The 64593-nt window shown below is 34.4% G+C and overlaps 7 protein-coding genes, 2 long non-coding RNA genes and 1 pseudogene across 16 annotated transcripts in view; 2 read left to right on the top strand and 8 right to left on the bottom strand.

Annotated features, from left to right (window-relative positions):
* The window catches only part of LOC18590816, a 2050-nt gene extending 25 nt beyond the window's left edge, over nucleotides 1–2025 (bottom strand). Inside the window, exons 1-3 of the mRNA XM_007016562.2 lie at nucleotides 972–2025; nucleotides 248–790; nucleotides 1–144 (exon numbers count right to left, since the gene is read on the bottom strand). The exon at nucleotides 1–144 is cut by the window's left edge and continues 25 nt beyond it. Of these exons, the coding sequence (XP_007016624.2) occupies nucleotides 22–144; nucleotides 248–790; nucleotides 972–1841 (1536 nt within the window). The 5' untranslated portion in view covers nucleotides 1842–2025 and the 3' untranslated portion in view covers nucleotides 1–21. The remainder of the gene's footprint in view (nucleotides 145–247; nucleotides 791–971) is intronic.
* On the top strand, nucleotides 6386–17753 carry LOC18590813 (phototropin-1). 5 transcript variants are annotated; one of them, XM_018127626.1, is made up of 24 exons: nucleotides 6386–6857; nucleotides 7279–7343; nucleotides 8315–9057; nucleotides 9198–9380; nucleotides 10487–10578; nucleotides 11712–11982; nucleotides 12065–12281; nucleotides 12397–12467; nucleotides 13005–13111; nucleotides 13369–13418; nucleotides 13559–13663; nucleotides 13790–13849; nucleotides 13932–14021; nucleotides 14292–14368; nucleotides 14475–14559; nucleotides 14814–14894; nucleotides 15232–15335; nucleotides 15603–15652; nucleotides 15730–15836; nucleotides 15950–16072; nucleotides 16221–16272; nucleotides 16514–16626; nucleotides 16845–16985; nucleotides 17367–17753. In XM_018127626.1, the coding sequence occupies exons 3-24, from the start codon at nucleotides 8333–8335 to the stop codon at nucleotides 17466–17468; spliced, it is 3006 nt and encodes a 1001-aa protein (XP_017983115.1). In that variant the 5' UTR covers nucleotides 6386–6857; nucleotides 7279–7343; nucleotides 8315–8332; the 3' UTR covers nucleotides 17469–17753. The 5 variants fall into 5 exon arrangements, with proteins under 5 accessions (XP_017983115.1, XP_007016619.2, XP_007016617.2 ...); XM_018127627.1 differs by having other exon boundaries at nucleotides 6387–6857; nucleotides 8331–9057; XM_007016557.2 differs by lacking the exon at nucleotides 7279–7343 and having other exon boundaries at nucleotides 8331–9057.
* Nucleotides 19115–22261, top strand: LOC18590812 (BTB/POZ domain-containing protein At5g60050). The gene is made up of 2 exons (XM_018127958.1): nucleotides 19115–20144; nucleotides 21100–22261. Exons 1-2 carry the CDS (start codon nucleotides 19560–19562, stop codon nucleotides 22051–22053), a joined length of 1539 nt encoding a protein of 512 aa, XP_017983447.1. The 5' UTR covers nucleotides 19115–19559; the 3' UTR covers nucleotides 22054–22261.
* LOC18590811 lies at nucleotides 22269–28686 on the bottom strand. Of its 3 annotated transcripts, XR_001929560.1 has the most exons (7): nucleotides 27396–28686; nucleotides 27252–27305; nucleotides 26659–26879; nucleotides 26264–26455; nucleotides 24339–24679; nucleotides 23955–24157; nucleotides 22269–22919 (listed from the first exon to the last, which is right to left on the bottom strand). It is a non-coding gene; the product is annotated as an uncharacterized LOC18590811 (long non-coding RNA). The 3 variants fall into 3 exon arrangements; XR_001929558.1 differs by having other exon boundaries at nucleotides 27252–28685; XR_001929559.1 differs by having other exon boundaries at nucleotides 26701–26879; nucleotides 27252–28684.
* LOC108663365 (chitinase 2-like) lies at nucleotides 29148–30668 on the bottom strand. Its single transcript, XM_018127106.1, has one exon. The coding sequence runs from the start codon at nucleotides 30666–30668 to the stop codon at nucleotides 29754–29756; it is 915 nt and encodes a 304-aa protein (XP_017982595.1). The 3' UTR covers nucleotides 29148–29753.
* Nucleotides 32823–38457, bottom strand: LOC18590810 (transcription factor GTE12). The gene is made up of 2 exons (XM_007016550.2): nucleotides 38450–38457; nucleotides 32823–34069 (listed from the first exon to the last, which is right to left on the bottom strand). Exon 2 carries the CDS (start codon nucleotides 34058–34060, stop codon nucleotides 32870–32872), a length of 1191 nt encoding a protein of 396 aa, XP_007016612.2. The 5' UTR covers nucleotides 34061–34069; nucleotides 38450–38457; the 3' UTR covers nucleotides 32823–32869.
* On the bottom strand, nucleotides 38622–39674 carry LOC18590809. Of its 2 annotated transcripts, XR_001929195.1 has the most exons (4): nucleotides 39595–39674; nucleotides 39452–39505; nucleotides 38845–39065; nucleotides 38622–38641 (listed from the first exon to the last, which is right to left on the bottom strand). It is a non-coding gene; the product is annotated as an uncharacterized LOC18590809 (long non-coding RNA). The 2 variants fall into 2 exon arrangements; XR_001929194.1 differs by lacking the exon at nucleotides 38622–38641 and having other exon boundaries at nucleotides 38783–39065.
* On the bottom strand, nucleotides 41933–42847 carry LOC18590807 (chitinase 2). The gene has a single exon (XM_007016547.2). It carries the CDS (start codon nucleotides 42845–42847, stop codon nucleotides 41933–41935), a length of 915 nt encoding a protein of 304 aa, XP_007016609.2.
* LOC18590806 (transcription factor GTE12) lies at nucleotides 45066–46256 on the bottom strand. The gene has a single exon (XM_018126946.1). It carries the CDS (start codon nucleotides 46254–46256, stop codon nucleotides 45066–45068), a length of 1191 nt encoding a protein of 396 aa, XP_017982435.1.
* Nucleotides 49475–50593, bottom strand: LOC108663305 (annotated as a pseudogene).

The following is a 64593-nucleotide window of genomic DNA, read 5'->3' as shown; positions in this document are numbered from 1 at the left end:
GATAAAAAAAAAAAAAAAGACCTATGAAGATCCCCTTTTCGTCTGTAATTCATTAACCTCACCCTCTCTGCAATTTCCTACTGATAAAACCATTGTATTATTTTTCCTTGATGGAAGAACTCTGCAACAATCCCTCCTTGGCGACTACAAAACGAAATTGGGATTCAGTTAGTAACAGCATCTGTAATTTCTTTGGACAGTGTTCTACTCAATAACATTCTGAATAGAAAAAGCGTAGAAAGTGCACCTTCTGCCATCGAAGATCATCTCGTTTCTTTAGGACTACAACAGAATAAATTCTCTCAGGAGAGGCCATTCTCCAACGGCAATAACGGCTGCGTGTTTTATGGCGATAATACACCCCTATTGTCTGCTTCCTAGCACGATCATACTTGATCTTGCTCATATAGAAAACGAAAGGCTTTTGGCAAGGGTGCCTTTCGACGGGCCTAGTGTTAAATGCATAAGCAGTGTAATCAGCCCTCCGATACCAATTAAGAAAAGTTCTAGTGGGCATCTCAAGCTCTCTGGGAGACATTACTCCCCTCGAGATTTGAACCACATAGCCCCAAGAGACTGAGATTGACCAGAATCGTTTCGAGTCATAGCAGATGGATTGCTGCACCAGACTTGCCGAGTCCTCTTTGGCAGCTTCAAGCAGGTGTGCAAGGGCTCTGGCTCGTTTCATGCCAGGGAATATAGGTTCCACTACATCTAGGTGGTGGAGTGATACCAATGGAGTCACTGGGTGGGCTCCCAGCAGGCCTAATAGTTCTCCATAAACATCATACTGTACAAGCATAAGAAAAAAACAAGTTACCCCCGCTTTCCAAATTCTTGAATGAAGATAAAGAAGGGCTTCCTTTTCCTATCCTACTTTATAAATTTATAACTAGTTTATAATTTCATATATTTTCATTCTTTCCCATTGTGAATAGGGCAAGAGCGAAATCGAAGAGGCCGAAGATTACCTGATGGAAGCCAAGTTCCCTGGTGAGAGGCACTCCTAGCTCAGCCATGCAAGCCTGAATCCTGTCATCACTGCCATATAATGCTGGATATCGCTGGATGCACCTATCCTGCATCTTTGCCAATTCTTTTGCCAATGGATAGCTTATTGCAAATCCACCCCCTCCAAAGGCCATAGCATATGAAAAAAATATATTCTGAATATGACTCTCTGATGCACTCCCAACATAATAAAACTGTGTATGATCATACTTGGAAAGCACCCTTACCACATTGTCCACAATAAAAACTGTATCATCATCCCCCATTACGAACCAACTGATATCCTTCATTCCAAGCTTAAGTGTCTCCGAAACAACCCTTGAAATCCTCAGTGCCGATCTCGAGCCCTGCTTGTTTGTGTACTTAAACTTGGAAGTGTCCTGAGAAACCCGAATCTCAGGCAGCCCTTCATTTCTCCTGGTCCTTACTTGCTTATCCATCCAAACTACCCCTCTAGTCTCATTCGGCCTCCACCATACTTTTATGTACTCTTTTCTGATATCCCACAAATTTGAGGAAGCTGCGATCCCGAAAGCAATGTGTTTCAGCTCTAAGTCATATCGATGGTAACCTGGGGCTGGTTCAAGTACAGGCTCTACTTTCTTTTCCTCTACAATTTTTTCAACTTGTGAAGAGGTGGTGGGGGAATAGTTGAAGGGTACTGCTGCTTCAATTTTTGTGGAGAGATTGGTTACATCAGGACAATCTTTGCGGTCATTGCTCAGCAGGAGATTCGAGTACAGAATGTAAAGCAAAGCCATGGCTATGAAGAAATAAATGACGATCCCTCTAAAGCTACTCTGTTGCATGCGCTGCTGCGTAGAGGTCATTTGTTGTTAAAGGGTGAAAGTTTCTTGCAATTTCTTTGCAGTTTTTCTTCTTTGTTTTTTGCTTTTTTGTTGTTTTTGATGATCTTGTTGTTCTTGTTCTTGTCTTGCTATTGATGCTTCCCATGTTTTCGGTTCAAAGCATGGAGAAGGAGAAGGATAGCTATAGAAATCAGCTTGGACTGAGAATTATTCGGATCTAAAGAGAAGAATTTTCGTTTTCTTACATGTACATTTTTTCTTTCTTTTGATACCTTCCTCTTTGCATGGGTTTGAAAATTTTTTTTTTGATGGTTTGAGTAAATTTATTTATGATACAAACCATGAAAAATTGAATACGGGTATTTTTCAAAGTGAAATCTTGCACCGACTTTGTATAGTTTGTATATCTCTCTAAATTTATATACGTTTATATTTGATACATTATTCGTATATAATATTTATACATTATCACTTAATCATAAAGTGTCAATAGATTTTATAAATACGTAAAAATAAACTGTTAAAAGATTTTCAAAATAAATATTTTTAAAATTATAAATATTTACTTTTAAAGTTTTTAAATTTTAAATTTTTTTGTAAATGAGATATTAATATTTAATTAAATAATAATATGTAAAATTTATACACCACCACCCATACTCGTCACGACTGTGGGTGTCCAAATTATGGGCTTGGGAGCCCATGAAGGAACAAAATGGGGTGAGGGAAAAAAAAAGGTAGACCAGTTTCCTCAGCCGAATCAATTCCCAATGCTTATAAGCCCAAACCGAAGGATGAAAAGGGGTAAGTTTGGAGTTTAATATACATACAAGTTCTGGGTGTTATTCACAAAGAAATAAAAATTCACCATTTTAACCTAATAATAATCAGTCTTAAAATTGATTTATTTATTATTTTTTTTTTGTAAAATTCAAAGTTCATCAATAATTGTTGGCCAACCAAGCTTGTGGTTGGGAGCAAATGGGATTTTTAGTGGACAGCCCAAAGTTGAAGATGATGTCTTTGGGAATTAGAACATGGGCACGTGAATAATAAATATGTTCAATTTACTCCATTTCATGCCACACATTGATAGCTAAATTTGCATATATTCTAAGAAAAAAAAAGGGTTCAAGAATCTTCTTTCATGGCTAGGATTTCTAGTCGTTTTACAAATTTAGTTATTATTTAAATCTGCCCTTCAATTTGAAAGCAACTAGTGAACTAAAACCAATTCAGATCATGGTTCTTGTTTTCTTAGGGAAAACAAAAATCTTTGTATTTCGAGTGATGGTGAGAATTTTTGGACCATACGATTGTTATCAAATGGTGAGAGGGTAATATTGTAATTATTTTTAATAAATGAAGATATCTCTGAAATAAAAATAAAAATTCTCTCATATTTTTAACAGAAGAGAAGAAAAAGCTCATTCTTAGAATTTTTTTTAAGCTCTTTTTTTTTAAAAATTTTGTTTTAAAAAAAAAATTATTTTTTAAAGAGCTTCTTAAAAAATTATGTTTGGTCTGACTTTTACTTTTAAGAGATAGATAAACTGAAAAAAAAATTAAGTCAAATATGTACTAAGATATAATATATTAATTACGTGGATATGGTGTTTACTACTTGTACGATTAGGACAATAACTTGTATATATATCAAACTACACTTTATATGTAAAATATTAAAAACTCAAAATCAAAACAATAAAGTGTTAACTTCTTTGGATGCTTTACATAGTAGAAAATATAAAATTTTGATTCAAAGTTTTCTTGTTCTTTAACTTCTTGTTTTGTTCTGTGGCAAAAGAGGAGGGAGTGATGGTGAGGACAAGCCATGAAAGACCCTTTGTTTGTATGAAGAACAACACACGAGACCATGATTCCCATGCCTTTTTCTTTCGTTTTTTCCTTCATTTTTCCCAAGAAGAGAGGCAAGGGAAGTAGGACCAAGAGCAGCAAAAGTCCGATCCATCTTGAATCTTGACAGAGATGATCGGACGTACCAAGAAAAGGGCACAACTTTGTGCAACAGGCAGCGTGTGACTGTGACCTCCCACGCCCACAATCAGCATTTCAGCCGTGAGCAGATAAGGTAAGGTTATCCCAAAAGTTTTCTTCACATGTCTCTTGGTTCCTACCGCATGTGGGGCTACTATTCTATAGATCTCATATATACAATTATACATATACACAACATCTACTTATTTCCCAATCAATTAACCCTAATCTTAGTTTATATTAGACCATGTCCATGTTACCTTATATAAAAGTGGTTAGCATTAGCCTAACCATTTTTGTCTCCAACATGACGTGTTACTTTCGTATAAGGATGGCAATGAGTATTTAATTTTTAGATACCTAGAGCTATTTGATCAATTATATAGTATTCGTGTATTCTATATTTGGATTCGAAATATGTTTGTGTAGGAAGTTTGTTATTTGTCTTGGATTCGGATAAAGTACTTGATATTTATATCGGATTATGTTTTTATTTGGATAGTATCAGATATTCATACCTTAAGCTCGTTTATATAATCAATTTAAAATTGCAAATAAGTATAATTTATATTTTCTTGCATGAAGAATCGAACTTGGGCAATATTAAACTTTATAATCATAAATTAAAGAGTTTTGAAAAATTGAGTATTTAACGCGTAATGCTATCTAATACGGATATAGTTAGATAATAATTTTTAAATATTAATCAAGTATTTATAGAATTTAAGTATCTAAGTAAATAATAGGGTTTGAACATAGATATCTCAAAAATATATAGTGAGTACCCATTATTATATGAAAACTTCTTGTTATATAATTTTTTTTTTGAAAAGTTGTTGTTGTATAAATTAATAGGAATCACAGAAAAATTTATGAAGTGAATAATTATTTCAGTAAAAAATAAAAGAAGAAATCTTCATGTGCTTCTACAACTTTTCCTGGAAAAAGGTGTGGTCATTTTCCTAGGTTCGAATCTATGAATAAATGGTGCAAAAAGAATAATAGTTTGTAAATTTTACAGCTGGTTTACAGTAGCCAGAGCAGCTGCACTATATACCTATTTTATGTTTCATAAATATAGTATTAAAGAACCATTAGCTAGGAAAATTCCATCAATTAATTTCTTTGGGAGTAGCCAATGAGGCTCATTTCTCAATTGTTAGAACAAGGTCAAATTCTAACAATTGGGTTAGTAATTAATTGCATGTATTTTTTTTTTAGCTTGTTGATTTGTTGAAGAAATTAAAATAATGAGTGAAAATCGTTATTCTTATTTGATTTTTTTTAATTGATCGAGGAAAAAATTGAATTCGACTTTTTGAACAAAGAAATTTGGATACATCAAGGGATAAATCAAATATATAAAGAAATATTTTTATTTTATACGGTTAAACTTATCTATTTCATTCGATTTTTCCGTACAATATGTCATTGGCAAAGAACAAAAAAAATATTATGTTTGGTCTCCAAGTTTCTTTTAAATCAAATGGACCTACATTAAAGATACTCTTGATTGTGTTTTCAAAATGAATAGGATACATCCTATATGCAAAGGCATGAAATCAATGTCAAGCTTGTTTCGCACTTAATATATTTTGTTCTAGTCTATTTGCCTTGGACAAAGAAGAAATTGAAAATGTTATGTCTGGTTTCCAAATTGATTATAAATCAAATGGACCTACACAATAGATACCCATGGGTCTTGATTCTGTTTTCATAGTCTCAATGCTAAGTTCGTTTTCCACCTATTATATCTTTAATATTGTACATTTCTGTAGGGTCGATCCAACGTGCAATGTAGTGCAGTGAGAATCTCCATCTACCGCAGTGCACCCTTAATTGATCGGTCCAAAGGGAATGCAGTGCGGTGAGAGTTTCAGTCCACTGCAATGCACCCTTGATCGGCCTGCCCAGTGGTGGTGCAATGCGGTGAGATCAATCTCCCATCCACCACAATGTACTCTAAACTGGCTCGTCCAATGGCGGTGCAGTGCAATGAGAGTCTCCATCGACCGCCATAATGCGCCTTTAACTGGCCCATTTGACGATGCAGTGAGATGGAAGTCTCCATCCACCATAATAATGCGCCCTTTAAATGACATCGGATTTATGTTCAAACAAGTTTTTAGTTGAAAAATTAGATTTAATTCTGTTTCTAATGATACATGATATATAAGCCAAAAAAAAAAAAAAGAATCTAAGCATGTTTTAACTTGAACAATAATGTTTTATTAGATGGTAACATGTAATGTGCCAAGCCACAATAATAGACATGTTAATGCTAATTGAATAAATTGCAATTTGTTCTCTTTTACAGAAGAGTTCATGCAGGCCTTGAAAACGTTATCCTCCAACCACACAATTAAATCATTCCCTTTAATCAAAAGTCTTGCATGCAAGCAATGGGATTCTAATCGTACTTTTATGATTATGGTTGCAAACAAAAAGTAAAATGGATAAGCAAAGCAAGGAAAAATGTAAAGAGATGGTCCTTTATATTTAGTCCTATCCTTTTTAACTCTCATGTTGAGCAGTTTCCATCAAATCAAATGATGACAAAAGTTTTCCACCATCCGACCACTCAATTTCCCCACATCAGCCAATTTGCCACGTGTCCATCATGATACCTCTAAAATGGTAGAAACCGGCCGTTCTTGCTTTTTTCCCTTCTCATATTGCTATTTCCTTGTCATCCTCAACAATTTGCAGTTAAGTTCGAAAAGATATTTCCTTTCCTTTTTCTACTTTGTTTTCATGATGATAAGTCTTAGAGTAATGAATTATCCTTAAAGTAAAAGAAAGGAAGAAGTTTTTGGCTGCTTATTTGTATGAGTGGAGCCAACCAAGACACCAAGGAAGCATTGCTTGAAGAGACCACCACCACGGTCGGGGATAGTCCTGCAAGTTTCAACGTGCTTCAGAAATTTGCTTCCGTTTCTACTGATTCTGCTTTTGTTGTTATTGTTTCTTCTTTTTTGTTGCCAACCCATTTCCAGACTGTATATACCAAACCCAAAGGGATCGAGAAATCAGTATAAGGTGAGTGGTTTTGTAGGGAAATGTATATATATATTTTGATAGAAAGAAAACAATTATCTTATGTTTCTTCGGAGCTTTCTTTTTAAGGAAAATATATATATAGATGTTTCCATGATTGAGTTATAGGGATCCGAGCTGAAAAGCAAGAGCCATGTGAAATTCAGGTCCAGAGGGATGGGAAGCCAAACCTTTACGACAATCATTCTGTTCTGTTTTCCTTCCTGCCTTCCTTTTCGTGGCCTTTTTGATTGCCATTAAGAAGTAGTTTCACTTCGATTATCTTCTCGTCTTCCTTCTCTCTGTCCCTCTGTTATCTTTAAGCCTCTTTTTCTTTCTGTGGTTCTTTTACCTGGAACTATTACTCCACCAGGTTTTGGTTGTTTGCTCAACTTGAGAACCGTCAGCTGTTATATCTTTGCAGAGTTTCTTTTAGCAAGCAAAACAAACCAGGATCTGATTCTGAAGACTCAGCTTGATTCACTTGAGGTAGCCTCTTTGTAATTTGTTTGCTGATTTACACATTCGAAGTTCTTTGCTTCTTCTTTACTTCCAAAGATTTTCCATTTCTCTCAAGAAGTACACAGCAGTCAGCAGTTCCAGCTAGAAAAAGATCATCCAGAAAACAGGATTTTTTGGTCATCATTTTTTCTTGGGGTTGTGTCTTGGAGTACTCTTCAATTCCATGTTTACTTTCTCTGAACTTAAAAGAAATCTGCTTCTGGGTCTCCAGCTCTAGAATGCATGATCTTAAAACAGATTGATGACAGAAATTTCTCTGCTAAAAAATCTGTACTGAAAGTATTCTTGTTTTCCGTAACATAACTTTGTTAGGTTTCTTTCACTCTCATGGGCCGCAAAGAGCTCTTTTTTCTGTGACAGCTTTAATCAGGGAAACATCTAGATAATGGCCTAGAGCTCTGGTAAGTGAATAGGCTGTTTTTCAGTGGCTTGGCCCGGCCTGATTTTCCCCCACCACATCTCCACCTAACCTACTCCCCATGACTAAACTACCCCAAAAAACATGAGGTTCGCAGACAACTTTGCGGTCACCAAACTAGAAGTTTAGACACAAGTTAGATGGAGAAAGTAACCTGAAATGACCTGGAAGCCCTGGGTAACTTTGCAAACTGACTTTTTGTGCTTCTTTTATCACCTCATAATCCAGTTCCAAAACTTCTGTCGCCAAGCTCCTAGCCCAGTTCATTTTCATGTCCCACCACTGATGTTGTCGATGAAACATTGGCATATGAGATTTAGATGAAGCCATAAATTTCAACCATGTTAGAAGTATTGGATTCTTTCTGTTTTGTCTTCTTTTTTTTTCCCTCGTCCCCACTGGAAAATTTTTGCATGGATTTGAATTATGATGTGTTTTCTTTCCCTCTGCCTTGTGATGCATGACTAGACAATGTAAACTATCTAGACATAGATTTTTTTTTCACTATTATTTGCATTAGTTTTGGTCTTATGCAGATATGGACCCAACAGAAAAATCATCCAAGCAATCATCCTTGTTCCCACCATTGCCAAGGGACCCTCGGGGCTCGCTTGAAGTGTTCAACCCTTCCACTTTCTCAACCCGACCCATCAACCCGGCATTTCGGTCGCAACCCACGTGGCAAAGCTTGATAGAACCACGTGGGAGCCCAGAAGCTGACCCTTCCAAGCTAGCCTCCAAGTCGGGTCGGGTTGAAGAAATAACATCATGGATGGCACTCACGGAAAAATCATCAGCTCCATCTCCACCACCACCATCATCTTCACTATCACAATCACCTCTTGTTCATACGATCACCAGTGATAATGGCGGAACCGCGAGTCCCAATCCTTCGGATGAAGCCGGAGTGGCTGCGAAGAGAGCTGCGGAATGGGGGCTGGTACTAAAAACCGACAATGAAACTGGTAAACCACAAGGAGTTGTTGTCAGGAATTCGGGTGGAGATGACCCGAATATCAAACCTGGTACTTCTCGTAGGAACTCGAATAATTCGGTTCGGAGCTCCGAAGAATCAGACAACGAATTCAGTAAGGAGAGAGGTTTCCCTAGAGTATCCGAGGACTTGAAGGATGCATTGTCAACATTTCAACAAACATTCGTAGTTGCGGATGCTACCAAACCCGATTGCCCGATTCTCTATGCAAGTGCCGGGTTCTTTAAGATGACTGGATACACTTCGAAGGAGGTCATAGGCAGGAACTGGTAAAGATCAATTCTTTCTTTATATTTGTGTCATTAATTTGTTTAATACTATGACTTTATTAACTGTAATAACTGTCAAGGAAGGGTAATATTGACATTTTAATAAATGTTGGGTGGGTGGGTGGGTGGGTGGGATCCAGTCGGTTTTTACAGGGTGCGGGTACAAACCCGGAAGATGTGGCCAAGATTAGGGAGGCATTGCAGGCAGGGACAAATTATTGCGGGAGATTGTTGAATTATAAGAAAGATGGAGCTCCTTTTTGGAATCTTCTTACTATTTCACCTATCAAGGACGAAAATGGAAAAGTCTTGAAGTTTATTGGGTTAGTTTCACTTTTTTCCTTTTATCCTTTAGACATTTGTTTTTACCACATAACATTTTTTTTTGAAAAAAAACTCCATTTACAGTTTTTGTGATTTTAACTTTTTTCATATAATATATATTATAATTTTTTTTCACAATTAGTACTCTTTGAATATCTTTCTTTTCAATTAACACCATGTGAATTTTTTTTTCCAATTTTAACATTGTGGACAACTTGTGTTCTTATGAGGATTAGATTGTTAATATTTTCTAATAAAATTATCAAAATAGTTTCAATTCAAAATTAGCTAATTTGTTCACATTTAAGAGTGTTTTTATAATTTTACTATGTAAAATTAACAATATAATCTTTCATGGGGACAAAATTGTTCAAAGCGTGCTAATTGAAAAGAAAAACACTCACAGAATGCTAATTGTGAAAAAAAATTATAAAATATGACGTGAGAAAATTTGAATTCACAGAAAATGTGGGGAAAATTTACCATTTTTTTAAGCTTATAGAATGGGTTCCCTGTATTTTTGAGTTTTTGACCTTATGTGGTTCGCCATCGTAAAGCTGTATACACAATTCATGAAATGAATACAAGCAGACCCCAGCAGGCCCATCGATACATGTGATAGCCAGGGACTAAGAAGGTTTAGTTAATTTACTGATAAAAGATCTTAAAACATTTGATATATGGGATCTGCTTATCAAGGACAGAAACCCTCAAACCTAGCTAGAGTGTAGGTGCAAGGGCATATGTCCTAAAACATGTCACATGATTGCTGCACAAGAGGCAAAGTGATGAGCAAGAGAAGAAAATGCCCATTTTCCTTGTCCCCTTATGTCACATCGGATAATTGCAGAAAGCTTTTACTGAGTTGGCAACTGGGAGGGGCTGGCTGGCTGGCTGGCTCGTTTGTGGTCACCCACAAGATTCAATTCTTGATGGTGATGGACTGTGGGGGACTGCTGTTTCCAACCGTCTGATTGGGTGATGGACGGTGACAGAACTGAATAGAGGGAATGTATGTAGGATGATTAGGAAGACGACAATCTGCCACGGTGGGATTTGTATCCTCATCATTTCTATTTGTATTTGTGTTTGAATGATTTGGCAGAATGCAAGTGGAGGTGAGCAAGCATACAGAAGGGGCCAAGGAAAAGGCGTTGCGGCCCAATGGATTGCCAGAGTCTTTGATTCGATACGATGGTATATATTCTAACATTATCCTTTTTCTCTTGTCTCTGCTACCATGTACCCCCTACTCCTCTTACATGAATTATTATGGATAACAGTAACAATGAAGATCTATATATATATATATTATAGTACTTGCATTATTTTTTATTTGAAAAAAGAAAATCTAACTTTAAATATATATATAATAAAAATCTTTTATCTTCATTTGATATCTCTTTTATAATTTTACCTCATATATGTAATTTTATATTATCAATAAAAAACCCTTATCTCTAATTTTTAAATCTTAAATTATAAATGTGAGAAGGTTGTTGAATATTCAATGAAAAATTATGAAGAAGACACTTAACGAGAGTGGGGAATTTTTGTTCATATATTTATTATCGAAAAGAATTATTTAATTATATATATATAGTACTTGCATTATTTTTTATTTGAAAAAGGAAAATCTAACTTCAAATATATATATATATATATAAAATAAAATTTTTTTGTCTTCATTTGATGTCTCTTTTCATAATTTTACGTCATGTATGTAGTTTTATATTATCAATTAAAAATCCTTATCTCTAATCCATAAATCTTAAATTATAAATCATAATATGAGAAGTTTGTTGAATATTTAATGAAAAATTATGAAAATGACACTAAATGAGAGTAGGGAATTTTTCTTCCTATATTTATTATCAAAAAGAATTGTTTAATTAATTATACGTGCATGGTTCCACCCCAAAAAGTAAAGTGATACATGCATGGGGAGGCGATGTACGTATTCATTTATTTTTTGTTAAATACTCTCGAGATTTCAAGTACTATTCTTTATGCAAGATTGATCTGAATTTTTGCAAATTGCATGCAATAGGTCTGAGCTCTCTATAAATGAGTAGAAAAGAGTTGAAAGTTTTGAGTTGGTATCATTTTCTTGCACTCATTTGATCCATAAGCAACAGAAATTTGCCAGAACATGTAATCGTTGCATTCAATTTTCAATGCGATGTGACCCTTTGAGAGTTCTAACGTGGGTTAAATTCTAGCATGAATGTCATGGAGTACCTCATTCTTGTTAATGTAATGGCTTTTGGTGCTACTCAAACGCTTGGTTTGAGCAATCATTTGGCCTCTAAGAATACCTGTTGTTGCAGCCCGCCAAAAGGACATGGCTGCCGGTTCAGTAACGGAACTTGTGGAAGCAGTTAGGAAACCTCGTTCACTGAGTGAATCAACAAACCACCCTTTCATTAGAATATCAGGTGGTGGCGGAGAGCGAGAAGGATCGGGAGGTTTGGCATGGCGAAACTCGGAAAATGTTCCTCCACAAAGAAGATCTAGTGGGGGTCCTAGAATCTCAATGGAGCGTATCAGTGAGGTGCCAGAAAAGAAACAGAGAAGATCTAGTCGTCTCTCTTTCATGGGGTATGATCAAGAACTTTCTGATTGATCACTTGGTATAGTATGAAAGCAGCCATTTTACATAGGTTCTCTTTCCATGCTTCAGGCTTATGAGGAAAAGTCAGTCTACTACTGAAAGCTTTGACAATAGTCTCCTGTTGGATGCTGATGAGGATGAGAGTGATGATGATGAGAGGCCAGACAGTGTTGATGACAAAGTTAGACAAAAGGAAATGAGAAAGGGTATTGATCTTGCCACCACACTTGAACGTATAGAGAAAAACTTTGTCATTACTGATCCAAGGCTGCCTGATAATCCCATTGTAAGACTTCGAATTCCAGCTAAATATATAGTTTCTAATATATATTTAATATCAGGTCATGCAAGTAGAGGTCAATTTTTAAGAAACTAATGTTTCCACTTGTCTTAATGATCAGATCTTTGCATCTGATAGCTTCTTGGAGCTGACAGAGTACAGCCGCGAAGAAATCTTGGGCAGAAATTGCAGGTGTGCCTCAAATTCCCTATACTTGCAAATCATAACATCAAAATTTTAAGTATTTTGACCTCTCATTCCACCCTGCAAGGCTTAAAACATCAGTCTGAAGTTGAAAATTGAATTTGCAATGATGCTCTTAAACATCTGAAGGAATTTTTGACATGGTGTTACATGATGTTTTATTCAGTAGGATTGTTGGTGGAAAATTAGTGTGATCAGGAAGTTCTCTCCAAATTAAGAAGTTATCTAGCAAAGTTATTATCTTTGATTGAGTGGCTTCATGTTAGTTCTAGCTAGGCATAAGCAGCTGGTTCTTGAATCTTAAGCTTGCTTATTTAATTCTGTGTTTCTTTCTTTTTATGTAACAAGCAATACCATTCCTTTCTTCAATTTGAACTGTATGCAAGAAGATAGCTTAAATAGTGTGAAAGGCAGATAAAGAATGAATTTATACCTTAGCCTTTTAAGACAAAATCAAGGTAAACAATATAATGAGTTTTATAAAAAAATGGAATTCACTTCATTTAATCTGTGAAATCCTTTCAGGTTTCTCCAAGGGCCTGAAACTGATCCAGCTACTGTGAGGAAGATCCGAGAGGCAATAGATAACCAAACAGAAGTAACTGTACAGCTCATCAACTACACAAAGAGTGGTATGCTTAAAATTTCCAACTTCTAGATTTCATATGACACCCGGAAAATGTTTCCAGAAGATGCCTAATATTCAGTTTACTGATTCATGTCATGCATGTAATGTTCTTGCCTTTCAGTGGTCCAAGGATAAGTCTATACATTGTTATTTATAGTGTAACTATGAAAGTCTTTATCCTTCTAGTCCTGTTACTAATATTTTTGATGTTCTGGATTATCTCTTCCTATAATGATTCAAAGCTATTTGTACACATTTCAGGCAAGAAGTTCTGGAACCTGTTCCATCTGCAGCCTATGCGTGACCAGAAGGTAAAATCCTCAAATATTCAGACTGGAAAGTAAATGCTGTATTTTGCTATGTAACTCCTTTGTTAAGCAGATCATCAAATTCGAATTCATATGACTTTCTGGACTGATGAACAAAACTACCTCTGATTTATTTTGAACAGGGAGAAGTTCAGTATTTTATCGGAGTGCAGCTAGATGGCAGTGCAAAAGTTGATCCACTTCATAACAGGCTTCCAGATAGTGCTGCACAACAGAGTGAACAACTGGTCTCAACTCTTTTCTCTGTCTTCCCATTTGTTTTTTCTTTTCCTGCTTTCTTAAATCCTTAAGTTCTTAAATAAGTTCCTTTATTACCTTAACATTTGGAGGCTTAAAACAATCCCTGCTTGCAGGTGAAAAAAACTGCAGAAAATGTTGATGAAGCAGTGAGGGAACTTCCAGACGCCAATATGGTAATGTTTGAATCCTAATCCACTTTTCCAGAAAAACTCTTTTTCTTACAAAAATCTTTACAACAAATTTCACTACCTGCAGAATCCAGAAGATCTATGGATGAATCATTCCAAGGTGGTTCACCCAAAACCTCACAGGAAGGATAGTCCCTTTTGGAAAGCTATTCAAAAGGTATTATTCTTTCATATTTATGTGCCTGAGTCATAATTTATAGGGGACCAACATATCATTTAAAATGGTTTTGGATTCTGGGCTTAATGATGAAGAAGCATGGTGCTGAAAAAAATTTTAAGAACAAGAAAGAACCTATATTTCCATTGTCATTCTGCATTTGTTCTTCAACTTATATCTGTCATTTTACACCAGATTCTTCCATTCTGATAACCCTTCCACGTTGAGTATATATGTGATTTTTATGTCTCATTGCTCTTGTATTTGTAGATTCATGACAGTGGAGAAAGGATAGGTCTAAAACATTTTAGGCCTGTAAAACCATTGGGATCAGGCGACACTGGCAGGTTTGTCTAATTCCTCTTCTCCTGTTTTACACTCAATTTTGCTGTATAATGCATGTACTTATTCTTTCACAGAAACTTTTATATCAGCTATTTCTTTTTTTGGCAGTGTGCATTTGGTGGAACTATATGGAACTGGCCTGTACTTTGCCATGAAAGCTATGGATAAAGGTGTTATGCTCAACCGGAACAAGGTATCATTGCATTGATTTTGAGTATTAATCTTCAAACCAAAAAATACCTATATAGTCATTTGTATGCTATCTAATGATAAGCCTGGAAGTGCATATAACTATTGAACAAGGACCAGGAGAGGAGTTTTCCTTTAGTTTTTATTTTAGCTTGTCATTATCCTCTTTATTTCCCATAGTTTCACTTTCTCTTGATATCCATGTATGAAGGGCATTCTTCTTCGTTTTTGTTTACATGATGCCTTCCTTTTCTGTAGGTGCATAGAGCTTGTGCAGAAAGAGAAATTCTTGACATGTTGGATCACCCTTTTCTTCCAGCATTGTATGCATCATTTCAGGTTAGAAAACTGATATTAACCGCAGGCTTGTTTTAACAAGATTAGCTAGATAATTGTCTGAAATATGATTTTCATTTTGTGTCTGAATATAAGACTTGGATCTTTTCAATTTCTTTGTACGCATGAACATAAAGCTTTGATGCTTCAATATTCAATCAGACGAAACTTGCCTGCCTTATTTTTGTAAATTCAATATATCTATTTCTTGATCTGTTTGCTGTTAAATCTGGTCCCAATTCAACTAAATTGAAGATCATTGGAGATTAGATCCTCATTTTTTTTACTTGCTTACTGTAGATGGGAGACATGAAAATTCTAACTTTCAGATACTTTGCAGACTAAAACACATATTTGTCTGATTACGGATTACTGTCCTGGTGGAGAACTCTTCGTGCTTTTAGACAGACAACCAATGAAGGTCATGAAGGAAGATGCAGTCAGGTAATTATCTTTTTACCACAATTAACACTACCTTAACCTTGTCTAGAAATTCTCTGATTCACCAATAGAGTCATGTAAACTTATTTTGTCTTTTAAACTTTCTGGTGTTTGATACTTGTACTGGATACTAGGATCTAGGAATATCATCTGACAATTTGCCTATACTCAATGATGGATTTGTTTTAACCTTTCAAACCCACTTCAGCAATTTCCAGTTTGTTACCAAGTCTGATTTGGAACTAAACTTCTAAGTTTCTATGAATGTAGATTTTATGCTGCGGAGGTTGTTGTTGCATTGGAGTACCTTCACTGTCAAGGTTGGTTGAAGTCAATTATGAACATGCTTCCATGTCAATAAATCAGTTATTGAGTCATTCTGTTGCCCTTCCGACAGGAATTATATACAGAGATTTAAAGCCTGAAAATGTTCTCCTCCAGAGCAATGGACATGTGACCCTGACCGATTTTGATTTATCTTGCTTGACATCTTGCAAACCACAGGTATCTAAAGCTATCTTTATCTTCTGGCCCCTGTTTAGCTCTGGGGTTTTTTCTTTATCCCCCATTTTTTTCTCTACATCAAGAAATCTGATAAATTTTACCGGTGTTTATAGCTGCTGATTCCAACGACAGATGAAAAGAAAAAACGCCATAAAAGTCAGCAGAATCCAATCTTCATGGCAGAACCTATGCGTGCATCAAATTCTTTTGTGGGAACTGAAGAGTACATTGCCCCTGTTAGTTTATTTTCTTAAATGTCTATACATAAATATATTTGTCTGTTTTCTGCTAAAGAAATGGTTGCAACTGTAGAAATGCATTCTTCACATCAGCCATTTCTACTTTTTTTCTATTGAATGCTCATTCTCTTTCTGTTCTTTGCAGGAAATTATCTCTGGGGCAGGCCATACCAGTGCAGTGGACTGGTGGGCTTTAGGTAATTTTGTATTTTTCCTTCTAAAGCAACATAAAAAATTGGGGAAAGTGCATGTTTTCATAACGAAGCTTCCTACTAAGATCATTGTTATAATTTCCTTACCTGTCAGACGAAGTGACTGAATAAGAACAAATGGGAAAATGAGAAATCATACCTTTCTGTGCTGATTGATCAATGGGATTCTAGCTTTCAATCTAATGCAGAAGATATTTTTTTGTTTGCTTTTGTTTTTCTGTTCCAGGCATTCTTCTCTATGAAATGCTTTATGGGTATACACCATTCAGGGGAAAGACAAGACAGAAGACATTTGCCAATGTTCTTCAGAAAGATCTTAAATTCCCAAGAAGTATACAAGTAACTTTTCTTCTGTCTTCAAAATCTTCTCTTCTGAATCTTATTACCTTAAGACTTAAGAATGGGTGATAACTACAGTGCAATCCAATATGGTCTTGTCCTGAAGCGGTTCTTTTCACTTGAGCGTGTGATGTTGCGGCTCATTCCAGAACCGTTGGATTTGAGATTAATTTTTATACATATCACAGATTTAACACATAATGCATGAATGAATGCAGGTAAGTCTCCATGGAAAGCAGTTGATGTACAGGTTATTACATAAAGATCCCAAAAACAGATTAGGTTCTCGTGAAGGAGCCAGTGAAATTAAGGGACATCCATTCTTCAAAGGTGTAAATTGGGCTCTTGTCCGCTGCATGGTAAATTTCCAAATCCTTGAACCCCCATTATTTAGAAGTGCATTTGTAGCATTACCATATGGTACATTTGATTCATTAAGTCGGTGAGGTATCCGAGGATGGAAATTATAGAACAGTACAGCCTTGATAGAGGGTTATATTCATGGATGTTTGGTTTGGCAGCCCCCTCCTACCAAACATGACGTACATGGCCGACCTCCCCAGTTACCATTGTTACAGTAAAGCAAAGCTGCTGTTGTTTTTCTGAATGAATAAACAAAGCTGCATATTGTAAACTGATAAAAGTAGTTGTGTCGTTTTTCACACTAATTCCCCATTTCCCTTTGTCCGTTTTGTTATTAGAGTTTACTTTCTTGACATTTCTTTAATGCCCATGCCCAGAATGCACCTGAGCTTGAAGCCCCTCTCTTTGCAACTGAAGCTGGGGAGGAAGACAAAGTAGTGGACCCTGAACTACAAGATTTACAGAAAAATGTTTTCTGAGAGGTTTGCATTCTATGATCCTTCATTCTCAAAACGCATTATGAACAACAAATTTTTCTGCTACCATGAAGTTCATATTGTCAAGGAATCACCATCAGAGGCTCTGGTTAGCTCCTAGTTCGGCTGAGGATCAGTAGCTTTACAGCCAGGAAGTCGATTGCAAGAGGAAAGTATTTTTGATTGTGTGTTCTGTAATATTCTTTCTATATTTGGATTAATTATATATGCTGGATGTAATCTTCTGTAATCTATGTTTGGTTGGTAAATAATTATCGGTTTGTTTTACTCTCTGTGTCCAATATCTTCGTCTTCTAGATTCCTAAGCTACATACCCCATTTTGTGTATGTCACACTTCATTTTCTCAACTGTTTTGAAACCCCACTGCCCTTTCTATTGCCAGACATCACTTTCCTTCATGCCCCTTATTTTGATGACAATGGTTTTATTGTTGAAAAAGGACAATTTAAAGCTCTAGCTGATGCACCAAGTAACTTCGATTTATTTCAACTCCTCAAATAATCCAATATTGCTACGTACAGGGGTCAGAGTCGAGTACCTTAAACGTATGGTGTGCAGCTTTAAAGTCGAAACGAGTCTAAATAAGACTTCACAAAATCAATCAAGAGCGTCCACAACCTCCTGGCCACCACACCAAGCTCACTGCACAAAATTTCACCACTTGAATGCATATTTTTGGGTGGAGACTCACCTTTGATCAGATGTACCAAATGAAATAATGACTTGACATGCTCACTCTCCCACCTTTAGTCTCACTTTCTTCTCTTGTAAAAGCATATAATGAGTTTTTTTTTCTTCTTTATTTTGCTACTGCTGCCTATATACATGTAAAGTCTAGTAATCTGTCGTTCTAAAGAAATAAAGCTAAAAAGTAAACCAGAAACATTATCTTATCATCTTTGTTTCTTGTATTGCATTTATACATGAATTTGGCAGCAAAGGACTATGACTCCCAAGGTTTGTTGCAAGATTCTGGGAAGAAATGCCATGTGTACTTACCTCCATGTGCAACCCATCCCGCACAAGAACCATGAAGCCAAGGGCAATCATACACTTTGATACAGTGACCTAATAAAGATGACATAAAGTTGAAGGTAGATCGAAGGATAAGCCAGTTGACAGTTGTTATGCTGGGAAAGCAGCATGTTAGGATGAACTCATTTATTTACTGTGTAATTCTAAACTAGAAAATATATAATAATAAAATATGTAAAAAACTCAAAATTCTTTTCATCAATGTCGAATAAAATTCATTAATCTTGTGATCTCGAGCTCAGAAAATCTGAAATAGTATTGATATAGAATATTTAACTCTTTCATAGAAGTCCAAAACCTCTAAGAATTGTCTTTAAGTTATGGAACATCAAATGAAGGCAATCATAGAATGAATCAATCATGCTAATCAGATCATTTCAAGTTCCATAAAAGAAAACCATGTTATTTAACAGTTTCTTGGCCAATGATCTTTCCTTTTCCTTTTCCTTTTTCTTCCAGGGGTCCCCATGATCAATCACAGAGGGAAATCACGTGCTCACACGTGCTGGCAGTAATCTCTCCCTCCAATTTTCTAAAAAATAGAAACCGTTTGTTTATATTTCTAGGTTATAGGCGAAAAAAGCATAATTAGCATCAACATTTGCCTCTTAACACTCTTTTGCACTGCTTTACAGGGCCACATCGTCTCCGTCGAATTACAGATCCAAAGCCTTCCACTTCTTGGATTCTTTCTCTCTCTACTTTCCCAAGATAATTCAGCTTTCCCTCTCGACTTTCCCAGAAAAGAAGAAGAAGAAGAAGAAGCTTTTCCTCTTCTCTCTCTATCTTTCTTCTTATTTGCAAGAAAATACCACTTCATTCACAGGATTGCCGTCTTGCCAAGAAATCAATTCTAATATCTTGATTCTAAGAAATACCCAGGTTTTTTTTTTTGATATTCTTTTCAAAGAAAGCTTCTTTTTTTAAATCAATGGCATCAAGCTAGTTCTTTTCTTTTTGAATCCAAGCAAAACCCAGTATTTGTTTGTTGATATTCTATATAGGAAAAGCCTTCTTTTTGTTTGCTTTTGTTTCTCATGGCTTCAAGGGAAGTATCAACGATGATAAAACAAGGCTTTATTTCGGACCCAACATTTTCTTTATCTTTCTCTCCATCAAGAACAACTCCCACAACAACTCTCTCAAGACTATACTCTCCTTCCTCTCCTCCTCCGCCTCCTCCTCCTCCTCCAACTGTTTCAACTCGCCCGAATCACAACCCCACCCTGTTTGAAATGATGTCTGAGGAACACCTCCGTGACTCCAAAACCATCGAAGAATCTCGCAGAAAGACTAACCGAGTTGCTAAATTCCTCACTGAACTCAAAATTTGTAGCTTTAACAGCTGGGGGTTGGGATCAGGTGATGTGAGGCTCACAGTAGTCTCTAGAGATGGCTATAGAGTGTCAATGGATGTGCACAGAAGAGTTTTGTCTGAGAAAAGTAGGTTCTTTGCTGAGAAGTTGAGTCAAGGAAGAGAAAAAGGAGTTTCTCATACAGTGGAAATCAGTGAATGTGATGATGTGGAGGTTTATGTGGAAACGGTGGTTTTGATGTATTGTGATGATTTAAAGAAGAGGTTGATTGGTGAAGATGTTAACAAAGTCTTGGCTTTGCTTAAGGTATTATTCATTTTAATCCTCATTCATTTTGCTTTCATTATAAGTTTTTAGTTGATGTTAATTCTTAAGTTTGGTTAATTAGAGGTTTTCTGATTCATATTTTTTATGTTCAATGAGTCAAAGAATCATATTTGAGAACCTTAACGAATGTTCGCAGAATCTATAGTAGAGATTAAATGTTTACTGTACTATTTGTTGATTGTTTTGTTTAACCAAAGGTTTGTAAGTCTGTTTTTTTTTTGTTTTAGTTCATGCAAATTCCTTTGAGCTATAGCCTGCTGCTTAAGTTTTTATTACTTTGGGGACTATGGTAGATGAGTTGTTTTCACCAAGATCAAATGCAATGGGATTTAGTTATGATTGACAGTAGTCAAACTTTATCATTGATAGGTTTGAAATGGATGTCTGTTTTTTGGCCAAACTTTTCCTCCCATTTGTCGCAGAAGAGAACTATAAAACTACTCTGTAATTTGTACTATACATTGTTTGCCATGTACCTAACCCCAGCATAATTAAGATTCAGGCATGTTTAGATGTTGAATTTTGTTATTTGTCTGTCAGAAATTAACTCAAAAAGTAGCTTGTACTTTTTGCCTTGTTTGGAACAAACATCTTTTCTTTTCCTCCTCTAGAAGCATGCTGAGTGACATCAAATTAAATATTTTGTTTGTATTTTCTTGGAAACCTGGTAAAGAAGGTTTAAGGAAAATTAAATTTGAGTGCATTTTCCAATCCTTTCATTTTGCATGACAACTCAACACTTACCTTCCCTATAACTTAATCCACATTCCAGAGAATTTTCTTTCATTAACAAAATAGTGTTCACAAAAGGATCTTGCTTTGCATCTCAGTAGCTTATATCATCATCAGTGTGACAGAAATTTTTCTTTTCGTTTTTGATTTTCTTCTTATTTCTGCTGTAGTGAAGCATTTGTAATATTAGTGTTTGTTTTAGGTCTCTGCGGCCATTATGTTTGATGCAGGAATTAGCTCTTGCTTGGAGTATTTGGAAGCTGTCCCATGGTCTGAGGAGGAAGAGGAGAAAGTCATATCTCATCTCAGCCAACTTGAGCTTCATAGCTCAATGACTGAGGTTCTTCAGAGAGTATCATCTGAACCATCTACTTCTGCAAGAGCTGATGACATCTTCTTGCAGCTACTTAGTGGTGTTCTTCAAGCCAAGGATGATAAAGCGCGTCGAGAAATGAAAACTCTTATTTCACAGTTACTTAGAGAAGATTCATTTGATGATGACCATCGGCTTGATGTCTCCAAAGAGACCCTTTATCATCTCTGTCACAGATGTCTTAGTTCTCTTGTCCTCTGCTTATCTGAAGCTACAGGCATGGACAATAGCAGGCGAGATCGAGGGGTTTTAATGGCTGAAATAGCTCGAGAAGCTGACAATTTGCAGTGGATTGTTGATATCCTAATTGACAAAAGAATGGCGAATGACTTTGTGAAATTATGGGCAGACCAGAGGGAACTTGCAGCCCTTCATTCAAAGATTCCCATTATGTACCGGCATGAAATCAGCAGAATCACTGCTCAACTATGTATCGCAATTGGTAGAGGAAACATCTTGGTGCCGAAAGATAGCCGGTTCTCTTTGCTGTCCACATGGTTGGAAGCTCTTTATGAAGACTTTGGATGGATGAGAAGGGCTTCTAGATCTGTAGATAAGAAACTAGTGGAGGATGGACTAAGCAAGACAATTCTTACCCTTTCTTTGAGGCAACAGCAGGTTATCTTGCTCAGTTGGTTTGATCGGTTTCTCAATAAAGGGGATGACTGTCCCAATATCCAGACAGCATTTGAAGTTTGGTGGAGAAGAGCTTTCATCAGACAGTACACTGATGTGCAGGATAGTTCCCAGTTGCAAATAACTGTTTGCAGTTATCCAACCTGAAAGCTATGCCAATAAAAGTTAAAGCCAAGTATGTATATACAAAGTGACATTCTTTTGTAATTTGTCAGCTCATCTCCATACTTTTGATTTCCTTCAGTCCACATGAAAATTGTTGTTCTTTTTCTGAAGCTTTTATCTTCTATAGCTGGGGCCAGAGGTCATGTATGGTAAGAACATTGGTGTATGGAAATGAAAACGGTTTGACTCATTAGAAATTGTTGAAATGCCATTTCTTTTATATGCCCAGAAAACTTGTAACAAATCTTGATCCAAGTTCAAACTTCTTTTGCATGAAGCACAGCACGTACAAGAAGTTGAGTTCAAACATAAAGTAATCAGAACTAGTTATATCAAAATTCATTTACTGGACAACATTTGGAAACTGCCTGCAGCATCTATTATATGGCAACCACAGGCAAGTCGCCAAGAGATTGCCCTCCTTACAAGATATTCCAATCATAGAGGAAACAGTTAAGGGTCCCTATATTGCACATTTGATGAGATTCTTGGGACTTTTAATAAGATAAATGCAATCAGCCTCTCTTCTCTGATCAGAGAAAGTGCCATGTTGAACAGCATTCTTGATTAGGAGCCAGCCAGCTTCTAGGAAACGAGAAAGTGCAAAACTTTCACTCAAATGCTACAGCCCTCCGACCATACTGGTGACTGTCATGGGAAAAAAGGGAGGGGCGGCCGCGTTTTCTTCTCTTGACATCTTGCAACTCTGAATGGATGATGCTGATGCATAATCAACATAGAGCATACTGTTGACTGCACAAATTTCCGCTTGATAATTTCCAAAATGATGATGAACTCAAGATAAATCTGGATCTGGTCCATATCGTAGCATAGGAGGTGGATCAACTCTGCAAGTAGGAAAGGAAAATTAACGAACACTTCTTAAAAACCCATGGAAGTTAAGAAAAATCTTCTCTAACAAAACATTATGTTCAGTCAATGCAGGGCTTAATTAACAATATGGCACCCATTTTCAGTGTTCCTCATAAGAACATGCAATTCCAAGCATGCAAACTTGTATCTTTAAAGTGTGAATGAGCATCAGTCCACCATTACTTCCAACCTCCAGGTTATCGACAACCCCAACAGAAAAGTTAGGGCATCCACACAATGCCAACAAGAATCAGTAAGTAGGTTACTTGCAAAGTCATCATAGGAGCAACAATGATTAAAGGTCCAAACCAAAACAGGAGAGATCTGCAGATTATAGTAGGTTGCTATTTGTCAAAGAAGCAGCAAGAGGATGAACGTTTGAGAAAGTAATTTCTCCATAAGAGGGGATACTCCAACAGTCTGCACAAAGCAGCACCAGATTACTCAAATCATTCTTTTTAGGTTAAACGGGAAAGATTTAAGGATTACATTCGAGCTGTATTGTTACCAAGCACCACAATTGGAAACTTCAGTAGTTTATTTCTCCACCAGCAGGAAATACAAAAATTCACATATAGCTACACCAAATCCTCAAAACTCATTCTTGTCAGATAAGTTCGTATCTGTCTGCACTAGAAAGTCAGCCATCAACTGTAATTTATGACTCATAGAACAATATGCAAGGCAATGCATATTTCTTGGATATTGAATCTATTGCAAAGGACAGCAGTAATGGAACATGTGAAAAAGAGACAAAAGACATCTATAACAAACATCAAGACTTTTGATTAAAACAGCACTGAATTTGAGTATGGCAACAAGTAGTCAAAAGAATCAGTAATAACCAGAGGCCAGAAACTTGGAACATTCTAAACCGACTTCGTCAGTCTTCAATAATTCAAATTACTTCTCCATAAATAAATTTAATTTATTGATGGATCACCCAGTGAAAAGTATAAATAATAACAGGACAATAAAACAGATTATTAGAAAATGTATTGCATGCTTACCTCTGTATAACTTTGAGTATTCCAGTGCTTATCTGCATTGGGATGCCCATGATGATGCACTAAGTAACTCCCTCATTCTTGTCATGCCTCCCGTTAACAGCAGCATTGAAAAGGTGATCAGCTGTCCTCTCAAATGAAGCCAGCATCAATATGCTCTTGTCCATTTTTTGGATTCCAAATCTTGTGATGCCAAGAACTTCCCCCTGATACAATAATAATGTAAATGCAGTTATACATTGTCCTAAAAAAATTATGTTCACAAAACCAGAGGTCCAAAACATAATCTAGATTTTCATTATAGGAAAGAAAAATGGAAAAGAAAAACTAATTTTCATTTTTAGTTTCCAAGTGACAACAGGCAATGAATGTCAATGAAAAACCAACCCTAAATGTCATCACATCTCCTAGAAGCATCATATGGCGTCTGTCTATGGTCATTCCATGATGTTCCACAGTTTGTGCTATCTCATCGATTATGCATTTTCTTGCAGCTTCAATTCCCAATATCTGCTCCATTTCCATTACATGGTTACTCCATGTCCTCCGTCCATCAATTCCTTCAATGCCCATAACTGCCATGATGTTCCACAGTTTGTGCTATCTCATCGATTATGCATTTTCTTGCAGCTTCAATTCCCAATATCTGCTCCATTTCCATTACATGGTTACTCCATGTCCTCCGTCCATCAATTCCTTCAATGCCCATAACTGCTTGGAGCGCCGTGCTGCAAACATGCACAAGACATTTCTAACAGTTAGGAAGAAGTAGCTCTCAAAAAGTAGGAAATGGTGAAGGATGAAATAATTTTTTTAACAACAATAAACATCACACAAGCAAAACGTGCTTGAAGAACTATCCATTAACATGTTAAATTCCATTTTTCTGCTTTCATCTCCTTCCATGTCCTTTCCATTTTGCCGCTGGAATTTAATTGTTCCATCACTTAACTCAGATTATAAAAGTCTATATTCCTTCATCAGATTCAATTTGTACATCCAATGCCTCATTGAGCTCAAGGTAATTACACAGAAGTACACCACATCAAGCAGCTCTCTATTATAGCCCTATTTCTCCTAATCATAAGAAATCTTATTTTCTTCTTTTGCACTTTGTGTAGTTTTTTCTTTTTTTTGTTCTCTGGAAAGTATCTTATGCCCCTTAAGGGCATAAGACATTTTACGTAGTCAACAGGTGTTTTTCCCATTGACCCATAAAATATTTTACATCTGGAATGAATTTTCTGTCTTCTAAACAAGCATAAGTCTTGAAAATGTTTTCCGGAAAATATTTTACGTCAAAACAAACAGACCCTTGAATACACTTGATTATTCAAGTTTTTTATTTGGAAGAAATGGTTTGAAGTATAGAACTCAAACAGATGGTGGAAAGTGTAAGTATTGATATAGCTTTGCTGGAAGCAGAGGATTAAGTTGCAGGAATGATCTGGACAGCAGCTTTCATTATAGGTTCCCAGGTTGTTTGCTTAATGGTTGTTGAAGGGTCTCAAGGCTACGAATAGATTCAAGGGTTTGGAGAATGAGGAAACCAAGGCTAAGTTGAAGTCAATTCAACTATCACAGTAGTATGGATAAAACAAAGATATTTTTAATAACAGAAAACCACTGTAAGAGAGGATTGCCCAGCAACTACAATGCCTCAAGCCCTAAATATCCTAGTTAGCTCATAGTTTCATTGATAAAAGCCTAAAAATGTATACAGAAGGAAACTATTCCTTACACTAGATTCAGAATGTAATTAGTCACCAGCCAACTAGCTTAAAGAGAACAAACACAAAGAATCAAACCCTAGAAACCCTATGCTAGATTGAAAATTAGAAAAATAACAGTGTCATATGGTATAATAGTCCCCTAAACCTAGGTAAAGAGTATTTGTTTCTAAGTGTAAATCACTCATAATCTTTAGCACGAATGTGAGGAACCAATATGAACAACTCAACCAATAACCCTTTGAGTGAAAGTTGGAAATTTAAATAAACATTCATTAATAAAACCAACATAATGACAAAATAAACACCAATACTGAACTTTAGGACAGATTTCAGACATCAAAAATTTAGAAATTATACTCCATCTTATACACATATCAACTTAACACAAGCTATTCCAAATAACAATGACATGTTAATATAATACAGGATATTATGAGAAATAATACTCACTGAGAAGTATTAAACCTTTTTCCTTGTTTTATTTGAAAGACACTAAAATCAATCTATAAGCTTAAGTTCTTGCACAATCAACAAAGAAAATTAGGTTTTCAGAGCTAAAGCAATGTAAAATAAACTTACAGCAGGGGTTTTCGATCCTCTATGGAAATGAGGAAGGCTACTATCTATGAATCCATTAGGAGCACGACAACCACCAACTGATTGCTGACCAACACATGCAATCATTTGACTTATATTTATAGCAGAACCCTTGGAACCACATTGCGACATGATCAATGGACTGTTTCTCCAATGTAGTTCTTTCATGCATACCTGTTTCAAAGCAATTCTCATAAACCATCAACCAAATAGTCTTCAAGTAATCATCATTCTAAAAACAAATGCATAGTTCCAAGTGTATGGAAGATGATATAAACTTAAAAGATTAAAGGAACACAACTAAGTATGCTAGCAGTGACCATTTAACACGTTCAAATAGAAATTAGAAAATACTACAACTTAGCCCCAATCATTACCTTCCCCGTTTTGTCCCGAATTTTATTCAATATTGCACTTACATTAGCTTCTAGTGTTTGAGCAGCATCACAACCAGGTTTCGGCTCTAGTTTTCCTTCATTGACCATCTGTATCTCTTCATCACATTTCTTATGACCTCCTGAAATTGTTACTGCTTTCTCATCATTCAACCTTTTCCCCGGTTGGACATCATCAATTCCAATTGAAAAGCCATGATTCCCTATCCATCGAGCATTGCATAGAAGCATATAAAGAGAAAATATTTAAACAGAAGAACAAAGAGAATACAAAGTCAAATTAAGACCTGAACTTACATTAAACGCAACAATGAAAAAGATTCTGTAGAAACAGTAACATGTATGATTCATGTGACTGCTATAAACAATACGAAATCCATGTTATATTACGCTAGACTAAGATTTTAAAGAAAATTTTTCACGAAAGAATGGAAAAATTATGAGCTTGCCCTCACAAAAACATGAAGAACTTGCATTAGCATGGAGTCATTCAAACAGCCAAAATGTTCACATATGAACTTAAGAAACAATGACTGATGAAATTTGGCAACCAAAGTCTTGTTATAATTGGTTACCTCAGTTTAGCTAGCCGATTCATGCAGGCAGCAGCAGCATGTGCATTGTAGTCCCTGAGAAGAACAGAATAAAGTCCATCCTTGTTGCCATTTCCTGGATTCATTTTGGAGGATATAAGAAATTGAAAATATCAAGAGCCTAACCTGAAAATTATTGTTCTGTTGTCCACATAAGTCAAGCCAAAGAGCGTTTCCAGAATGTTAAAAAAATTCAAATTAAAATTACGTAGTTAACAAACTTCGAAAACAACAATTAATGTCTTACAATAACTATTGGCATCTAAAACAATCCAAACAGATAGAATATGTACAATGCTTAGAATGCTCGCTGGAAACTATTCTACTGGGTTTCAGCCTGCGCTTAGTTCATCACAGAAGAGTTCAACTGAGTGTGGGCCCTCTAACCTACTACAAACCCATAACAGGAAAGGGGAAAACTTAAATAGGCTAGATACTACATCCAGTCCTAATCCTAAAGCAATTAGTAAAACCCAAGTTTGCCCCATTAAGAGCCCTCCAAAATTGTCGTCTTGCAGTGATCTCAAGCTCCAAACTCGGGATCATGTAAAGGTGGCCCTACAAGCCAATATGACTCATTTCAAATATGTCAAACAAGAGGAAGAAAGCAGCTCTATCATACACTGTACACAGAGGAAACCAGAAAACAGCAGAAGAAAATAAGAAAGATAGATAAGAATTAGCTCCTACTTAGCCTCTTTAATATTTGACCTTTAAAGTATCTCTCCAGGCTTTAATTCATCTAAAGGATAAGGAAAGGCAATAAGACAATACCAAATATGATTACAATAAGAGCATTCAACCAGTTAACAAAGAGACATTTCAATGGTTAAAGCTTGGGGCTTCCCACTACAAGGTCTGATGGGAGGTGGATATGACTCCCTCTTGTTGTGTAACCCAAGTCTGAGACCGCAGTGGAAGGTGCCAGCGAGTCGAGTCTAGAACCGAGTGTATTCAACTTGACTCGTGGTGCTGTGGAGCTGAGTCAAGAGGTGAGTCATGGGTATGGGGATAGTGATGGAAAGAAGCATGAGAACAAGAAGAAGACAGAGAAGGGTGAGGTTGGTAATGTCGGGGATGGTGAAGGCAAAAGTCTTATTGAGGATGGAGAGAGCAAGAGGAAGAAGGAGAAGAATGAGATTGGTAACTTTGAGGAAGACGAGGAAAAAATGGTAATTGATGAACCAAGTGAGAAAAAGAAGCCTAAGAAGGAGAAAAGTGGCCGAAAAATTGAAAATGTTCTGGCAAATGGGATGAAAATTGAGGGAAATGGGGTGAAAATTGAGGGTGAAATGAGACATGAAGCAGAAGGGCAAGGGGAGAACAAGAAGAAACGGAAGAGTAGAGAGATTGAGGAGGGAATTGAAAATGATTCTTCTTCAGAGCCAAGGAAGAAGAAGAAGAAGAAGAAGAAGATTAAAAACAAAGTGGATAATGGATTGATTTGAGGCAATGTAGCAACTTTTATTGTTGTTGTTGTTTCTTATGGCAGCCTGGAAGGTTTTGTTTTGGAGGCAATTCTTAGCTCCGCTGTTAAAATGAGTAATCATTTTTGGATAATCTTTTCCATTATAATGTTGAGCAAATATGTTTGTTAATTTAGAATGAATGAAATCAATTGATGGTTAATCTCCAGAGCATAGTCACTGGTATTTGATTATTGTCGTTTTAATTGATCTGCAGCCAATGGGGCTTCAAAACAGTGACAACACCAATGTCCCATGTTTGATCTTCTTCTAGCTTGATGAGACCTTCCTGCCTGATGACTTGCAGATTCTTGTGAAAACTTACATTTTGCTAAAACTGAAATAGAAACAGCATGTAAAAGCTGATAGGAAGCATATTTTGTTAGTGACTTTCAGTAGCTCTTAGCTCGAAAGATGACCAATGTAACAACTGGGAACTCTGATGACAAATGTCAAAATGTATGAAGAATGATCGTTACATGAGTGCCAAAACTAATTCCTGGGTCAGGGGACCGCTGAAAGCCAGGCTAATTGATCAATTGTTGGCATCTGAAGCATGCAAGTGTCTGCTATAGTAATCACACTGCATTTCTTGGTGATAAATGTTAGGTATTCTTCTGAGCCTTAATGTTGCTATCTAATCTAGCAATAGTTTGGTATCAGAAGAATTTTACAGCAAATATTTTTGTCAACTTCTGGTTCTTGATAGATTATCTAGCATGCAAATAATTGCTCAGTTATATTTTGGAGTAGGCCACTGGTTTGGTAATCGTTTTCAACTCTGTCTTCTCTCTTTCAAAAATCTTTCTTGGGGAAGTTAGTGTTGAGTAGATGGACTTCATTGTGATTGCCTTGCCTTTGTTTCCATTGACTTCTATTGTCCGATCATGTGAACCTTCAGAAATTTCCCTTACCTCACTAGTCATAGAGTTACCTTTCTCTGCTACACATATAACTAAATTTTCAATACATCTGTTTTATTCATCTCTAACGGGGAAAAAACTATGTATGAGATAGATCATGTTGATCTGGCCAACAAGGTCTGTGACTGCTTCTCATAGAGGAAACCAGCTTTCTTGGAGTCATCCGCTGACCAAACAAATATGCCATGAAGTTTGCCCTGACGCTTAAGCCTGCGACAGGCCTTGAAAAACCCATTTTGAGGAGACAAACCTCCACTTCCATCAGTACCAAAGCTTACTAAGACCTTACCACCTCTATAGTTAGAGCTCTGTTCATGAAAGTATTTCAAAAATTGAGAAACAGTTGTCCCCTTATGGTAAGCGTAAAACTGAAAGTTGACATAGTCTATTAGATGCCCATACTTACTCCACAAGGCCAAGTAATGCGGTTGCACGGAATCATCATTATAGGGTGCTATTGATGCAAACGACACCACCCCATTTTGTTTGAGGAACAGAAGAAGCCGTCCAATGCACTCAGCAAATGTGTCAGGATCTGCATGGAAGTGTTCATAGTCGATGTCTATTCCATCCAAATTGTACTTTCTTGATATCTCTGTTATGGAATGAATGGCATTTCGAACCCAAGAATTGATTGTTTTGGGGCTGAAGTATACATGCTCATCATTTATCGTATCACCCCCAAGACTCATAGCTACCTTGACATTCGGATGCTGGCTTTTGATGGAGAATACATGAGAAGGGCTGAGGTTTTCTGTATCCCAGTAAACCCCAAAATCACCATTGGTGGGGGAAGGAATTGAAGAGTTTGTGTAGTCAATAGCAAAGGAGAGGATGAAGTGAAAATCTACTTGTGAATTGATGGGTACATCTGAAAACGTAACACCCTTGTCCTCAGCTCCTATATATTCTCTAAAAAGTTTTGAGTTAGCTGCTACTGCAGGGTTTGAGGAAAACAGAGCAATGAAAATTTGAAGAATAAGAGGAAGAACAAGCATATGTGAATTCATGGCTGTAGTTGTTGAGTGTTGAGTAGCAGGTTTCAAGAGAGGTATTTATAAGGGACAATGGTAGATATTAGATTATTATCTACAAACAAGATATTTGTTCTTGTCTTGGTGTCTGGTTTCATTAAAACTCATTTCTTTCCTTCTTTGTGCAGATTCACGAGGGATTTGCACTTGTGCAGATGCCGGCACTCACCTACAACACCGTCTCATTTCATTTGTTTATATGGAAAAAGATGTCATAGCCTTTTGCCCCTGGTTCTCATCGATCAGTCAACTTTGACAGGCACTCCATAGACAATTATTAGAGATAAAATTCTGAGTTTAGTCTCTATTCTATGTGAATAATGTTGAATTTAGCATAGAAGATTATCATTGACCATGGAGATCTAAATCCCTATGCTTTTGGCTTTACTTCATTCTGATACCAATTTTTGGTATTTCTTTAATGAATGGACTCCATTAGGAGTAGGTGAATGTCTTAAAATGAACAATGTAAAAGACGAGGTGGAGAGTAGCTAGGAAGCTGCCTCTAGGACGGCAACAGAGCAACTACCAAGGCCCAAGGGAGGAAGTCCTGGCGGTAAACATTTGCCTATTATTGGGAGCTGACAATACGACATAGACCGGTTTAGTCAAAGAAACTATGTGAATGCTGGCAGAGAAAACATTGCAGTTTCTGAACTTTCAATGAAACAAGAAAGATTCAACGTTCCAAGACAAAGATGCACAAACTCCAAAACCATAATTAACAAAGCTGTTGTTACTTTCTAGTAGGGCTGAATTTTTTTTTTATTTGAGATATTATTGGACCTAATTCAGTGACATCTTGGATCTGAATGTTACAAAATTTTCCCACACCATTCTTTCTCTCCCTAGTGAATCTTCAGAATTGACCGGCCAAAGACAAAAGGGTCAAGAAAAAAAGAATCAAAATTAGGTTTAAAAAGGAAAATGATAAGGCAAATTCTATCTAGAGAGGGGTTCCCCAGCACTTGGGAAGAGCTGCTGGGGGTGGAAGCACCTTCTGATTGGGTAGATTTCCATCCAGGACGATCCATGCCATCTTCAAGCCCCAGCTTGTATGGACTTCCAGGTGGCAATGCATGAACCACACCCCTGTTGGCACGTGTAACTTGTTGTCATTATCAGCTAAAAACATAAACAAAACAAGAATACTAAGTACAGCATGTTATTATTTCTACCCACCTGGATTGTCTGCAAGAAAACGATATGCCACCCAACCTCCTGATGGTACACTGATAGTGTTCCTTTCAACAGGGTCGACGAGGTTGAAGTTCTTACGGTCCTTATTTGTTTAGCTCTTGATGTTATGTTACCTTTTTGATGGGTTTTTCCCAGATGGAATGGAAGATCAATGACAAATCTTCAAAAAAAAAAAAAGTTTGTGTATGACTTGAAGCATATGGGAAACATATAACTTGATAAAGACAAAGAAGTTGACTCATTGTTTTTTGGCACAAATTTGTCTTCCGGGGAAGCATATAAGGTTTTGACAGATTATCTGATCTCAAAATGTTTTAGGCCAATGCATTTATTCAAACTTAAGGCATCAGGCTTATCATTTCACCATTTGGGATTATGCACTGCTTCATTTACACAGTTTAAATTGTGCCAAAATAGTGTAAGCTTAGTAATATTAATTCTTCATTTTTTATTTCAGTTTATATGTTTATAGATACAGATGTATTCTTCCATATTGCAAAGGTGCACAAAGGATCCACCTATGATATCAAGGGAGTACCTAAGAACATCATGAGCAGATGATCTTGCAAAGGGAGGAGTCCAGCTACAAAGTGAGGTCCTTCAGAGTGTTTCAGTAAGTTTTTTTTGTTTTGTTTTCTGCCTTTTGTGATGATGTGAGTGGATGAGTTTGTGGGTTTGTTCTTGCTGGTGAATTGGCTGTTAGTCTCAATGTGTGATCATGCATTGAGTGGGTGTTTTGTTGATGCTACGGTGTTAATGGAAGCAGGCTGATAATTTTCAAATATAACTATGTACTGTTTGTTTACAAAAATTCCAATTCCGTAAAAAAGTACCTCATTTACAAATACTAATTTCTTTTTTTCCTGTCCCCCACGAAAAGGAAAAAACTATTAACAAGGAGCTGGAACAAATAATAATCAAGAAGAAAGAAACTGCATGCTCATCTTCGATGAACAAACCCAGCTGATGCAGTGAATTCACAGAGTTCCTCCATAAGCTCCAGTCACCTTTCCAGATCCATTTTTGCTACCATGCCAGTTATTATAAATAGGGAATCCAATCAGCATCTCGAACTCCTTTTCAATCTCCACATTCAGTTCAATCCCAGCTGTTTTCTCCATCTGTTGCAATGCATTCCGAGCAGCTTCTCTTTCTCTTTCCCGTTGCTTTTTCAACTCGACCTCTGCCTTCATTTTTGCTGCAGCTTCAGCAGCTCTGATTTGAGCTTCAATCTTTGCCTTTTCTTCTCGCTGCCTTCTTTCCAATTTTCCCTTTTGCTGCTGCATCTTCACTGGATCAGCTTTCTCACCATGATCAAGTATGTGCTTAGCTTTCAAAATGGTGTCTGCATAACGGCTTTTCAGCATTGCAGCTCGGAAAGCCTTCTTCGATGACATTTGCACGTCAAAACTAGGAGTTAACAATCCTTCCCCAGAAGCAGCATCTGTTGCAGGAGTTGTAAGTTGAGAAATCAGACAAACGTTCTCATCATACAGAGAACTTACAGCTCCGTCAGAATCTGGATCAGACTCGCTCATTGGTGATGTCATTGTCCTTTTGGCCTGGCAATCCAGTTTAGAGGCATAAGTTCTGCACACTCTAAGATCTCCACCCAATGATCTTTCTGAAGTCACATCGCTGGAAGATGCATGGTTTGAATCACTTGGAAGACTACATTGACACTTAATGCTGCCACATGAGCTGCATCTGCAGGCACCTGGACTCAATGGTGGCTTGGCATTGATAGATCGATGAGCACGCCCACCACTACTGGCGCCTTTTTGAAAGTTTTTTCTTGCCAACCTGCTAACACACTTCTGTGCGGGTTTAGGACGCTCGACTTCTGTTGCTCTTGCATTCAAAGGCACCTTGAAAAACTTCTCCTCAGATGGCCTTGACTTCTTGGGGAAAGAGTAACATCGGGATAGCTGGCTTTTAGGACAACTCCGTCTTGATTCATCAACATGGGCAGGACACTGCTGAGCCATGCTACGATCCATCTTTCGCCTCTTCTCAGTTCGACTGTCCACAATCACCCCTTCTGGTCCACGCTTGTAAGCAGCTGAAGTCCGTTTCAAAATCCCAGCAGATCTAGATGATGTCCTTTTCCCATCGAAAGAACTGCTCGGTTGCTGCCCAAACTCAAAAGATTGTGAAGGGAACTTCATCTTCAACCTCTGATCTGGCACAACAGTTTGCGTAGCAATTAGTTTGTGACGCTGCAAAAATTCGAAGATGGTACTTTCTAGGTTTCCACGTTTACAGGAAAAAACGAAAATCGAATCTAGTGTAAAACTCTTACCCTTACACTACTGCGGGAAGGAAAGAAGTGTAAAACTCTCAGCTAAGGTTTCCTTATCTATCTCACGCTCTTCAGCTTTGGAAGTTGTACGTCAAGAAGTTGAATTAAATAGGTCTTTCATGTATATGTAGTATATAAGATTGTACTAGCGTCGGAATAGCAGTTGTATAATGTATTTGGAAGTCTATGGTCCCCTTTGATAATTGAGGAAGTTAAAGCACTTTACAGGGATTTTAATTGGACATGATCGCCTTATCACGTTTAATGTGGTTCTCTTACAATGTAATGACATTGCAAGACCGTAGGAAAGATACATTTACAAAAGAATGGATTGGACAAATATACCCCTCTCAAGTAAATATTTAGTAACAATAAATATTTAGTAATTTTATATATTTTAATATTAAAATATTATGTTATTTTTATCATATTATTATTTATTATTTTAAGGATAAAGTTGAAAAGTTAAAACTTTATATTAAAAAAATATAAATTTATTCAATTTTATATTTTCATACATAATTGAAAATTTTGTAAATTTACACTACATGCATTCTTAGTATAATGCTTTCAAATTAATACTACCTAAAAAATAAGGTTCGAATTCTCCCTTCTCTAATTACAAAAAAAAAATATTTTTTTCAATAATCACTTTTTCATTTTAAATTAAACGCTTTAAAGTTACCTTATCGACAATCACATTTTCAAGAACATATCAAACATAACCTATAAGATCAAAGACATTTGGTTTTGAAGAAATGAAAGTGCAGCAGACTGGACATCGCACAAAAAGAAAAGAATAAACGCAAAGTTTCGCTTGAGAAGCAAAACTCATCGTTTCATTTAGAGGAAATAGTCTACGTCCTTCGACCGTTGTTAAGGCTACTAATTAGTCAATTCAAATATTAGTTAAGTTACTTAAAAGATGTAATTAATTAGGATTATTTTTCTCTCTCCTTTAGATTAGTTAAGGTAGCTGTATGTAAACATTTTGTACCCTTTGATTCTTCCAATGAGATATGATTAATTAAAAAATGTAATAAAGGAGCAAGAAAATCATATTTAGGATAAAAATAAATAAATACAAGTATATAATGCACACATGAAGTTGCGAAATAAAATGGCATCTTAATCAATAATTTCATATTAAATTTATTTAAGCATAATATATAAAAAAGTTCCTAAACTATTCAAAATAATTTTACATTAGTCTTTATTCTTATATTGCGTTTAATCAAACCCTTATATTTTCATTTTTAATCAAATAAATCCTTTATGATCCTAATTGTTGACTAATAGCAATTAATCAAATATCTATTGTTATTTTATACTTATGCAGCGTTGATGTAACGTTAATGTAGAGGATGAAAAATTCGATATGATCATATTATTATGCCACATAAATATGTCATATAATCATTCATTACAATATATCAACACATTATGTTAGTGCCACGTTAACGCCACATGACGTACAATGACAATGACAAGTGGCATTTTATATAAGTCAACTATTAATCGTATGAGTTTATTTAATTAAAAATAAAAATATATGAACATATTTGGCTCAAAATAAAAATATAAAAATTTAGTTGAACGTAATAAAAGTTATAAAGCCTCATAAATTTTTTTAAATATTATGTCATTTGTTTATAAATGAGAAAGAAAGAGATATATGGTTTAATATAATGTTAAGTGATAGCGAAACAATTTGTTTCCTTGGCAAACATATAATTACTAGTACTATCTTTAGAGGAAAAATTATGTCAATTTTCAAAAAAGAATGGCCCAAAAAAATCTTCAAGACGTTTCTTCTAGTTGGAGTAAAGTGAACTGAGTGATAATGACCAATGTCCTCTGTCTTTTGCGCTCTCAATAAAAATTGGTTAGCTCTTGATAATTATATTTTATAGAGTTATCTTACATTCTTTTGAGCCTAAAAATGATCAATGTCCTCTTGTTTTTAACTAATTTAGATATTATTTTTACATTTTTATTAGTATTTATTGTATGCATGCCTTAGTAGTTTAAATAAGTAATTTGAATTTATTTTCATATTATTAAGTCTTATTTATCCTTTCTATTGATTGTGCTATATGTTGGAGAAGGTGCAAAAGAGCTTGGAAGGCAAATTTGCAATTAGAACTTAATTGGGTGATTTATTAATAGGATAAACATACAAGTATTAATTATATACGGTCAGTTTTTATGACTTATACTTAAGAAAGTTAGTTTAATTAATTAACTGTAGACATATAAAGAATTAAATTAAGTTAGGCCATTATACGATAGCTTGACGGAGAATCTTTCATTCTTAAGGATCTTAGACTAGCATTAGTTTTCCATAAAATTAGGTAATTAGTTAATATTAACTCCAAATGAAGCATTAATTGAAACCATAATCCTAGGTACTTCCCCATTGTTTTCAAACTCAATTAACTTGTATTTTTTTTAGCTTAGTTCACTAGTTTAGCCTGGCTACTTTAATTTTTTTCATTTTCAATTAAACTCTACACTAGATTTCCTTGGATAAGATTAGACAATAACTCACTCACTACAAGATTACTTGTTGACCATGTACACTTATATGATGTTTTGCTAATTTGATAAAAGTTTTAAAGTAAATTGTCTTGATAAATTAGCAATAGCTCTGCCCTTGGGTTTTATTAGATAGTATGATGATGAATACGTTTAGAGATGATATGAATAAGCAAGGAACAAAGGTCCCTGATCCAAGAAGAAATGAAAGGGCAGTAGATTGGACTAAACATAGAGAAAAGAATAAAACGTAGAGTTTCACTTGAGAAGCAAAACTCATCATTTCATTTAGACGAAAGAGTCTAAGTCCTTTGACCATTGTTAAGGCCATCGATTAGTCAATTCAAATAATAGTTAAGTTAGGATTCGTTCGTTTTGATGTAAAATAGTTTTCAAATAATATTTTCAAGACTTATACGTGTTTGGAAGACAAAAAATTTATTTTAAATGTAAAACATTTTATATCCCTATTTCTCTTAATCCTAAGAAATCTTATTTTCTTCATTTGCAATTTGTGTAGTTCTTTCTTTGTTTTTTTTTGTTCTCTAGAAAGTGTCTTATGCCCCTTAAGGGGCATAAGACATTTTACGTAGACAACAGGTGTATTTCCCATTGACCCATAAAATATTTTACATTTGGAATGAATTTTCTGTCTTCTAAACAAGCATACGTCCTGAAAATATTTTTTGAAAAATATTTTACGTTAAAACAAATAGAGCTTTGAATACACTTGATTATTCAAGTTTTTTATTTGGAAGAAATGGTTTGAAATATAGAACTCAAACAGATGGTGGAAAGTGTAAGTATTGATATAGCTTTGCTGGAAGCAGAGGATTAAGTTGCAGGAATGATCGGGACAGCAGCTTTCATTATAGGTTCCCAGGTTGTTTGCTTAATGGTTGTTGAAGGGTCTCAAGGCTACGAATAGATTCAAGGGTTTGGAGAATGAGGAAACCAAGGCTAAGTTGAAGTTAATTCAACTATCACAGTGCCATGGATAAGACAAAGATATTTTTAATAACAGAAAACCACTGTAAGAGAGGGTTGCCCAGCAACGACAATGCCTCAAGCCCTAAACATCCTAATTAGCTCATAGTTTCATTGGTAAAAGCCTAAAAATGTATACAGAATGAAACTATTCCTTACACTAGATTCAGAATGTAATTAGTCACCAGCCAACTAACTTAAAGAGAACAAACACAAAGAATCAAACCCTAGAAACCCTATGCTAGATTGAAAATTAGAAAAATAACAGTGTCATATGGTGTAATAGTCCTCTAAACCTAGATAAAGAGTATATGTTTCTAAGTGTAAATCACTCATAATCTTTAGCACGAATGTGAGGAACCAATATGAACAACTCAACCAATAACCCTTTGAGTGAAAGTTGGAAATTTAAATAAACATTCATTAAAAAAACCAACAAAATGACAAAATAAACACCAATACTGAACTTTAGGACAGATTTCAGACATCAAAAATTTAGAAATTATACTCCATCTTATACACATATCAACTTAACACAAGCTATTCCAAATAACAATGACATGTTAATATAATACAGGATATCATGAGAAATAATACTCACTGAGAAGTATTAAACCTTTTTCCTTGTTTTATGTGAAAGACACTAAAATCAATCTATAAGCTTAAGTACTTGCACAATCAACAAAGAAAATTAGGTTTTCAGAGCTAAAGCAATGTAAAATAAACTTACAGCAGGGGTTTTCGATCCTCTATGGAAATGAGGACGGCTACGATCTACGAATCCATTAGGAGCACGACAACCACCAACTGATTGCTGACCAACACATGCAATCATTTGACTTATATTTATAGCAGAACCCTTGGAACCACATTGCGACATGATCAATGGACTGTTTCTCCAACGTAGTTCTTTCATGCATACCTGTTTCAAAGCAATTCTCATAAACCATCAACCAAATAGTCCTCAAGTAATCATCATTCTAAAAACAAATGCATAGTTCCAAGTGTATGGAAGATGATATAAACTTAAAAGATTAAAGGAACACAACTAAGTTTTCTAGCAGTGACCATTTCACACGTTCAAATAGAAATTAGAAAATACTACAACATAGCCCCAATCATTACCTTCCCCGTTTTGTCCCGAATTTTATTCAATATTGCACTTACATTAGCTTCTAGTGTTTGAGCAGCATCACAACCAGGTTTAGGCTCTAGTTTTCCTTCATTGACCATCTATATCTCTTCATCACATTTCTTATGACCTCCTGAATTTTTTACTGCTTTCTCATCATTCAACCTTTTCCCCGGTTGGACATCATCAATTCCAATTGAAAAGCCATGATTCCCTATCCATCGAGAACTGCATAGAAGCATATAAAAAGAAAATATATTAACAGAAGAACAAAGAGAATACAAAGTCAAATTAAGACCTGAAATTACATTAAACGCAACAAAATAAATTGGAAAGTGAAAAAGATTCTGTAGAAACAGTAACATGTATTATTCATGTGATTGCTATAAACAGTACGAAATCCATGTTATATTACGCTAGACTAAGATTTTAAAGAAAATTTTTCACGAAAGAATGGAAAAATTATGAACTTGCCCTCACAAAAACATGAAGAACTTGCATTAGCATGGAGTCATTCAAACAGCCAAAATGTTCACATATGAACTTAAGAAACAATGACAGATGAAATTTGGCAACCAAAGTCTTGTTATAATTGGTTACCTCAGTTTAGCTAGCCGATTCATGCAGGCAGCAGCAGCATGTGCATTGTAGTCCCTGAGAAGAAAGAATAAAGTCCATCCTTGTTGCCATTTCCGGGATTCATTTTGGAGGATATAAGAAATTGAAAATGTCAAGAGCCTAACCTGAAAATTATTGTTCTGTTGTCCACATATGTCAAGCCAAAGAGCGTTTCCAGAATGTTAAAAAAATTCAAATTAAAATTAAGTAGCTAACAAAATTCAAAAACAACAATTAATGTCTTACATTAACAATTGGCGTCTAAAATAATCCAAACAGATAGAATATGTACAATGCTTAGAATGCTCGCTGGAAACTATTCTACTGGGTTTCAGCATGTGCTTAGTTCATCACAGAAGAGTTCAACTGAGCGTGGGCCCTACAAACCCATAACAGGAAGGGGGAATCATAAATAGGCAAGATACTACATCCAGTCCTAATCCTAAAGCAATTAGTAAAACCCAAGCTTGCCCCATTAAGAGCCATCCAAAAATGTCATCTTGCAGTGATCTCAAGCTCTAAACTCGGGATCATGTAAAGGTGGCCCTACAAGCCAATATGACTCATTTCAAATATGTCAAACAAGAGGAAGAAAGCAGCTCTATCATACACTGTACACAGAGGAAACCAGAAAACAGCAGAAGAAAATAAGAAAGATAGATAAGAATTAGCTTCTACTTAGCCTCTTTAATATTTGACCTTTAAAGTATCTCTCCAGGCTTTAATTCATCTAAAGGATAAGGAAAGGCAATAAGACAATACCAAATATGATTACAATAAGAGCATTCAACCAGTTAACAAAGAGACATTTCAATGGTTAAAGCTTGGGGCTTCCCACTACAAGGTCTGATGGGAGGTGGATATGAATCCCTCTTGTTGTGTAAGTGTAACCCAAGTCTGAGACCGCAGTGGAAGGTGCCGGCGAGTCGAGTCTAGAACCGAGTGTATTCAACTTGACTCGTGGTGCTGTGGAGCTGAGTCAAGAGGCGAGTCATGGGTATGGGGATAGTGATGGAAAGAAACATAAGAACAAGAAGAAGACAGAGAAGGGTGAAGTTGGTAATGTCGGGGATGGTGAAGGCAAAAGTCTTGTTGAGGATGGAGAGAGCAAGAGGAAGAAGGAGAAGAATGAGATTGGTAACTTTGAGGAAGACGAGGAAAAAATGGTATTTGAGGAACCAAGTGAGAAAAAGAAGCATAAGAAGGAGAAAAGTGGCTGAAAAATTGAAAATGTTCTGGCAAATGGGATGAAAATTGAGGGAAATGGGGTGAAAATTGAGGGTGAAATGAGACATGAAGCAGAAGGGCAAGGGGAGAACAAGAAGAAACGGAAGAGTAGAGGGATTGAGGAGGGAATTGAAAATGATTCTTCTTCAGAGCCAATGAAGAAGAAGAAGATTAAAAACGAAGTGGATAATTGATTGAGTTGAGGCAATGTAGCAACTTTTGTTGTTGTTGTTTCTTATGGCAGCCTGGAAGGTTTTGTTTTGGAGGCAATTCTTAGCTCCGCTGTTAAAATGAGTAATCATTTTTGGATAATCTTTTCCATTATAATGTTGAGCAAATATGTTTGTTAATTTAGAATGAATGAAATCAATTGATGGTTAATCTCCAGAGCAGAGTCACTGGTATTTGATTATTGTTGTTTTAATTGATCTGCAGCCAATGGGGCTTCAAAACAGTGACAACACCAATGTCCCATGTTTGATCTTCTTCCAGCTTGATGAGACCTGCCTGCCTGATGACTTGCAGATTCTTGTGAAAATTTGCATTTTGCTAAAACTGAAATAGAAACAGCATGTAAAAGCTGATAGGAAGCATATTTTGTTAGTGACTTTCAACAGCTCTTAGCTCGAAAGATAACCAATGTAACAACTCGGAACTCTGATTACACATGACAAAATGTATAAAGAATGATCGTTACATGAATGCCAAAACTAATTCCTGGGTCAGGGGACCGCTGAAAGCCAGGCTAGTTGATCAATTGTTGGCATCTGAAGCATGTAAGTGTCTGCTATAGTAATCACTCTGCATTTCTTGGTGATAAATGTGGGGTATTCTTCTGAGCCTTAATGTTGCTATCTAATCTAGCAATAGTTTGGTATCAGAAGAATTTTACAGCAAATATTTTTGTCAACTTCTGGTTCTTGATAGATTATCTAGCATGCAAATAATTGCTCAGTTATATTTTGGAGTAGGCCACTGGTTTGGTAATCGTTTTCAACTCTGTCTTCTCTCTTTCAAAAATCTTTCTTGGGGAAGTTAGTGTTGAGTAGATGGACTTCATTATGATTGCCTTGCCTTTGTTTCCATTGACTTCTATTGTCCGATCATGTGAACCTTCAGAAATTTCCCTTATCTTGCTAGTCATAGAGCTACCTTTCTCTGCTACACATAGAACTAAATTTTCAATACATTTGCTTTATTCATCTCTGAGGGGGAAAAAACTATGTATGAGATAGATCATGTTGATCTGGCCAACAAGGTCTGTGACTGCTTCTCATAGAGGAAACCAGCTTTCTTGGAGTCATCCGCTGACCAAACAAATATGCCATGAAGTTTCCCCTGACGCTTAAGCCTGCTACAGGCCTTGAAGAACCCATTTTGTGGAGACAAACCTCCACTTCCATCAGTACCAAAGCTTACTAAGACCTTACCACCTCTATAGTTAGAGCTCTGTTCATGAAAGTATTTCAAAAATTGAGAAACAGTTGTCCCCTTATGGTAAGCGTAAAACTGAAAGTTGACATAGTCTATTAGATGCCCATACTTACTCCACAAGGCCAAGTAATGCGGTTGCACGGAATCATTATTATAGGGTGCTATTGATGCAAACGACACCACCCCATTTTGTTTTAGGAGCAGAACAAGAAGTCCAATGCACTCAGCAAATGTGTCAGGATCTGCATGGAAGTGTTCATAGTCGATGTCAATTCCATCCAAATTGTACTTTCTTGATATCTCTGTTATGGAATGAATGGCATTTCGAACCCAAGAATTGATTGTTTTGGGGCTGAAGTATACATGCTCATCATTTATCGTATCACCCCCAAGACTCATAGCTACCTTGACATTCGGATGCTGGCTTTTGATGGAGAATACATGAGAAGGGCTGAGGTTTTCTGTATCCCAGTAAACCCCAAAATCACCATTGGTGGGGGAAGGAATTGAAGAGTTTGTGTAGTCAATAGCAAAGGAGAGGATGAAGTGAAAATCTACTTGTGAATTGATGGGTACATCTGAAAACGTAACACCCTTGTCCTCAGCTCCTATATATTCTCTAAAAAGTTTTGAGTTAGCTGCTACTGCAGGGGTTGAGGAAAACAGAGCAATGAAAATTTGAAGAATAAGAGGAAGAACAAGCATATGTGAATTCATGGCTGTAGTTGTTGAGTGTTGAGTAGCAGGTTTCAAGAGAGGTATTTATAAGGGACAATGGTAGATATTAGATTATTTTCTACAAACAAGATATTTGTTCTTGTCTTGGTGTCTGGTTTCATTATAATCATTTCTTTCATTCTTTGTGCAGATTCACGAGGGATTTGCACTTGTGCAGATGCCGGCACTCACCTACAACACCGTCTCTTTTCATTTGTTTATATGGAAAAAGATGTCATAGCCTTTTGCCCCTGGTTCTCATCGATCAGTCAACTGTGATAGGCACTCCATAGACAATTATTAGAGATCAAATTCTGAGTTTAGTCTCTATTCTATGTGAAAATGTTGAATTTAGCATAGAAGATTATCATTGACCATGGAGATCTAAATCCCTATGCTTTTGGCTTTACTTCATTCTGATACAAATTTTTAGTATTTCTTTAATGAATGGACTCCATTAGGAGTAGGTGAATGTCTTAAAATGAACAATGTAAAAGACGAGGTGGAGAGTAGCTAGGAAGCTGCCTCTAGGACGGCAACAGAGCAACTACCAAGGCCCAAGGGAGGAAGTCCTGGCGGTAAACATTTGCCTATTATTGGGAGCTGACAATACGACATAGACCGGTTTAGTCAAAGAAACTATGTGAATGCTGGCGGAGAAAACATTGCAGTTTCTGAACTTTCAATGAAACAAGAAAGATTCAACGTTCCAAGACAAAGATGCACAAACTCCAAAACCATAATTAACAAAGCTGTTGTTACTTTCTAGTAGGGCTGAATTTTTTTTTATTTGGGATATTATTGGACCTAATTCAGTGACATCTTGGATCTAAATGTTAACAAAATTTTCCCACACCATTCTTTCTCTCCCTAGTGAATCTTCAGAATTGACCGGCCAAAGACAAAAGGGTCAAGAAAAAAAGAATCAAAATTAGGTTTAAAAAGGAAAATGATAGGGCAAATTCTATCTAGAGAGGGGTTCCCCAGCACTTGGGAAGAGCTGCTGGGGGTGGAAGCACCTTCTGATTGGGTAGATTTCCATCCAGGACGATCCATGCCATCTTCAAGCCCCAGCTTGTATGGACTTCCAGGTGGCAATGCATGAACCACACCCCTGTTGGCACGTGTATCTTGTTGTCATTATCAGCTAAAAACATAAACAAAACAAGAATACTAAGTAAGTACAGCAATGTTATTATTTCTACCCACCTGGATTGTCTGCAAGAAAACGAATTGCCACCCAACCTCCTGATGGTACACCAATAGTGTTCCTTTCAACAGGGTCGACGAGGTTGAAGTTCTTACGGGCCTTATTTGTTTAGCTCTTGATGTTATGTTACCTTTTTGATGGGTTTTTCCCAGATGGAATGGAAGTTCAATGACAAATCTTCAAAAAAAAATAAGTTTGTGTATGACTTGAAGCATATGGGAAACATATAACTTGATAAAGACAAAGAAGTTGACTCATTGTTTCTTGGCACAAATTTGTCTTCCGGGGAAGCATATAAGGTTTTCACACATTATCTGATCTCAAAATGTTTTAGGTCAATGCATTTATTCAAACTTAAGGCATCAGGCTTATCATTTCACCATTTGGGATTATGCACTGCATCATTTACACAGTTTAAATTGTGCCAGAATAGTGTAAGCTTAGTAATATTAATTCTTCATTTTTTATTTCAGTTTATATGTTTATAGATACAGATGTATTCTTCCATATTGCAAAGGTGCACAAAGGATCCACCTATGATATCAAGGGAGTACCTAAGAACATCATGAGCAGATGATCTTGCAAAGGGAGGAGTCCAGCTACAAAGTGAGGTCCATCAGAGTGTTTCAGTAAGTTTTTTTTGTTTTGTTTTCTGCCTTTTGTGATGATGTGAGTGGATGAGTTTGTGGGTTTGTTCTTGCTGGTGAATTGGCTGTTAGTCTCAATGTGTGATCATGCATTGAGTGGGTGTTTTGTTGATGCTACGGTGTTAATGGAAGCAGGCTGATAATTTTCAAATATAAATATAATATATATATATATGTACTGTTTGTTTACAAAAATTCCAATTCCGTAAAAAAATACCTCATTTACAAATACTAATTTCTTTTTTTCCTGTCCCCCACGAAAAGAAAAAAACTATTAACAAGGAGCTGGAACAAACAATAATCAAGAAGAAAGAAACTGCATGCTCATCTTCGATGAACAAACCCAGCTGATGCGGTGAATTCACAGAGTTCCTCCATAAGCTCCAGTCACCTTTCCAGATCCATTTTTGCTACCATGCCAGTTATTATAAATAGGGAATCCAATCAGCATCTCGAACTCCTTTTCAATCTCCACATTCAGTTCAATCCCAGCTGTTTTCTCCATCTGTTGCAATGCATTCCGAGCAGCTTCTCTTTCTCTTTCCCGTTGCTTTTTCAACTCGACCTCTGCCTTCATTTTTGCTGCAGCTTCAGCAGCTCTGATTTGAGCTTCAATCTTTGCCTTTTCTTCTCGCTGCCTTCTTTCCAATTTTCCCTTTTGCTGCTGCATCTTCACTGGATCAGCTTTCTCACCATGATCAAGTATGTGCTTAGCTTTCAAAATGGTGTCTGCATAACGGCTTTTCAGCATTGCAGCTCGGAAAGCCTTCTTCGATGACATTTGGACGTCAAAACTAGGAGTTAACAATCCTTCCCCAGAAGCAGCATCTGTTGCAGGAGTTGTAAGTTGAGAAATCAGACAAACGTTCTCATCATACAGAGAACTTACAGGTCCGTCAGAATCTGGATCAGACTCGCTCATTGGTGATGTCATTGTCCTTTTGGCCTGGCAATCCAGTTTAGAGGCATAAGTTCTGCACACTCTAAGATCTCCACCCAATGATCTTTCTGAAGTCACATCGCTGGAAGATGCATGGTTTGAATCACTTGGAAGACTACATTGACACTTAATGCTGCCACATGAGCTGCATCTGCAGGCACCTGGACTCAATGGTGGCTTGGCATTGATAGATCGATGAGCACGCCCACCACTACTGGTGCCTTTTTGAAAATTTTTTCTTGCCAACCTGCTATCACACTTCTGTGCGGGTTTAGGACGCTCAACTTCTGCTGCTCTTGCATTCAACGGCACCTTGAATAACTTCTCCTCAGATGGCCTTGACTTCTTGGGGAAAGAGTAATATCGGGATAGCTGGCTTTTAGGACAACTCCGTCTTGATTCATCAACATGGGCAGAACACTGCTGCGCCATGCTACGATCCATCTTTCGCCTCTTCTCAGTTCGACTGTCCACAATCACCCCTTCTGGTCCACGCTTGTAAGCAGCTGAAGTCCGTTTCAAAATCCCAGCAGATCTAGATGATGTCCTTTTCCCATCGAAAGAACTGCTCGGTTGCTGCCCAAACTCAAAAGATTGTGAAGGGAACTTCATCTTCAACCTCTGATCTGGCACAACAGTTTGCGTAGCAATTAGTTTTTGACGCTGCAAAACTTCGAAGATGGTACTTTCTAGGTTTCCACGTTTACAGGAAAAAAGGAAAATCGAATCTAGTGTAAAACTCTTACACTTACTCTACTGCGGGAAGGAAAGAAGAAAGTGTAAAACTCTCAGCTAAGGTTTCCTTATCTATCTCACCCTCTTCAGCTTTGGAAGTTGCATGTCAAGAAGTTGAATTAAATAGGTCTTTCATGTATATATAGTTTATAAGATTGTACCAGCTTCGGAATAGCAGTTGTATAATGTATTTGGGAGTCTATGGTCCCCTTTGATGATTGAGGAAGTTAAAGCACTTTACAGGGATTTTAATTGGACATAATCGCCTTATCACGTTTAATGTGGTTCTCTTACAATGTAATGACATTGCAAGACCATAGGAAAGATACATTTACAAAAGAATGGATTGGACAAATATACCCCTCTCAATTAAATATTTAGTAAAAATAAATATTTAGTAATTTTATATATTTTAATATTTAAATTATTAATATTAAAATATTATGTTATTTTTATCATATTATTATTTATTATTTTAAGGATAAAGTTGAAAAGTTAAAACTTTATATTAAAAAAATGTAAATTTATTCAATTTTATATTTTCATACATAATAGAAAATTTTGTAAATTTACACTACATTCTTAGTATAGTGCTTTCAAATTAATACTGTAATATATTCTTCTCAGCAATCATATTTTTTTCAATCATCATTTTCTCATGTTAGATTAAACGCTTTAAAGTTATCTTCTCGACAATCACATTTTCAAGAACATATCAAACATAACCTATAAGCATTAGAGGCATTTGGTTTGAAGAAATGAAAGTGCAATAGACTGGACATCGCACCGCACTAAAAGAAAAGAATAAACACAAGATTTCACTTGAGAAGCCAAACTCATCGTTTCATTTAGAGGAAATAGTCTACGTCGACCGTTGTTAAGGCTCCTAATTAGTCAATTCAAATATTAGTTAAGTTACTTAAAAAATGTAATTAATTAGGATTATTTTTCTCTCCTTTAGATTAGTTAAGGTAGCTGTATATAAACATTTTGTACCCTTTGATTCTTTCAATGAGATGTGATTAATTAAAAAAATGTAATAAAGGAGCAAGAAAATCGTATTTAGGATTAAAAAAAATAAATACAAGTACATAATGCACACATGAAGTTGCGAAGTAATATGGCATCTTAATCAATAATTTCATATTAAATTTATTTAAGCATAATATTTAAAAAAGCTCATAAACTATTCAAAATAATTTTAAATTAGTCTTTATTCTTATATTGCATTTAATCAAACCCTTATATTTTCGTTTTTGATCAAATAAATCCTTTTGATCTTAATTGTTGACTAATAGCAATTAATCAAATATCTATTGTCATTTTATACCTATGTAGCATTGATGTAATGTTATTGTGGAAGATGAAAAATGTAATATGATCATCTCATTATGCAACATAAATATGTCATGTCATCATTCATTATAATATATCAACATCTTATGTTAGTGTCACGTTAACGCCACATGACGTAGAATGACAATGACAAGTGACATTTTATATAAATCAATTATTAATCGTATGAGTTTATTTTATTAAAAATAAAAATATATAAATTTATTTGGCTAAAAATAAAAATATTAGGGTTTAGTTTAACGTAATAAAAGTTATAAAGACTCATAAATTTTTTTTAATAATTTAGAAATTTTTTTAGAAATTATGTCATTTGTTTATAAATGAGAAAGAAAGAGATATATGGTTTAATATAATGTTAAGTGATTGTGAAACAATTTGTTTCCTTGGCAAACATATAATTACTAGTACTATCTTTAGAGGAAAAATAATATTTTTTGCAATTTAGATCGCATGATTAAAATATATGAAGTAAAATTCAAGCCCAATTTTGGTTTGGAAGTGAAAGCCATCAAAAGCCAACAACTTGGCATGGGCCAATAGCTCCCCAAAGCAGTTGTAAAAATGAGCTCAGAAAGCCCAAAATGCAACAGAAATTTCATTATCTCATAAAAATGTGAGGAAGTTCCTGCATTGACATATTTTCAGACCTCAGTGTTACAAAACAAACAAAAAATCCTCTCCTAACATCACATGCATCAGCGAAATAATTATTAAATAGTTAAATAGATACTGATTTATGTCAATTTTCCAAAAAGAATGGCCCAAAAAATCTTCAAGACGTTTCTTCTAGTTGGAGTTAAGTGAACTGAGTGATAATGACCAATGTCCTCTATCTTTTGCCCCCTCAAAAAAAATTAGTTTGCTCTTGATAACTCTATTTTATAGAATTATCTTATATTCTTTTAGGCTTAAAAATGACCAATGTCTTCTTGTTTTTAAATAATGTAGACATTATTTTTACATTTTTATTAGTATTTATTGTATGCATGCTTTAGTAGTTTAAGTAAGTAATTTGAGTTTATTTTCATGTTATTAAGTCTTATTTATCCCTTCTATTGATTGTGCTATATGTTGGTGAAGGTGCAAAAGAGTTTGGAAGGCAAATTTGCAAAGGATCATGCACTTTTGCTTAAGTTGACCTTAGACCATTCTGCAATAATCCAAGCATATCTTGAGCTACAAAACTCCGATTGACATGATTCTTGTACCTATGAAAAGATAAAAGGAAGAGCTACAGCGTTGATGTTCATAACTTCACCCAATTCAAAAGGGATCATGGTAAAAAATGTGGAGGAAATCAACTGACTGCAGCAAACTTCACCTTAGGCGCTTAAGCCCCCAGCTCTCAGCCCCGAGGCGCCAATTGCACTGTCCATCATGTTAAAAATAACCACAAAACAGAACCTTAGGCGCCTAGGCGCTGACACATCAGTCTGCACATTGACAGTTATTGCAATTTTTATGGTGAAGCATTCATCAATGAAGCATGGGAAATCATGAAAGCTCTGCCCAACACTTCCATCATTAAACAAATAACATCTACGTTCTTAAAAAAAGAGGTACTCCAAAATTTCCTCTTTATACTAAAAATATGCTTCAAGTATTTCACAAATTCTAATGAAAAATGAAAACCATAAAAGTCAAACTTTCCTACCACTTTGTTCAGTACATGCTACTTGAGTGCCAGAAATATTACCGCCATCTTTGTGTTTTGGCACTAAGGAGGAAAAGCACGAGAATTAAATAGGGAATCCAATCAGCATCTCGAACTCCTTTTCAATCTCCACATTCAGTTCAATCCCAGCTGTTTTCTCCATCTGTTGCAATGCATTCCGAGCAGCTTCTCTTTCTCTTTCCCGTTGCTTTTTCAACTAGACCTCCGCCTTCATTTTTGCTGCAGCGTCAGCAGCTCTGATTTGAGCTTCAATCTTTGCTTTTTCTTCTCGCTGCCTTCTTTCCAATTTTCCCTTTTGCTGCTGCATCTTCACTGGATCAGCTTCATCACCATGATCAAGTATGTGCTTAGGTTTCAAAATGGTGTCTGCATAACGGCTTTTCAGCATTGCAGCTCAGAGAGCCTTCTTCGATGACATTTGCACGTCAAAACTAGGAGTTAACAATCCTTCACCAAAAGCGGCATCTGTTGCAAGAGTTGCAAGTTGGGAACTCAGACAAACGTTCTCATCATACATAGAACTTACAGCTCCATCAGAATCTGGATCAGACTTGCTCATTGGTGATGCCAATGTGCTTTTGTCCGGGCAATCCAGTTTAGAGGCATCAGTTCTACACACTCTAAGATCTCCACCCAATGATCTTTCTGAAGTCACATCGCTGGAAGATGCATGGTTTGAATCACTTGGAAGGCTACATTGACACTTAATGCTGCCACATGAACTGCATTTGCAGGCACCTGGACTCAATGGTGGCTTGGCATTGATAGAGCCATGAGCACGCCCACCACTACTGGTGCCTTTTTGAAAGTTTTTTCCTGCCAACCTGCTAACACACTTCTGTGCGGGTTTAGGAAGCTCAACTTCTGCTGCTCTTGCATTCAAAGGCACCTTCAAAACCTTCTCCTCAGATGGCCTTGACTTCTTGGGGAAAGAGTAATATCAGGATAGCTGGCCGTTGGGACAACTCCGTCTTGATTCATTAACATGGGCAAAACACTTCTGAGTCATACTGCGATCCATCTTTCGCCTCCTCTCAGTTCGACTGTCCGCAATCAACCCTTCTGGTCCACGCTTGTAAGCACCTAAAGTCCGTTTCGAAATCCCAGCAGATGATGTCTTTTGCTCGTCGAAAGAACCGCGCGGTTGCTGCCCAAACTCAAAAGATTGTGAAGGGAACTTCATCTTCAACCTTTAATTTGGCACAACACTTTGCGTAGCAATTATTTTGTGACGCTGCAAAACTTCGAAGATGGTACTTTCTTGGTTTCCACGTTTACAGACACCAGGGGAAAACAAAAATCGAGTAAGTGTAAAACTCTTTTCGCTTAGTGTCTGTTTGGCTTATTGTCTAATTCTTAAAAGTACAAATTGGGTGTATTTGGCCTTTAAAAAAATAATTTTTTTAATTAACAAAATTTAAAACAAAAAGAATTAAAAAAAAAACTCTAAATAAGAGCTTTCTCTTTTTTTAAAAAAATACACCAATTTCTTAATAGAGTTAATTTTTTTTTCAAAATGATCCTCTCTTGAAAAATACCTCCTTCTTCTCTTGCTATCGATCTCCCTCTTCTCTCCTCTTCTTGCAAATCATCATTTTAGGGTTTTTTTTTGTTCTTACAAAAGTTAAGGGTAAAAGAAAATTTAAGAATCAAAACTGCATTCAAGTATTATTTTTTCTTTTTCTCTCTATTTTGTTTTTCATTTTATTTTCTATCGTTCTTTTTTTTTTTGTTTTGAAAACTCTTTTCATTATTTGATATTTTTCAATTTATTGTTTGATATGATAATTATGTAGTGTTTATTTGTTCTTAACTTCTTTCTGGTGTATATAATATTTATTGATTATAATTAAAATAATTAGTCAAATAAATCAATAATTGTTTAGATAAATTAGATGAAAATTGAAAAGTTAATATTTATACTCTTTTGTGATAACTCATTTTAAAGAATTTTTTCTTTTAGATATAACAATATGTTGTACTACAAGAAAATTGAAATAGACTTTAATTCCTTTGGTAACAAGAATTGCAAAATCCTTTTCACATTTGAGCTAATAATACCCAACAGATGATGTGGCACTCATTGACAAAATAAATAACCCATTAAAAAATAAGAAAAAAATACAAAAGCCAAAACCTTCTTGTTCAAGGGAACTTTGTTGGTGAGGACATCAAGACCTTGATAGACTTGTATAGAATTAGTGATGATGATTTCAGTAGGAAAATAAATTGCCAAATCAATTGCTAAACATGATTTTCCTGACCTAGTTGGATCCATTATTAATATTACGTTAGATTCTCTTTCTTAGATTCTTTCCCTTGTATGTAATATCAATTTTATTCAGTTCCAAAGGTCATAAATTTCAAGACAATCTTTAAAAAAAAAAACAATAAATATTTTTTTATATTCTTCATTTATCTTTCAGCAATTCATAATATTATAGGGAAAATTATTTTTTTTCACACTCATCTTTTTTTATTCGATTCAATTTTTTTCTCCTCATTTACTAAATACCCTTTATAGTAATTTCAATCAAAACTAAAGTTTATATAAGTTGTTTTACCAAATAGCTTATCTATAAAAAAAAAAGCTTATAGAAAAATAAATTTACCAAACAATTTTAACTTAATTTAAAAAATTATTATTTTTCATAAAAATTTTATAATAATTTTTAAATTAAAAAATAAAAAAGCCAAGCTAAATATGCTTTTACTCGACTACGAGAAGGAAAGAAGAAAGTGTAAAACTCTCAGCTAAGATTTCCTTGTCTATCTCACTCATTAGGTCAAAAAGGCCTCACTAATAGTTGCCTCAAGGTCCGCGTTGAACCAATTCTCCTGTAATTTAATCATATCATTTTATGATGGGTTATATGAGGGGTAGATAAAAGGGCAGAGCCTTCTTTATTTCATGGCCCTAAAATTTGTAAAAATTTTGTAAAATTTTTAAATTTTTTTATATATTCTTTACACCTTGTCAAAATAAATTTTATTTAATAATTAATTTAAATAATAAAATAAACTAACATGCCTCACTTGACTTTAATTTTTTTATTTTTTTCTTTTAATTTATATTATTATTTTTATATATTTGAGGAAGAGAATTCAAACTTAATTTTTTTTTAGAAAGAGATTATGCACTAACCAATGAACTAAATACTCGAATGCATATTATTATTTTATTTATATTTGTTTATTTTTTGCATTTTTATTCTATTTATTCATATGTTTTAAATTTCTATAAATTTTCTTTTTCAAATTTCTACTAACCATCAACAATATTTTTTTCTTTTTTGTTATGTCATGTGTGGGTTTTATTATTAACTTGTCATGTTCTTCTGTTTTTTGTTATATGAATTTTATTTTCTATGGTTTTAATCTTTAAAAATTAATAAATTATTATGTAGTTGTTAAATATAAGTTGTAGTGTTGCATTATTGATTAAAATTTCATCAATGTATCATTTTTTTTACTAATCTTGATTGTGTGAGAGGAAATTATCTTACATATATCTTTTTTATATGTTTTACATTTTATATTTAGTTGAAAGGAAATTATCTCGAATATATAACCTTTAAACAATCCTAATCATATAAGAGGAAATTATTAATCTTGTATATCGCATTTAAATATTTATATTTATGCATTATAGTTTTATATTTAGTATTTTAAGTTTAAATAAAATAAAATAAGAATAAGTATGAGTAAGTTAAAAACAATTGACAAATTCTTTAAAAGAAAGAATGCAAATCGTTCAAATGATTCTTCTATACTTAAGCCACCAAATCTCAATGCTTCAACTTATGAATAAGAGTAATGTAAATCAAAACATATAACACTCAAATCTTAAAGAATGGATGCCTTTCAATATATAATTAATAATTGATAAATTTGAATCCAAAAAAACACGATCTAGCATAACTTTCCTAAAAAACTATTGTAAGTCTTTTTTTTTCTTGATTAACATGTTATATAAAATTATTTTTTTTATTATCAATTTTTTGATTATTGGTTAGGTTCAACATATTAATTTTTAAAATTTTTAACCTTTATTCCTCTATTTTTTGCCTCCTCAACAAAAATTGGCTAGCTTTGCCCCTGGGTTATATTAGACAGTAAGATGATGAATAAGTCCAAAGATGATATTAATAAGCAAGGAACAAAGGTCCCCGATCCAATAAGAAATGAAAGTGCAGTAGATTGGACTGAACATAGAGAAAAGAATAAAACGCAGAGTTTCACTTGAGAAGCAAAACTCACCATTTCATTTAGAGGAAATAGTCTAAGTCTTTTAACCCTTGTTAAGGTGATTTATTAGTCAATTCAAATATTAGTTAAGTTAGGATCTGTTTGTTTTGATGTAAAATACTTTTTAGAAAATGTTTTTAGGACTTATACTTGTTTGGAAAACGAAAAATTTATTTCAAATGTAAAACATTTTACAAATCAATGAGAAAAACAGTCGTTGACCATGAAAAATGTCTTACATCTATGAGGAGAAGTTTCTACAGAAAAAAATTCTTATATTAAGTCTAGAAATATAGATTTAATAAATATTAATATTTAACATAAATATTAAAATACATTAATATTTAACTTAAAATAATAATATTTAAATTATTCAATACTATTTAAATTATAAAATATTTTTTAATGAAACTATTCAATGCAATTAAATTTTTTATTTATAAATTGAATAAATTTTACCAATAATTATAATAAAAAATATTTCAATAATCATCATTTGATGAATATATATAATTATAAGTTTTTGATGTCTTACGCAATTGATAAATATTGATATTTTCATAGTGAATACACAAATATAGGTTTTGAATATTTTACACAATTGATAAATATTGATATTTTTATAGTATTATGATAAAAAAGTGATGAGATCGAATTTTTTTAAAAAGTTAGAGCTTACTTTAATTATAAACTAAAGGTCGTGTAAATAAAATACTTCGATACGAGCATACTTAACTGATGTCTATAAACACCCATTAATCGTATCCAAAAACTTAATTGTTGTAAACTATTTTTCATGCAAAGGTAGATGATTTATGCAAGGAAAACATTGGGTTCTATACAGAGCAGATGATGACAGTACTATTGGCAATAGGAGAGCACAAATGGTCTACACCCGCAAGGATGCAAACGAGGTGTGAGGCAGTTAGTAGGATTTATTACCAAGTTGACAGGCCATGCATCCATCTAGCTTTCACAATTTCAATTTTATGGGTCAACAAAAATGGATAGCCCATGCCTCAAAACCTATAACCTAGCAAATATGATTTCACAAGTTAAAAAAAGTCTGACTGAGGCAAAAGGCAAAAATCTAATCCATCATTTGAAATCTCATAAATGAGGATAAAGTAACGAAATTGATAGAGAAATTTATAAATTTACGTGGATAGAAGAATTAATAAAGAAGATCATATTGAGAAAATAGAAGAATTCAAAAATGAAAAACATAGGCATGAGAGACCTCAAGCCCACACGTTTAGAACGAAAGTCCAAAAAGTCCCAACCCAAGCCTAAAAGCCTCCAAACTCAACCAACTCATATGTCAATCAATTTGTCAAACCCTGTTCTATAAAATAGTTACGACGTCATTTACATGCTCAATAGAATGTTTGCATATTTAGGAAGTTCGAGGAATCGTTAAAAGATGATATTGCCCTTAATGGTACCATTAAGTCGATTAAGCCTCGAACTAGTTCAAATATGAATTTTAAGGTGAAATTAAGAGTTTCACAGTTCAGGGATGACTCAAAATGGTAATTCGGAGTTCGATGATCAATTTGGAGTCAAACCGAAATTTTCATTATCTAGGAGCAAAATGGTCATTTGCGACTTGGGGACAAAATAGAAATTTTAGAAAAGATTTTTTTTTTGGCCCCATTTGACTTATTGGAGTATGATTTGAGGTTTAAAAGTGAAAAATTTTAATTTCGGTATAATTTGGAGTATAGGGGTAAAATGATAATTTTACCACCCTAGGGACAAAATTGTAATTTTCCACCACCAAGACATTTGTCTAGCACATGGTCTTCCCTTATCCTCATTTTAACCTTTGACTAATCATGTGGTGGAGATAAAAGGTTTAAAATTTTTAAAGTTTTAAAAATGGACCAATGAAAACATGCCATGTGTCAAGCTTAGAATATTTTATTATTTTCTATAAAAATCAGCCTATAAACCCCTCATTTCTCTCCAAATATTCGGCCACACCAAGAACAAAGGGAAAAAGGAAGAGAACAAAGCATAGGTAGGGAATTTGAAGAGAAAAAAGCATGGAAAATCAAGGAAAATAAATGAAAAAGGTAAGATTTTTCAATTTAAACTTGAAATCTATTTTTCTTAAGCATTTCTCCTTACTTTCCATAGTTAAATTACATGTTTTCATGATGAATTCATGGTTGGTCAAAATGGGTATAGAGAGAGAATGAAGTTGGAACTGTTTGATTTTAAGTTATGTTAGTGATTAAGGTTAGTTTAGCATATTTAGAAGCAAAATAACAAGAAAAGAATCCATTTTCCCCATGAATCATCATTGGCCGAATATTCCTTGATGTGTGTGGGTGATGGATTGTTATTATTTCAAGAGAAATGGCTTAGAAAATGATGAATAATGGTGAGAAAATTAAGTAGAAAAAATCACGGTGTTAGTGCACTGTAATGGTCAAATTTTTTCATGAAGAAATGGGAGGGTTTTGATGCTGAAATTGGTGTTATTGGAATTGTATTTAGAGAATTGAAATATTAGAAATGAAATGGAGCAATTTGGAGCCAAATCAGACACAATTGTCATTTAATCGGGTAATAAGCCGAATTAGGTCAGTACCGCATTTAAGTTGTAGTCGGATAAGTTGCATATCATAACATGCATATACACCGAGCCTGAATTGATTTTATAATGGTCAAGCATTAATGTGGTGAATTATGTATTGTACATTGTGGATAAGTGGTGAGCAAATTACACTAGTAAAAGTGCAAAGATTGTGCTTGAAGACTGGGATTAGGAGTACATCGACTCCTAGAACAGTCAGTGGACAATTTATCATCTTAAATATCTAGAGTAATTATACTTGTTTGATACTTTTATTGAATGGTGAGTTTAAATTATAAAATATTATATTTTTCAATTAAAATATTTTTTTTATAAAAATGAGATTTATACTGGTTTTGAAATCAAATATTATTTTGGAAAAATTGAGTATATGGAGACTTTGTTGAATTTATGATTTTATATGTTATTAAAATTGTGGCTTATGACACTATGGTAGCATGATGGCTAAATTTTTGGGATTGACATGAAATATATGAACAGTTTTGGATTGGTCTCGGTAGACTGGATTAAATTTTATTCACCATATTATGCTACTGAAAATTTTATTGGTCTGGTGGTATATTAAACGATCACTGTAGTGGTGGGGGTTTCCGTGGACTACCTATGAGAGGGGCACGGTAACCCAATTATATATTTACCTCCGGGGAGGAGTTGTTGGATGAAGTATCTCTTGAGGTAAGATTTGAGTGCACCTCACATTCAGACCACCACGTGAGAGTGAGACTCAGCCAATGTCAAGGAACGACTGTGTGTCAGATGTGAAAACATGTTTATGGTTATGAGACATTCAACAACCTTGGCGGTTTTAGTGGGATACCTTAACGAAGGTACCCTCGAGAATGATTCTGGTATGGGTCAAGTTTAAGAAACTCATAAGCCAGAGAAATTTTGATAAAAAGAAATTGTTTGGTATAGATTGAAACGAATTTTACGTTATGAACATTATTGAAATATAACGTTTTTATATTGTCTCCATCTACTCGGCTTTAGATGCTTTTGATGGTAATTGTTTACTTATTGGGATTATATAATCTCACCCCTCTTCCTATCTATTTTTTTTCAGGCTCATGATAGTTTGTTGATAGTTGATTAAGACGAGAATTAATCTCGGAGTTACGTCCTAGAAAGTAAAGGTTCGTAGCCCTACACCTTTTTGGTTAGTTGGGGACCCACGTGTCACTGTAAAAGTAATTTTATACTTTAGTTATCTGATTTAAAGTATGCATGAACATATTTAGCTTTTACACCATATTTTTTACGGGTTTCGATATTTTCAAAAAAAATTGACGAAAATGCCCTTGTGAGCTAAAAAATAATATTTTATTGTTTTGATTTGGAAACAACTTATGATTTCTTGAAATGCGAGATTTAATAACTATCGCTCACCGGGAAGATGCGAAAGCTGATGCTAAGCCTTGCAGGGTTTTGATCGGCATTCGGGGTAATGAGTGCCTATCGGGACGTCGCGACGGTTGTCACGGGCTTAATGGGAGTTCCGGGTGGTGACACAATTAGAGCTCCTCATGACACAAAACTATCACTACATGTGGCGCAAAGATAAGACACTAGCTTCCTTTTATATATAGTTATGGATACGGGTTAAATGTTTTGAGAAATATTATTATTGATTTTACCTATTTTCATATCCATTCTTTATTTTGATTTCAAATTAGTGAAAATCAAATGATACCATTGCATTATAATCAACTTCTATTTATCATCTTAATACCTAAATAACTTTACTAGTGATGGCGAAAAATATTTTTCGTTTGATTCCAACAATAAAAAATGTTTTCGATAGTTTATTCAAACAATATAAAACATTAAATTTTTCTAAAAAATAGACAAATAAAAGTGCAGTAAACTATACATCCAACATAGAGAAAAGAATAAAACGTAATATTAGACACTAATCAATACCATTATGCAAAAATATCAAACCATGGTGCGTGTAATAGAGAAAAGAATAAAAGTCGACTTAACAGAATTAAAAATCATTACAAACACACAATATGCAAATAAAAAAATAAAGATGAGTGTGTGTAGTCGTGTTCCTCCAATTGCTTTAGTCCAAGAATGCTAATCAAATTCTGGCAGTGAAGATGAATCTTCACCGTGCTTCTATGATAATATAGCAGTATATGTACCCTACAAATAAAAAGAGTGAAAAGCATTAGTATATAATTTTAAATATTGGCATTGAGAGCAAAGACATCTAATTTTGTCCCCCTGTGTAAATGTAGGGTTAGAAACTACAAAATCAATAAATTCTTGAACTCCATTCATAAATTCATCCCTCATGAAGCCATTAGGGTTTAGTCATTGATACATCCAAGATCGATCTCTTTCCATTTTGTAGTCCTAATATTGTTTTCATAGAAATAATTGCAAATAAAAACCTAAGTCGTTATTAGTACAAATACTACAAGAAATTAGCCATGCATTCGACATTAATATATATATATATATATATAAAATATTATATACTCCATGTTATATATATAATGTTACATACATTCATGCAACTTTTGATATTTCATGACTAAGTCTAGGTAATTTCTACCATTGTTACATTATTTTTCTTAATATTTTTAGTAAGGAATTGTACAAATTGGCCTTGTTCATCAAGAAAAGCAAAATTGATTCTCCTAAAATTTTCAGTAATCTACCTGAGTCCATCAACTTGGTTTTCCATATGCTCAAGAATAGTTATTGACGTGTCTTATGGGGGATTCTTTTGTTCTTCCAAGTCTTAATATCTAAGCTTTATTTCATTTTTGTTGTTCAATATATTTACAAATAATTTTTAAATTAATAACTTCTAATATTTAATCAGTAAGTTTATTTATGAACTATGAATTTGTAGTTAATGATAATTAAATTGCATATCCTCAAAAGTAAGTTCACATTATCTTCTGCCTTGGAAGCTTGGGCGCTACAGCGCTGTCCCAGTCCCAATCAAGCTTCCATGGTAGAAGCTTGTGCTTTTTTAGCGTTGCAGCGCTGTCCCAATCCCAGCAAGCTCATACGAAACAATCAACAAAAGCAAAGAACACATTAAACTAATTTCTAGTTTAGTGCATCAGAGGGCATGCACCTAGATATGTAACTCATGTTTGACAACCATATGAAACAAACAATGGAACAAGGTCGGCTAATAACAAGTAATGCCAATATTTGTGAACGCTCCATTTAACAGAGGTCAAAACCAAAGAAAATTATGGGGTAAAAAATTATTCACAAAAATTTTGAACATGTCAAAATGATGCTTTGAATAGAGAATTTAAAATCACTAATTTCTAATGAGTGCATCAAATACATATATTTAACGAGAGATTAAATACCTAATTAGTCTAAGTTAGACTAGATTTAGGATCGGATTTAGGTGTTTTTATTTATTTTATTAGTTTAGTTTAATTTATGTTTTAATGTTTATTTTAAGTTAATAATGATAGTTTTACGTTATTATATTTATTTTTATGCTTTTGCAGGAGTAGGATCAAAAATAATTTCAATTTGTGAAGAAAGGTGCATAATGGAATGTTGCTCTGTTTGCATATGTTTCAGTTTTTCAGGCATATCTCCCACTATAAAAGTCCAAATGACATGAATCTTAGATCATTAGAAAGATAAGAGGCAGGGCTACAACTTTGGTATTACCACTTTAGCCAGTTCTGATCGAAAGGTAGTCAAAATCTTTGTCAAAATGAAAGTACTACACTAGAAGAACAAAAATGGGCAGAACCTTTGAGAGTCGCGGCTCTGGAAAATGAGAGCCACCGTGCTCACTATATTTTTCAAAAATAACAAGCTTATAGGATTTTTGAAGCTAGGGCTTTTGAAGGCTATTTAAGAGGCCCTTTTCAGAGGTTTCTGGGAGGAGGCAGCAAGCAATTTCATTGGAGAAAAAGAGCCAAAAACAAAGAAAGAAAGTAAGAGAATTGGAGGGAGAATCAAGATCATAAAGCTTCAACTGTTAGTTTTCTCTCTCTACTTTTGTGTTTTTTTTATTTTCTTTTGACTTGGCTTAATGGCTAATTTTCTTTGGACAATGTTTTTATTAGACATTATGAGCTAAACTATTTTTCTAGGATTGCAATTGAACTNCAAAAACCAAAGCAAGAAAGTAAGAGAATTGGAGGGAGAATCAAGATCACAAAGCTTCAACTATTAGTTTTCTCTCTCTACTTTTGTGTTTTTCTTATTTTCTTTGACTTGGATTAATGGCTAATTTTCTTTGGATGAAGTTTTTATTAGATATTATGAACTAAACTATTTTTCTAGGATTGCAATTGAACTCATATATAATTTGAATTTTTAATCTCTTTCTTGCTTATCTTTAATGGGATTTGAATTGTTTATTCTAATTTATTCTTAATATTTTTAATTGCTTGGCCACCAATTAAATTGTTCTAGGAACTTAAACAAACTTGGAAAACAGAGTTTAGTGTAGACTAAAATTGGAATAGCATATGATCATATTAATTGATTTGAGTATAGGATAGAGATATACCTATATGCCATATGAAGCCAGATTAGAACCTAAACTTAATGAATATGTTTTAATTTTAATTCACATAGAGATATAGTGTTTTGGTTAAAATGGATATTTTTATAAAATGAGTAGGGAGACCTTTATAAATAATTTAGGACTTCAAGTTAATAATTTAACCCATTGAAATAAGTTAAGGAAGAAATGTAAGATTTAGATGAAGTGTGTGTGATATTGTAATCCTTGACTTGTTTGATTTGATATTTACTCAAGTTATTATTATTTTGATTTTTTGTAGTAAAATTTTGGTTAAGTATTTCTAGTTAGTTAATGTAATTATTTGATATTGATTGTTTGGATAAGATTAAATTGTTCTAATTTTAGTACTTAGTAAAATTTTTAATCAATTCTTTGTGGAATCAATACTCTGCTTACTTATATACTATCTATTTGATATGTATACCTACGTAGTAGAATTTTAACTGACAATTTCCCAGGTATGCACCTTTACTTACAAAAGGGAAAAAGTATCACCCGAAAAATGTTAAACTCACACTAATTTTCCAATCCTAGTAAGCTCCCTTTTGAACTTAGTTTAAACCACCACAAAAAGAGTTTTAAACTCTTATACATAATCACAATCAATTAATTAATTTAATACTATGATAATTTGCCAAAAATTTAGAAATTAAAGATTCAATTTTCATCTTATAGTAATAACATTATGACAAAAATTTGACATAACTTAACTATATTTTGATATAGGACAGATATAGATCAAAGAAAAAGTAAATCTCTAAGATTATTGGACTGCTTAACCTGACAAAAAGGAAAGAAAGTAAGTAAAGCTGACAAAGATAACAATTCATTAATCAAACAAGAGAGAAATCCTTTCTTGGGAATCAATACAAAACAGGAAAAAACCCCCAAATGGTAAAAAAAGAAAAGAAAAGAGGAAATAGAAAAAAGACCCTGAAAACAAAGTTACAAAAACATAACACAATGAAAGAAAGCACTATACAAGAAAGCCAAACCAGGGCCTGTTGAAGATGAAAGAGATCAATCAACCAATGGAAACTCAACATCAAAAGAACATTAGCACAACAAAGAAAAAAAAAACCAAGACAGCAACATTAAAGCCAAGAAGCAGCAAAAACAAAAAGCAAAACAGCCAAAAGTCCTCTAAATCAATATCTTAAAAACAAAGCACCAAAGTAGAAAACCTAACAGAAAAGCCAGTAAAAAGGTGAAGCAGTTGGAACAATAGAAACTCAACAGGAACTTGGCAACAAGGCAAAAAGACAGGACATGGAAAGGTTCAAGCAAACAGAACTAGAAAAAGATCGTAACCTTTGGACCTTAAAATCGAAATTGCAAAGGAAATGGAGAGTTTGGAGAGAAGCTTCAGTCAACACAGCAATAGAGCAAAGCAAGCTTCAGCCGACAAAGGAGCTTCAGTAGTCATTCGGCATGGGAAGGGGGGCAAAGGTCAAGGGCTTCCCATGGGTTTCAAATGAGAGGGGGATTTGGCTAAAAATTAGGGTTTTGGGATTTGGGGATCTGCCTAGGGAATGTTTAATTTTGCTAAATAAGCAAACTCTTAGGTTACGTTTGGAACTTTATAATACAATGTGATTACAAGTAATGTAATTGTTTGTAATGTAATTGCAAATAAAGTGATTGCAAGCAATGCAGTTTTAGGAAAAATAACATTACAGTGTTTAGTATACAAGTAAAATAATGATTAAAATGCAGGAAAGATAACATTGCAGTGTTTAGTTTACAAGTATTTTGCTAAAAATGTAATGCTAATTTTCAAAATAACCCCTATTTATGAAAACGTAAATTTAATATATTTATATTTTTTATTATTAGTTTTTATATAATATCATCTTTTAAATATATTTTTAATGTCATATATTTTATTTTCATTTCTTATCATAATCTTATATATTTTATTTTCATTTCTTTAATATAATTTTTTATATTATATATTTTATTTTGATTTCTTTTACCTATATTATATAAATTTTAATTTCTTATATTTTTTTATTTTAATTTTTGATTCTTATATTATATATTTTATTTTAGTATTTTTTATTTTAATTAAACATTATAAAATGTTTTTAACAAAATAATAAAGTTGAAAGGTAAAAATGTCTTTAATAACATTACAAAGTGCAATGAAATGTGATTTCATTAGTTTTAGACTGTAATCACATTACATCCCTTAGTTGTAATGTTTTGCAATCTTACATTACAATGATCTGTTGAAAAACAAGCATTGTAATGTAATTTAATTGAGCACATTGTAAAGAATGTGCTTCCACTTCCCTCATACCAAACCTTACATTAGAAAATGTTGAATGGGTGGTAGAGTTGGTAAAGGCATACTTAATTTTTTATCACACACAACAAAATTTAAACATTTTATATTTTATTAATAATAATAAACTTTTATTATGTTCATCTTAAACTTTACTATATAAACTATAAAGATTACAAAAACAATATATTTAAATAATCATAATATATTAGACATTAATGTATAATATAATATATTTAATATTATTAAGTTCTAAACAAACTCAGTATTATTTTATTGTGTATATATGAAATAACACAAATTATATGTAAAATAAAATGTTATATATTACATAGTTTGTATAAATAATAACTAATTATAACTAATATGTTATAAAATGAAAGTGATAATTAATAAAAATTAATTATTAACTGTAATTATTTAACTTGAAATTTATTATAAGTTAAGTAATGCTTATATATAAATTAAATATATATATTATCAATTTAACACTAAATGTCAAACCCTGTTCTATAAAATAATTACGACGTCATTTACATGCTCAATAGAATGTTTGCATATTTGAGAAGTTCGAAGAATCGTTAAAAGATGATATTGCCCCTAATGGTACCATTAAGTCGATTAAGGCTCGAACTAGTTCAAATAGGAATTTGAATGTGAAATTAAGAGTTTCACAGTTCAGGGATGACTCAAAATGGTAATTCGGAGTTCGAGGATCAATTTGGAGTCAAACTGAAATTTTTACTATCTAGGGGTAAAATGGTCATTTGCTACGTGGGGACAAAATGGGAATTTTTAGAAAAGATTGTTTGGCCCCATTTGACTTATTGGAGTATAATTTGAGTATTGGAGTATGATTTGAGGTTTAGAAGTGAAAAATTTTAATTCCGATATAATTTGGAGTATAGAGGCGAAATGATAATTTTGCCACCCTGAGGGCAAATCGGTAAATTTTCACCCCCGATACTTGTTAAGACTGAGGGATTTTATTCATCATAGAAATGGATAAACATGAGAAATGTGTGGTGGAGAATTAAAGAATTAAAAGTCAAATATTTAAAAAAATAGACCAATAAAAAAATGACAAGTGTCAAGCTTAGGATATTTTATTATTTAACTTAAAAATCAGCATAAATCAGCCCATTATCTCTCCAAATATTCGGCCAAGCAAGGAAGAGAGGGAAAGAAAGGAAGATCAAACCCTAGGTGAAGAATTTGAAGAGAAAAAGTGTGGAAAATCAAAGAAAATAAGTGAAAAAGGTAAGATTTTTCAATTTAAACTTGAAATCTATTTTCCTTAAGCATTTTTCCTTATTTTTCATGGTTAAATTACATGTTTTCATGATGAATTCATGGCTGGTCAAAATGGGTATGGAGAGAGAATGAAGTTGGAATTGTTTGATTTAAGTTATATTAGTGATTAAAGTTAGTTTAGCATATTTAGAGGCAAAACAACAATAAAAGAATCCATTTTCCCCATGAACCTTCATTGGCTGAATCTTCCTTGATGTG

The sequence above is a fragment of the Theobroma cacao genome, chromosome 9 (genome assembly GCF_000208745.1).
Source record: "Theobroma cacao cultivar B97-61/B2 chromosome 9, Criollo_cocoa_genome_V2, whole genome shotgun sequence".
NCBI classification, from domain to species: Eukaryota; Viridiplantae; Streptophyta; class Magnoliopsida; order Malvales; family Malvaceae; genus Theobroma; species Theobroma cacao.
This window is presented reverse-complemented; position numbering and strand designations above follow the sequence as displayed.

Bases quoted from the DNA above. Each gene is read 5' to 3' on its own strand.
- LOC108663365 (XM_018127106.1), bottom strand. From the start codon at position 30,668: ATGAATTCACATATGCTTGTTCTTCCTCTTATTCTTCAAATTTTCATT.
- LOC18590810 (XM_007016550.2), bottom strand. From the start codon at position 34,060: ATGAAGTTCCCTTCACAATCTTTTGAGTTTGGGCAGCAACCGAGCAGT.
- LOC18590812 (XM_018127958.1), top strand. From the start codon at position 19,560: ATGGCTTCAAGGGAAGTATCAACGATGATAAAACAAGGCTTTATTTCG. The intron at 20,145-21,099 runs GTATTATTCATT...TGTTTGTTTTAG, and splicing joins AAGTCTTGGCTTTGCTTAAG to GTCTCTGCGGCCATTATGTT.
- LOC18590813 (XM_007016557.2), top strand. From the start codon at position 8,333: ATGGACCCAACAGAAAAATCATCCAAGCAATCATCCTTGTTCCCACCA. The intron at 12,282-12,396 runs GTAAGACTTCGA...CTTAATGATCAG, and splicing joins GGCTGCCTGATAATCCCATT to ATCTTTGCATCTGATAGCTT. The intron at 16,073-16,220 runs GTTAGTTTATTT...TGTTCTTTGCAG, and splicing joins CTGAAGAGTACATTGCCCCT to GAAATTATCTCTGGGGCAGG.
- LOC18590807 (XM_007016547.2), bottom strand. From the start codon at position 42,847: ATGAATTCACATATGCTTGTTCTTCCTCTTATTCTTCAAATTTTCATT.
- LOC18590806 (XM_018126946.1), bottom strand. From the start codon at position 46,256: ATGAAGTTCCCTTCACAATCTTTTGAGTTTGGGCAGCAACCGAGCAGT.